General features: G+C 41.9%; 1 protein-coding gene across 2 annotated transcripts; it reads left to right on the top strand.

Annotated features, from left to right (window-relative positions):
• The first annotated feature begins 17,396 nt into the window (after positions 1-17,396).
• TIMD4 (T cell immunoglobulin and mucin domain containing 4) lies at positions 17,397-52,359 on the top strand. Of its 2 annotated transcripts, none has more exons than XM_067730133.1 (9): positions 17,397-17,481; positions 23,172-23,510; positions 25,677-25,982; positions 27,554-27,637; positions 28,943-29,023; positions 46,997-47,043; positions 48,517-48,610; positions 50,004-50,043; positions 50,983-52,359. In XM_067730133.1, the coding sequence occupies exons 1-9, from the start codon at positions 17,424-17,426 to the stop codon at positions 51,053-51,055; spliced, it is 1,122 nt and encodes a 373-aa protein (XP_067586234.1). In that variant the 5' UTR covers positions 17,397-17,423; the 3' UTR covers positions 51,056-52,359. The 2 variants fall into 2 exon arrangements, with proteins under 2 accessions (XP_067586234.1, XP_067586235.1); XM_067730134.1 differs by lacking the exon at positions 17,397-17,481 and adding an exon at positions 17,934-18,060.
• The last annotated feature ends 19,730 nt before the right edge of the window (positions 52,360-72,089 follow it).

Below are 72,089 nucleotides of genomic sequence, written 5' to 3'. Positions count from 1 at the left end.
CATGGAAGACTATGTATGTAAATAGTACAAATAATTATTCTGTTTATTAAAGTAAAAAATATACTTCATAAGTCGTGTTCTTAAAGTGCTATTTCTCATAGCTAAAAATTTGGAGGGGTTACCTAACTATCCAGTAAAGGAGGCTTATTTAAATGAATTATGACATATCCTTACAGTGTACAGCCAATCCTGAAGACATTAAAAAATATGCATAAAAGAGGGCTTAAATTAAAATTTGAGACTATGAAACATGTTCATGGTGCAGTAAATGATAAAAGCTGATCACCAGGGCATATATATGCTCTGGGTGATTATGACTGGCAGGATCTACAGCACAACACTATCAGTTAGTGGTGGGATCATAAGCTACTTGTCCTGTTCTCCTTTGTAGGAAATAAAGGAAAGAGAGATACCTAATGATCAGGCATTGCTTTGTAATAATGCTAATATTAAATTAATGCAAATTATCTTTAAAAAGCATCCCAGAAATAGAATGGTGTAAAGAGGGTGTAAAACCCTGTGGCTTCCTGCAGGTTCCTCAGCTCCTTCATACCACCTTCTTCAAAGATGGAACGCCTGGATGGGTTCAGTGTGTTTTTATATTAGAAGCCCAGAAACCTGGGAAAGGAGGCAAAAGGCAAATTAGATACAACATGTAAAACAGCATGTATCTGCTTCTTTTCAACCCAGAGATTCAGGGAGCCCTCAGCACATGAATGCCCACCCCGTGACTGAGACACACTGGACGGTCACCCTAGGCACAGTCCAGACTGTGTCATGAGGGTACCCCTCCCCCATGCCATGGTAAGGGGCATCAGAGGCCAGCCAGGCCACAGCTGTGAAAGAGGATGTGACTTCCAGCACCTTGTTATTTCCCCTTTGGGCTTCTTGTCCTCATGTAGCCACCCCACCTTTCCCACTTCTTATTTCCAAAGGACTTCCTTCTCCCAGACCTCTCACCATTCCTGCATTGGCTCTTACTGTATTTTTATTGGGAACGTTTGTTTGAGGTGAGGTGGTGACCCGGTGTCCAGGCTCTAACCTGCCAGTAAAGTCTAGCTCTACCACCTGTTGGCATGTGTCTTTAGGCAAGGAATGAACAATTCTCAGACTTAGTTTCTCCAAAGTATCATTAGAAACGCAAAGTGTGGACTTGAAGGTTTTTCAAATATTTAATATAGCTATTTTGCTAGGTTTCCAATGGCAGGATTTGGGGCTGAAGCTGAGGAAGTTTTTTCCTACTCTCCTTTCTTCCCTCTACTTTCCAACTATGTATTTAGCAGAGAACAGTATTAAAGTAATTTATAGGATATATGTTTTCCCTTGAACTGTTATGTAAAGTTTAACCCAGCTAAAAGAAATCAAAGGAACAGATAGCAATTCTTTTTTCTCTTTGCTTATACACACTCCACCGTTTATCAAAGGGAAATTGTCATTAGCTGAATGCATTCCAACGTTGTTTCTTTGTACTTTGTTTAGTTTTAATAGAAGTGCCATTAAGAAAAATTCCTTTATTTCTATAGAGGTTTACATTTCATAATATATTTTCACATACTTTATTGGATAGTGTTTTTTCTTGAGTTCTGCTGTGTGCTTTATTGAGGTGTAATTTACATACAATAAGATTCACTCATCTTAAGCATATATCATATTGGCAGCTGCATACAATTACGTAAACACAACCACATTCAAGACGCAGACACTTCCATCACACCAGTGAGTTCCCCTGTACCTCTGTGCAGGCAATACCTGTCCCCTCCCCATACTTCCAGCCTCAACTGATCAATTACTGATCTACTGATCTGCTGTTTCTGCTGTCTGTCACATGGTTTTTCTTTTTTTTCAGTCTAGATTTTTCACCGGGCATAATATTTTTGAGATTCATGTTGCACGTATTGGTAGTTTATTCTTTTTTATTTTATTGCTGATTAGCACTTTAGAATTTTAGAATATATGAATATTTCAGTTTTTGGCTACTGAGAATAATGCTGTGAGCATTTATGTATAAGTCTTTGTGTGGACGTGTTTTCATTTCTCTTGGGTAAATACCTAAGAGTGGAATTGCTGAGCCACACAGCAAACGTATGTTTAACTTATTACTAATTGTTTGTGGGAGGATGTTTTGATATCACAAAAACTCTGTGCCAGAGGAAGACAGCTCTTCCTACTTTACAGGTAAGGAAACTGAGGCATGAACAAAGTTTGGTGATTTACTCTGACTTTTCTATTAGGCTTGTGACATGCTGAGACTGGGCCATGTGTCTCCAGTGCTCACTTGTCTTTGGTTTGTTTTCTGTTTTCTTTCTTTTTGAATCTTTTGCTTTAATACAAGAATATAAGCTAATTGTTACACAAAATTTTAAAATATAGATTATGAAGGGAAAAGGAACGAAAAATCGCCTGTTCCCTCTGCTCAGAGGAGGACATTGTTAACATCTTTTATACCACTTCAGGCTTGTGTCTGTGTATGTGTGTGTTTCTTCTTAGAAAATGGGTTAAGACTGTGCATAATCATTTGTATCTCGATTGTCACACTCAATCATGAGTCATTTTCCTCACTTCTGTCATGGAGATCATTTTACATCAATAAGGATACACCTGTAACAGTCCTGTAAATGGTTGCTGAATCTTTATATGGATGATTCAGTCTAACTCTTCATTTCAATGGCATGTTCCACTCAGGTTATTTTCAGTTTTGTGTTATTACTAGCAATAGTCTTGCATTTGTTTTCAATAATTTATTTGTATCTCCACCTATTTCTAAACTGTATTTTTGCATTTTGAGATAGTCATTTGATTTAAGATTTACTGTTCTTCAAAAGCATAACTTTGGTGTTTTTCCAAGTTACACTGGAGATGTTGGTAAGGGGATTGGACCTGCTGTATCGGTGGAGGCATGGAGCTCATCTAAGTGAAAAAATATACCTGTTATTCAAGATACTCCAGTGATGGGTTTTGTACTTTGTCACAAATATTTTTTTATTTGAATATGAAGAAAAAAAAAGTCTTACCTCACAAAAGAGGAACTTTGAGTAAAATTTTGGCAGGAAAGGGTCTGAAAGAACAAGCTTTCTTCAACAATGCAACACCAGAGGTTTCACTTCTCCATCTTCCTCTTCTCTTCCCAAGCTAGAAAACTCTTAAAATACATAGACCCTGTTGAAAAGCGCTTCAGTATTAGAGTGGGGGTAGAGCTGATGAAAGGGAAGGAGCCAGTTCAGTAACCAGCCTCAATGACAGCAATAAAAATAATCCAGTTCTCTCCCCAAGCATCCATTCTCAAATTGTCTCTGTGCAGTCACATGTACTAAACTCATTCCTCTTGAGTTTCCCATAAAGAATAACTCTTCTCAAAGGGAACCCTCTGGCTCTGTTGGTGGGAATGTAAATTGATACAGCCACTATGGAGAACAGTATGGAGGTTCCTTAAAAAACTAAAAATAGAATTACCATATGATCCAGCAATCCCACTACTGGGCATATACCCAGAGAAAACCATAATTCAAAAAGACACATGTTGGGACTTCCCTGGTGGCCCAGGGGTTAAGGATCCACCTGCCAATGCAGGGGACATGGTTTCAAGCCCTAGTCTGGGAAGATCCCACATGCCGCGGAGCAACTAAGCCTGTGTGCCACAACTACTGAGCCTGCGTGCCACAACTACTGAAGCCCATGCACCTAGAGCCCGTGCTCCGCAACAAGAGAAACCACTGCAACGAGAAGCCCATGCACCACAACGAAGACCCAACACAGCCAAAAATAAAAAAAGACACATGCACCCCAATGTTCATTGCAGCACTACAATAGCCAGGTAGTGGAAGCAACCTAAATGCCCATCGACAGATGAATGGATAAAGAAGATGTGGTACATATATACAATGGAATATTACTCAGCCATAAAAAGGAACGAAATTGGGTCATTTGTTGAGACATGGGTGGATCTAGAGACTGTCATACAGAGTGAAGTAAGTCAGAAACAGAAAAGCAGATATCATATATTAACACATATATGTGGAACCTAGAAAAATGGTACAGAGAAACCAGTTTGCAGGGCAGAAATTGAGACACAGATGTAGAGAACAAACGTATGGACACCAAAGGGGGAAAGTGGTGGGGGGGTGGGGGTGGGGGGGTGATGAATTGGGTGATTGGGATTGACATGTATACACTGATGTGTATAAAATTGATGACTAGTGAGAACTGCTGTATAAAAAAATAAATAAAATTCAAAAATTAAAAAAAAGAAAGAATAACTCTTCTCAAAGTCTCTTTGCCAGAAAAAACAATAGAATAGGAAAGTCAATTGAGGAGATTAATTTGCACTTAAAATTATTTTTTCACTCCCAAGTTTCATTTTCTGAAAGGAATATTTTCAGAGTTTTCTTTTTTGCTCTAAAGTTTCAGTTGTTCGGTTCTTGTATTATGCAACTCTTCCTGAAAAGGGTTGTTGCCCCAGTAACTCCTTGATACACAATGACTGACCTGGGTTTTTCTAACAGAAAGGTATTTTCTTTCTTCAAGGGATGAAGTTCGAACCCATCAGGATTATTTCTATTTGAGGAATGAACTAATCAACTTCCCTCAATTAATCCACTACATTTCCCTATTTCTTTGACCTTTCTTGTGTCACTCTTCCTGATATAGAAGAAGAAATAGCCTTATTCCTACAAAGGCATACTTTTCATGTGTGTTCTTTTTCCCCCTTGTGTTTCATAAATTAAAAAAAAGTAATCCATGTTAATTGAATGCAAAATAGAAAGTAGCTAAGATGCCAACAGCAATTCCTATCTCAGCAATAATTGTCTAGAAAATATAAGATATAAATCACATTAGCTATATAAAGTATAATGTAGTCATTAACCTAATCAAGGATGCACAAAACCTGTATGAAGAAAAATTTTAAACTCTGTCGTGGAACACAAGAAAACCTGATGTACTACGTTCATGGACTGAATGACTTAATATTTATTAAGATATCATTTCTTCCTTAATCAGGTCATTCAAGCTTATCAATAAAACTCTAACAGGATCTTTTTTTCCTCCAATTTTATTGGGATATAATTAACAGATACTATTGTATTCATTTTAAATGTACAACATGATGATTAGATATTTGTATATATCGTGAAATGATTACCACAATAAGTTAAGTTAATATGTATCACCTTACATTGTTAGAATTTATTTCTTGTGATGAGAACTCTTAAGATTTACTCTTTTAGCAACTTTCAGCTATACAATATTGTTAAATTTTGTCACCATGTTGTACATGACATACTCAGAACTGATTTATCTTATACCTGGAAGTTTGGACTTCTGACCACTTTTACCCATTTTGCCCACCACCCATCTTAACAGGATCATTTTAAGTACTCAACCATTGAATGTAGAATTTTCATGGAAGTATAAAATATAAAATAGTTTTAAAAAATTTTTTTAATAAGACCAAAGGAAGTGGGAGAGTTTAGAGTCACCCTTCTTAATATTAAGTCCTGATACAAAGCTGATATAAAAAAGAATGTACAATACCACCAACAAGAACAAGAAACCCCAGTGCATCAGAGTAAACAGCATAGAACACAAACACATTCACACATATTTACCTACTTGTCTAATATTCTACATAGCTTATGATAGAGATGGCATCACCAACCATTGAACAAAGAATGGATATTTAGCAGAAGTAGTGAGAAAACTAGCTTACTATATAGAAAAAATAATGTTGAATCCCTACCTCATACCATATATATGGTGAACTCCAGAGGAATTAAAGACCAATTTCAAACGTAAAACTATACACTTAATAGAAAAAACATATAGGCAAATATTATAGTAATTTTAGAGTGGAAAAAGAACTCTTAAATGAGACCTTTTCAAGGTAGAAGCCATGAGGATAAAGCTTGATGGGTTTTAATATATCATTATTAAGGTTTTCAGTTCAATGACATATTCAATCGACAAAGTTGGCAGAGGGATGATGGAGCAGAAGGAATCACTTGTAATGTTCAAAGATGACAATGCACACACACACACACACACACACACACACACACAGAGAGAGAGAAAGGAAACAATTAGAAAAATGGGCAAAGATAAGAGAAGTCAGCACACTGAAGGGTGTGCTGGTTTGACTCGGTTTGGAAAGTAGATGTGGAAATGGATAATCTTATGTGATGTTCTAATTACAGAGATCACGTGTGCCCAGGTTGCTACTGGAGTTCAAGTGGGAACTTTGGATTCAGGAAGACTTTTTGGAGAAGATTCAGTCTGAGTGTTAAAGGGTGAACCAGTTAAATAACATAAGGAATTCTAGACAAGTAGCTCTCTAACCTAGCTGTGCATTTGACTTAAAAAAATACCAATGCCTAGTTACAGTAAGTGAAGAGATGATTAAACTCACTAGTAATCAAAGAAATCCAAAGGGAACAAAGTAGCACATTACATCTACCAGCATGGAAAAATTATAGAAGGATTGTATTGTTAGCACACATGTGGGGAAACAAAATTCACATGCACATCCGGTAGGAGTAAAACTGCAGCTGTGCTGGAGGGAGATTTGGCAGTATGTGTTGAAATTAAGTGTGCGACTAGCCTATAATTTAACAATCCCTTGTCTGGATACCTACCCCTAAAAAACTCTTTCTCAGGTCCATGTCAGGACATGTATGAGGTTGTTCATTGAAATGTTTTTAGTGTTAGCCGGGAGTTGGAGGTAAACTAGGTGTTCATCATTAAGAGAACGGATGACTATAATAGGGGATATGCCTACAATGGTATATTATGCAGCAGTTAGAAACTATAAGATAAATGCACATATGGTAACACAGAGCTCAAGAATACAGGGTTGAGTAAACAAGGAAGCAGAATGAGATCTATAACAAAACATTCTGTGAGTTTGAAACAAAGTATACAAAGCAATACTATGCATCTTTCAAGGATACTTATATATCCGACGACACACAATACATTAAAGAAAAATTGGGGTAAATGTGGAGATATAAGGGAAAATATGAGAAGGCTTAACAGACCTGAGATGATATTGTGCCTTAAACTGTACAATGAACTCAACTCTGCACCTGTGAAAAAATATACATATTCACTCACACAGAGAAGTACCTATTGAGCACCTGCTGGAAGAGAAAAAGTATCACCCAAACCTCACCACACAGAAATAACCATTTTTGCCATTTTGTAGACCTGTGCTCTTTTCTCCTCCTCCTTCTCCTATTTCTGAATCCTTGACTAACAAAAATTAAACTTTTCTGTTGAAACACACTTTTCTTTTTAAAAGATATCATTCCCAATGCTACAAAATTGGCTTTTTTCCCTTCCTAAAAATGACCCATTCTCTTGACCACCATCATCTGCCTTTCTATTTCTCTTGACAAGACAACATCATCAAATAACTTTTTAACATTCACTTCTCAATTTAGAACGGTTGTCATTTCTTCCAAGTTCTATTAAAGCTGTTTTCTCAGAGGTTGCCATTGGTTTCTTAGTTTTAATCAAGTGGTATTTTCTCTGTTTAAATAAATAAGCATTTATTGCATATATACCTTGATACATAGCATGATGCCAGGATCTAGGTGTTGGGGCTACAGGAAGATTTTAGTGCAGTCCCTGTGTTCTGGGAGGTCACACTCTGTTTGGAAAGTAGTTGTGGAAATGGATAATCTTATGTGATGTTCTAATTACAGAGATCACATGTGCCCAGGTTGCTACTGGAGCTCAAGTGGGAACTTTGGATTCAGGAAGACTTTTTGGAGAAGATTCAGTCTGAGTGTTAAAGGGTGAACCAGTTAAATAACATTAAGGAATTCTAGACAAGTAGCTCTCTAACCTAGCTGTGCATTTGGCTCAAAAAAATACCAGTGCCTAGCCTCCCGCCCCCGCCCGCCAAGACCAATGAAATCACAATGTCTGGTGTAGAACCTGGGTATGTATTTGAAATTCCTCCTGTGATTTGAAGGTGCAGCCAGATCTGAGAACCACAGATCTAGGCTGATAGACGAACGTGAGCAAGGCTAAGGGGGTGTAGAGAGTTAGGCCATGGGACTAGTAAGTGTCAGTGCCTCCAATCCTGGACTGGCTCACTTCAAAGGATGTTTTTAACCCCTCCTTGTTGCTGTTTCCATACCACTGCGGTGGCCTTAGGGTACATGACATGCTGCAGTGAAACAGTTTAGTGGTTTAGAACAATACCGTCTTGTTTCTGCTTGCTTCCGTGGAGGGTCATCGGGGGAGGGGTTCCTGCTTGATGTGATTCTCACCCTGGGACTCAGGCTTGTGGAGCTTTCACTGTTTGGAGCCAGTTGCCCTTTCAGGCGAGGGAAAGTAGTGAATTGTACACCAATTCTTATAGGCTTCCACCTGCAGGTGACCCATGACACTTCTGCCCACACACACTGGCCAAATCAAGTCTGGTGGCGGAATCTGACACCATGAGGTGGGGCATGCTCCTTCACCATGTGCCTGAAGTTAGCTGAAATATTTGTAAAAACAACTACCTCTAAGCTCTATGGAATCAAATGGAGCTCGGTTGCCACAGGCAGCCAGCTATATGCATCTGTGGTTCCACAATACAGTGTAACCTGGAAGTAGTGATTTCACTATATTTGGACCAACTAGGAAATCCCTGGGGGAGCTGGATGCTGTACTTTTTCCTTCTTACATCTAATGTGCCCACTTTCAATTTCTCAACCCAAGTTCTGGACTTGCCGGAAAATAAGCGTTGGGTTTCCAACATACAAGCACTTCCCATATTATTCAGATGGAAACCATCTTTCATCTTCAGAGGGTAAAATCAACGTAACAATGACTTTTTGAACTAATCAGAATGAGTATCCACCCAGGCTCCATTTCTCCTTTTCTATTTGTAGAGGTCTCCCTTGTAAGAATGATCTCTAAGGCCTGTTGACTCGGGCCAGTTTCCTCCTATCTTTGTTTCCATTGTTTGTAAGTTGACACAATATTTCCTAATTCTTTATGATGTCAAACAACTTACCCATAAGTAGTCTCATTTCATCCCCAAATCAACTTTATGGTGAATGGATTATTCAATCTTATTTTACAGATGAAGAAGTTGAGGTTCAGAGAGGTGAGACAAGGTCTCACAGAGATTTTTGAAATATTTGTATTTCCTGACAGCCACCATGGTCTTCTTTCTACTTTGTATGAGTTTCTCTCTTTCATGAGTCAAAATATTCATTCATTCATTCATTTATTCATTGACTCAACAAGAACATGTTATCTACTGGAAGCAATGGGCCAGCTGCAGGGGTTGCATATACAGGTCTCTTGTTATGGAGGAGTGTTCTGTTAGAGAAGTTGCTGTTCGTTGCTCAACTAACAGCCTTTCCTTTTCCTAATAGAACTCTACTACTTTTTCAGGAAATGAGCATACTGTGTCCCTTGATCTCAGAGACCCTAAGTCCCTACCCCAGGCTCAGGGGATGTCCCTGATTTGTCTAAACCAGTCATATACTTCTCATAGGTTGGATTTGAGAACTGGTTGGTAGCCTTGTTCTGGATAATAAGTTATAAGAGGAAGACTGCTTAGAAGGTCTTTCCTTCCTCAATGAAAGTCGTGGAACAATGATGTGAGAACCCTCTGACTCTCCTTTCCCCTTCCCAAAAATGAACCTGACGTTCAACAGTACGTCAACTCTACTGTGACCATGTTGTGACAGATGAATAAGAGAGAACTGAAAGAAAAGAGCCTGGGTCCTTGATAATTTTGAATCTGTGGGTTGCCTACACCCAGATGTCTTGTTATGAGAGGAAAAAACAAACCCTTTAAGTTTAGGCTTCTGTGAATTGGATTCTCTGTTGCCCACATTTGAATGAATTCCTAAGTGATTCAGCTGACTATTTTGGTGACAAACATACGAATTCTTATTTGTGTTAGAGTTCTTAGTCATTGCTGCTTCACCCCAGCCAGTTCTGAGGGACTGTACCGCATTCATAGCCCTCATTGCTCAAATTGCAAATGGAATGATTGTATTCTGCACAGTGGGGTCTTTCTTCTCATGATCCTAGGGTGCCAACCACAGACCTGCCAGTGAACTACAACCTAAGGCCTGCCATGGGAAATGAGAAATGGAGGAACTGGAGTTCTCTTTCAGGGCTATGGAATTTATAATGGAGAGAATGAGTCAACCAACTCAGAGAGCTGAACTGAGGGTCGCAGAGAGGGCTTGGGTCTGGGGTGTGTGATGTGGACCAGGAACAAGCTGAAGTCATGAGGAAACTGGTCATGGGGAGAGGTTCAGAGTTGAGCAGAAAGAGACACCTGAGAGAAGAGCAGAGCAGGTGATGTCTTGGAGGTTCTTGATAGGGTAGGCATTCCAGACCATGAGTGCCCTTGTCAGGAGTCCCCTCTTCTCTGGGGTAATATGAATGACCCTCTGTCCTTGTCCTCAAAGAAGCTCTAGCTAATATACTCGACAACAAAAGCTATATTGTGAGTTAATTTTTTTAACGTTTCCTATCTCTCTTTCCTTGCATAAGTAGTGTGAAAGATAATACTTCTTTACAGGTTTGTGGTTGGGAATATATGTGAACAACGCAATACTTAGCACATAGCTGCAATTTAATGAATGTTAATTCCTTTCCATTTTCCTAATAATTAGGGCTGTATGGATGTAGAATGGACTACTTGGAAGAAAGTAGGCAAGCAGACGCTTGACCACATGTATCAGGCTTTGAAAGGATGGTAAATTAGTGATCTTTCGCTTGCCTTTCTTTTCCAAGATTCATGATTCTCCACATCTCTGATTGAATTAGCTTCTCAAGGTAAACCTGTCTATTTTCTTTACCTTGTACTAGTCCCTACAAAGGAGTGGGTTAAAATGATTGGCTATACCCACCCACTCAGATGCTGGACTGGATCCACACAAATTGAGGAATTGTTGGTTCCACAAAGGAAGGGATGATTCTACAAAGGAAGGGATGTTGAGCAGGCAATGACAAGATATCCACTGCAACAGGTCATTCTGCCTTCTGTGCTCCTTCAACACCATCTGAATAGCAGCTACTTGTATAATTAACATTTGTTGGGTGTTCATTATTTGCCTGGTACGCTGCTAAATGCTTTCCATGGACCATCTCATTTAGTACTCAACAGCAATCCAAAATGTAGGTACTATTAACTCCATTTTATAGAGGGGTAATTGTGCACAGAGAAGTTAAGTAAATTGCTCATAGCCACACAGCTGGTATGTGGTCAAGATGGAATCCAGGCAGTCTGATTTCCCATCCCACAGGAAATCATAGATAGTAAGGAAGCTGATGCAAGGGTCACTGGGTGAGAGGAAGCTTACTGAGTGGATCCTCATGGTTGACAATAAGCAGGAGAGGCTACCCTTCTCCTACTAAGAGAACCCATAAAATAGTCCCCTTCTCAGGCTAAAGCCATTTCCTGATCTCAAGAATCATAAGCTGTACAAGCTGGAGGAGATTTAAAGATCTTACAACTAGTCAGTTCTTGAAAATGCTCCCAATTGTGAAATTCTTTTTTTTTAATAAGTTTTACTTTCAGGTTCAATTATCATACACAAAAGATAGCAATCAACTATACTTCAATTTAAAAGAAAAAAAAAGAGAAAAAGATGGGTTTCTTTTTGCCCTCAGGATGGTGCCCATACTCCTTCATGTGGCTTTTCAGGCCCTTGGTGATCTGACCCCAGCCTGTGTTCCAGCCTCCTCACTTGGCACTTCCATTTCTTCCTCCTGATTTCAAGTCCAGCCATATTGAAATCCACACACACACACACACACACACACACACACACACACACACACATGCACCAATCAAAATCCTTGGATCCCTACATGGTCTCATTGTTAGTCTACACATAGACCTGTTTTATTTTTTTAACTTTTTTTTTTGGAGAGAACATTTAAGTTCTGCTTTTATTTTTAAATACTATAATATACACTTTTAAATAGTTTTAATAATGTAATAAACACCTGAAAAGCTGAAATTCTTCAGTTAGTCTGAAATGCCTTGCGGCTATCACCACTGAATTTTATAGGCTCCTCCCTCTGCCTGAAATTCTTTCTACCCCACCCCAATCCTCTCCAATGTCCTTTACGTCTAGACTTAGAAAGTGTCCTTGACTCTTTTCTTCCACCTTTAAGACTGGGCTAGGAATCTTTTCCTAACACTCCCATAGCGTTCCATCCTTTCCCTGTCACATCTTATCAAAATGTGCTTTATTGCCTGTTAACTTGCTTGTCTCTCACTAGGAAACACTAGCCCATGAGCTTATTGAGGACAAGAATGGCTGGTGTAACATTGCAGCCTGGTACATTGCAAGAACTCAATATATAGTTCAGAGGCTGACAATATTTTATTGTTAAGACCAGATAGTAAACATTTTTGGCTGTGTGGACCATACAGTATCTGTTGCATTTACTCAATTCTGCCATTGCAGTGTGAAAGCAGCCACAGACAAGAAGTAAACAAATGGGCGTGGCTGTGTTGCCATAAGACTTTATTTATAAGAATGGATAATGGGCCATAGTTTGCTGACCCCTGCTCTAGTGATGAAGAAATGAAGAAATAAAAATGAATGAGTGGGATTATAGTTAACCAGAGAGGAATTACTGGCTACCAAAAAGACCCCTTTATCAGGAAACATGTATTCTATTTTGTTTCTATTACTTAAAAGACTTTTATCCTCTGTGGCCTTATCTGTAGAATGGGACCTGCTAATAGCGCCTCTGCCTAAAGATGAACCTATCATGTCCTTAAGGATAAAATCTATGAACCTATCAGGTCCTTAAGGGTAAAATCTATGAACCTATCAGGTCCTTAAGGGTAAGACAAATCTTATTTGTCTTTACTCCCAGAGCCCAGAGCCTAGCAGAGTTCCCACATGCCTAGGGTATAATAGGTGGCAGACACTAGCTGGGGTGAAGTGTTTGGTGAGGCACGTAGTTGGATCAGATAATAGTGTAAACTCTTAAGACTGGGAAAACTTTAGTCATCCAGCCAAAATTACCACTATGTAGAGGTCCTTCTAGGTTTAGACTTGGGGTCTTTTGATTCCAAATGACAAAAGACTCAACACAAATTGCTGAAGCCCTAAAGGGAATTTACTGGCACATTGATGTGCCTTGATTCAGGGACTCAAATCATGGTTTCTCTATGTCTCCACTTGCCTTCTGCCTGATTGGTTCTCTTAACAGGCAGCCTTCACCCATTGGCTGTACGATGAGTAACATTGGTTTCAGGCTCATGTCCTCACAGTTCAAAGACCAGCGGAAAACAGGGAGAGTCCCCGTTTCTCAAAAGCTGTAGTAAATGTGAGAAGACTGTGTATCCTTGGCTTTGTTTGGGTCACCTGTCCATCCTTGAGCCAATCACCACAAATAAAATTAATGCCAACTGCACCTTGTTGACTGAGAAAGAGGGAGAGCAGGTTCTCCAGAGGCAAACTCCATACATAGAAAAAAAAGGTGGCAAACACATGGAGAATCTAGGAATGCTATTGCCCCTCCCTGAAGAATACTATGCTTTAATACAATGATACAAATTAACCATCCAATATTAGGATGTTTGTGAATTCCCTGAAGCCTGTCCACTGATCCCATCTTAGGAAGAGAAGACAGCAAAGCTTAGTTTCTTTTTTCCAGTGTGTGACCCCTTCCAGATACCAAATTACTAGTAGCATTTTCATTTCTAAAATAAACATATATGTACTTCTTTAATAATAAACTTTATATATTTTAGAACAGCCTTAGATTTACAGAAAAATTGTTTTGCTAATACAGAGAGTTCCCATATAACCAATACCTACTTTTCCCTATTGTTAACATCTTCCATTAGTGTGGTGTATTTGTTACAATTAGTGAATGAACATTGATAATTATTATTAACCAAAGTCCAAAAGTTTCCTTAGTTTTTACCTAATGGCCTTTTTGTCTTCCAGGATCCCATTCAGGATACCACATTGCATTTAGTTTCCATGTCTCCATAGGCTCCTCTTAGCTGTAAGTTTTTTAGACCTTTCTTATTTTTGATGACCTTGAAGTTTTGAGAAAACACCTGCCAGATACTTTGTAGAACGCCCCTCAGTTGGGCTGTGTCTGATGTTTTTCTCATAACTAGACTTAGGTTGTGGGTTCTTGGGAAGAGACTGCAGAGGTAAAGCGCCGTTTATCTCACATCTTGCATCCTATCAACATGACTTATCTCTGTTGACGATGATCTTGATTGCCTGCCCGAGGCAGTGTTTGCCAGGGTTCTCCACTGTTAAGTTAGCCTTTTTTTCTCCCTCTCCATACTGTATTTTTTTGGGAGAAAATCACTGTGTCCAGCCCACACTTGAGGAAGGGAGTTTTGCTTCACCTCCTTGAGGAGGGTGTATCTACATACATTACTTGGAATTCTTCTGTGAAGAAGATTTGTCTCTTCTCCCCCACATATGTATTGATTCAATTATGTATTGTATCAGTATGGAGTCATAGATACCTTATCCACTCTGGGTTAGAAGCCAGTACTACTTTATTTATGTTGTTGTTAAGATTGTTCTAGCTCCGGTCATTAGGAACTCTTTCAGTTGTCTCCTTTGTCCCTTTAACAGCTTTAAATTGTAGATCGCCCCCCACCCCCCCACCCCCACCCCCACCCCCCCGCCCCCCTCCCCCCACCCCCACCCCCCCCGCCCCCCGTCCCCAGCACTTCCCTACTTCCTAGCACTGCAAGATGCTCCAGACAAATCTTAAATATTTCCTGCCTCAGTCCTAGAATCAGTCGTTTTCCCAAGGAGCTGTAGTTCCTTTTGTTGGAGAGTAGTGTTGGAAGCTAAGATCTGAGTGCTAGGTGTGCTCAATATGTGCATTTTAAAAAATAAATGTATTGTAAATAACAAATAAATTCTTCTAAGTTATTTAAAATAATCTAGTTATTTTAAAAAGCTTCTTACTAAAAATATAGTGAATTCCTTTCCTACTTCTTTCCATAAAATTCGAACCCCATGGGGTTTTCTTCAGCTTTTTACATCCATATTACTAATAATGGGCTTCTGCTGGTATTGTTTGATCAGTTTGGACATTCACTGTTGACCTCCTGTAATGGCAAATAGGGTTGGACTCTAGTGCCACCACCCTACTTTCTGTCTGCCCATCTTCCCAAGGAAGTCATATTTCAATTTTGTGTTAAACCAGTAGCCAGAGTTCCTCTTATGATGATAGGACCATCATTTTCCCCTGTGAGTTTTGAAAGCATTCCTGCATTATTTTCTAGCTTGGCTATTTAGAAGACCAGTGCAATTCTGATCCTAAATCCTTTCAAGGCAATATGTTTTTGCTTGTTTTCTCTCTGGAGGTTTTTAATATCTTCTCCTTATGCCTAATATTCTTATATTTCATGATAATATACTATTTCTGTGGGGATCTTTTTATTCATGAAGTTTAGCCTTTGATTGGCCCTCCCAATCTGGAGACTCATGTTTTTGAGTTATGAGAATTTAGAAAAATATTTCTTTAATGATTTCCTCCTCTCAATTTTCTGTTTTAATATTCTGAAACACCCCTAGCTATTAGACTTCATAGATAGGTTATATTTTCTAGAAAATTTCCTTAACTTTATTTTTCAAATCTTCCATAAAATTTGGGGGTAAGTATAATCTTTTAAATTTCTAGGAGCTCTTTCTTTTTTCTCTGATTTTTCTTTTTTATAGTTTCTCTGTTTCCTTTTTTCTTGGAAGATACTAGTTTTGGGTTTTTTTGTTTGTTTCTTTGCTTGTTTTATTCTGCTCTTTCTGTTGTCTTTACATCTTTGTCGTACAGAGAACTTTCCTGAAATGTCGAGATTCTTGGTTGTTTTTTCATATCTTAAAGTGACACCCTAAAAACTGATTAGCAGTGCTGCACGCATGACTGAGACTCATGTACTGGTGACTTTATTGAAGGGGGATTGGGTGATATTGTTGGGGGGCACCCAAATATCAGTATCTTTGAATGTTTTATTTGGGCCGTCAGTTTATTGAGAGATTAAATCACCCAGTTTCCAGGGAATAGGGTGGGAAAAGGATTCACAGTTTAGTGAACATACAGTGGAAAGACTTTCTTTGAATGCCTCTATTTTCATCCCTTCCCCCCTGTTTTCTGGGTTCTCTGATTCCAGAGCCTCACCCAAGATTTGTATTTTCACTAATCCTTCAGTGTGAGAAATTTGAAGGTTTAAGGTTCATTTGGCTGGTGACAATCAAATGAAATTTTCTAAAACAATCTAGAACATCTGTGCATCCTTAAATTCCCTCTCTGGGGCTAGGTAGGAGTTGGCCACTGATATGCTTGGTCTCATGGTGCAATGCCATAAGCGTCACAGATCAAAGGAGGGTGTAGTGATTAAGATCACGGACTTTGGGATCAATCAGAAAGTCTTAGCTTAAGTTCTGTTTCTACAATATTTTTGCTGTGAATGTCATTTACTTAGCTCCCTTAAGCTTCAGTTTCCTCATCTGTTAAAATAGAAAAAAAATTTCTATTTCTTAGGGTGTGAGAATTCAATAATACAGCTCTATCATGTAGCAGAGTGCCTGGCATATAATTAAGCATTCAATAACTAACGATGATGATTTAGAAAACACATCTGGTTGGTGAGCATTGATTTGATTCCTCCTCTAAATGATTCTGTGGTTCTGGATATATTCTTGAATCCATAGCGTGCAGAAGGGCCATAAATATCATCTAGTTCAAGCCCTGAAATCTAGTTCATGAATTGTCTTGCGTGCTCCTCTCCTTCAAGTGGTTTCACTAACAAGTGGTAGAATTGGGCCCAGACCTTGAGCCTGTTTGTTACCTGAGCCTGTCTGGTAACTATCACCATATGCTTCCTCTAGTGAACGTCTTTCCTTGCCCAGTAAACTCTAATGGTGTTTTTGGCTTATGTGATAGTTGATGGCAGCCCTGCTTTTATTTCTGTATTATCAGGGCGAGGGGTACAGGGGCTGGGTGAGGGAGAACCCAGAATGGGAGCAGAGCCAAATTCCCATCTAACTTGCCTTTGGCTCAGCATGAGGAGTCTGTGTGTAAACCACTGCCAGAGGGGAGAGTTAACTGCATTTTATTGTAAGCTGCATGGTAGCCAGGAGGACAAGTGCACATACACACAAGCATAGATGCTCATGTATGTGTAGGAAATCCCCCTATATGAGTGGACAACGGAGTACATGCATGCCCACACCATCACTCCACATGTTTGCACACACACTAATGGGCAGGAGAAACGTGCTCAGCACATTTTATTATACATCCCAGATTGAGGAAGGCCATTCAGGAGGGGGAAAGGGAAGATTATGAGGCAAAACGAGAAATGAAACCTGAAGGTCCCGCCCTGTCAGCATTAACGGGAGTATAAGAAATGGAATTTGGACAGACGGACAGACTCCTGGGGCCTGCCAACAACCAAAATGTCCAAAGGGCCTCTGATTCTCTGGCTGGTGATTGAGCTCCAGCGGCTGTATCTGAGTAAGTGTTCTCAGACCTTCCATCCAGGAGTCCCTGGAGGCTTGGCACCTCCCGGATTTCCATGACTGATCTATAAAGGTGAAGTCCATTTCATTCCTGCGTCCACTCAGCTTCTCTTGTTTGGAAGGTCTCTCCCTTTCTTTGTGACACAGGGTTTATCTTGAGACTGGTTTGGGAGTTTTAGGGCGGGGGGATTTATGTTCATACCAGGAATGGTAATTTAAGAAGAGACACAGAGATAAGGGGTCAGATAACATGGGGAAAAGAAATGTCCTTTGCAGGTTTTACTAGCACAATCAGAGCCAGGGGAATTTGTTCTGCTAAGACGCCTTATTATAATCCTTATTTTTCTCTTTATTTTTCGGAGTTTTTGTTTGCTTCTTGGTTTGTTTTATTTTGCTGGGGGTCAGGCGTCCAGGTGAGGTTTACCTGTTCTGCATATTGTTTCCAGGTTTCGGATGATGCAAATGTACACACACTAGGTGTGGACCAGTATAGACCTTCACATCCTGCTGCTATACAGGTGGAATGCTCTGGGCTGAGCTGAAGTTGCATCTTGATCATTAACTTTTGACACTGGTGACTATGGCCCTTCCATGGAAGAAATGAGGGACTTGGAAAAGACCAGTTTTAACAATCCATGATTCTAGAACTAGACAATATCTAATGTCCCTTGCAGTTTTAACACTTCATAGTTTCTGCACATGAATCTTTCAAATGTGCTGTGTGAGAAAACACCATTCCACGAAAAACAAGCCTTTGTCATACTGTTCTTTGTGCCTTTCTTTCCTCTAGAACTCCATACACCCTCAGGTCTCCACCTAAGTCAAGCTTTTCCTGACTACCCATAGCCTCCAAACTGCTTTAAGTGTTTCTGCTGTGAGTTCCTGTCCTCCCTGGAGTCCCGCCATTAGAGAACTTGTCGCCCTGTAGTAGTTGCTCATTTAACTGTCTCTCTCCCCAGATACCCTGTGGGAGTTAGTGTAATGAAAGCAGTTCCTTTCCCTTTCTTTATCATTGTTTTTGCTTGGTCTTTACCTTGTCCTGGGACCTGGAGGTGTGGAGGGTTTGGTGATGCTGAAAGTTGCTCTGGCCACCTTTCCGGCTACTGGCTGGACACTGACTGAGTGGGCTTCTCCAACCCTACTTGAAGAAGGCAGCACCTGGTGGATGATCTGTTTGTTTTTCATTTGTGCCTTTTCTAAAATGACCACTTTAGAAGGCAGTGACTGCTCAGACTCATTGGTGATCAGAAATGAATGTGCTCTTAAAAGATGCCAGATCAAACCCTTCACTCTGTAGATGATGAAATTGAGACCCAGACTGGGGAAAGGCCTTGTTCAAGGTCACCAGCTAGAGGAGGAACCAAGCTGGCACCAGAACCTAGGTTGTACCCACCATCCTGGGTAATTCCCCAAAAGAGAAATTGATTTAGTACCAATCAATAATTTTGCAGATAATTCAGATAATTTTGCAGCTGGAAAGAAAGTTTCTTATCATATCTCTAAGATCAGAAATGCTTGGTTATTTGTACTAATAATTTATTAATTTCATGTGGCATTTAATACTCTATCTCTTGTGAACTTGAGAACTATTTCTTTTTTTTTTTTTTTTTCAGTACGCGGGCCTCTCACTGTTGTGGCCTCTCCCGTTGCGGAGCACAGGCTCCGGACGCGCAGGCTCAGTGGCCATGGCTCACGGGCCCAGCCGCTCCGCGGCATGTGGGATCCTCCCGGACTGGGACATGAACCCACGTCCCCTGCATCGGCAGGTGGACTCTCAACCACTGCGCCACCAGGGAAGCCCTTGAGAACTATTTCTGAGGCGAGCATTATCTTCCCCCTTTGCCTTATGAGGATAATGAGGTCAGGATTAGTGTGGTTTTCCTCCAAAGAACACAAAAGCAGTAACTAGCAGAATAAAGTTCTCAATGTAAGCCTGATGGGTGTTTTTCTGCCACACCTGCTTCCTCTTTTTAACATTAATTTTTAATCCAATGAGTAATACAGAGACACCCTTGGTGGGACAATTAAAATGTTATAAAGTTAGATCCCTTTTGACTACTGCCCTCAACCCCAGTCCCTTTCCTCTGATCATGGAGCTGCTGACACAATGAGTTGGGTGTATGTCCCACCAGCCACTTTTCTCTACGTTTACTTTCACGTGTCTGTGCCCACAAAACCTGCCAACTGGTTTATTTATTTTTTAAAATGGTTTTGTATTTTATGTGTCATTTTGAAATTTCTCCTTTTCGTACGTTGATAAGGCTTGGAGTTTTCATGCCGATGGATATACATCTGTCTAATTCTATTAATCGTGTACATTGTGGTTCCACGGAAGGACTGTGCCATAGGTTAGCCACTCCCCATACGCACACTGTTCATTTCATTCACACACATATGACACTGCAGTAAACATTTGCAAATAGGCTTCCTTGTGCACCTGTGCTTTTCTAGAGCCAATAACAAACCATAAAATTGCCCAGGCTTAGCGAGGTCACTTGCATGTTGAGTATTAACCGAAACTGCCGAATTTCCCCAGAGTGTGGCTGTACCAATTCACACCCCATTTCACTCCAGTTTACTCCAGTAGGCTAAGTCATTTCCCAGCTCCCAGTCTAGCCAACACTTCATATCATCAGCATTCTAATTTTTTGCAAGTCTAATAGTTGAAGTTTACTGATCACTCATATTTCCTTGTCTATGAATTGCCTGTTTTGTCCTTTGCCAGTTTTTCTTTTTTTTTTTATTGGAGTATACTTGCTTTACAATGCTGTGTTAGTTTCTGCTTTATAACAAAGTGAATCAGTTATACATATATATATATCCCCATATCTCTTCCCTCTTGAGTCTCCTTCCCTCCCACCCTTCTAGCTGGTCACAAAGCACCGAGCTGATCTCCCTGTGCTATGTGACTGCTTCCCACTAGCTATACATTTTACGTTTGGTAGTGTATATATGTCCATGCCACTCTCTCGCTTGGTCACAGCTTACCCTTCCCCCTCCCCGTGTCCTCAAGTCCATTCTCTAGTAGGTCTGTGTCTTTATTCCTGTCTTGCCCCTAGGTTCTTCGTAACCATTTCTTTTTTTTTTTTTAGATTCCATATATATGTGTTAGCATACGGTATTTGTCTTTCTGACTTACTTCACTCTGTATGACAGTCTCTAGGTCCATCCACCTCACTACAAATAACTCAGTTTCGTTCCTTTTTATGGCTGAGTAATATTCCATTGTATATATGTGCCACATCTTCTTTATCCATTCATCTGTTGATGGACACTTAGGTTGCTTCCATGTCCTGGCTGTTGTAAACAGAGCTGCAAAGAACATTGTGGTACATGACTGTTTTTGAATTATGGTTTTCTCAGGATATATGCCCAGTAGTGGGATTGCTGGGTCGTATGGTAGTTCTATTTTTAGTTTTTTAAGGGACCTCCCTACTGTTCTCCATAGTGGCTGTACCAATGTACATTCCCACCAACAGTGTATGAGGGTTGCCTTTTCTCCACACCCCCTCCAGCATTTATTGTTTGTAATGATGGCCATTCTGACCGATGTGAGACGATATCGCATTGTAGTTTTGATTTGCATTTCTCTAATGATTAATGATGTTGAGCATCCTTTCATCTGTTTGTTGCCTTTGCCAGTTTTTCTATCTAGTCTTTCCTTATTGAGTAGTAGGATGCCTCTTTCTATACTGCGATACTTGGGATAATAAACTGTTGGATCTCCAGTAGAAATAATTCTGTCCCACATTTTTTATTAATTTACCAAATATTCATAGGAACAAGCTCATATTTAGAAGCCATTGGTTTTTGGTGCATGTGTTCTGCATTGCTATCACAGCTGAGGTTGAAGACAATTTTATTTTTTTCCCTGGCTTCATGGGAGGCAAAATGGGCTTCCACAGCATGTACAACCTGTGAAACATCTCCATTGTGGCAAAGTAAAGAGACGATGAGTTTAGGGAAGGCTCCAGGCGGGTCTGAATTTGGAATGACCTTTCATCATGAGAGCAAACTTTGCAAAACCCAGCAAGTACCTCATCTGGCTTACTACCTGGGCAACTACTAGGGCTCAAGCTCACCTTCTCCCAGAGAAGGATAGCTGGAAGTTGCTGCCGCCTAGGGTCAGGGAGGAATACGGTGCTACTGGCCATGTCTTACACAACTTAGCCAACGGGGTTAACAGAGTTAGCGAACGGAGAGTCTTACAGGAGGGTACCTTGAAGAAAACCATGAGCAAAGAGATATGGGGATATATGTATATGTATAGCTGATTCACTTTGTTATACAGCAGAAACTAACACACCATTGTAAAGCAATTATACTCCAATAAAGATGTTAAAATAATTTAAAAACTATAAAAGGGATCTAGGTACTCAAGAAGGAGCAGGATGTCATCCTGACACTGGAGCTATAGCCTGCCTGGCTCTCCTGTCAATAGCATGGTTTGATTGAGAACAATCACTGATGCTCAATTAAATCAGAGGGCTTAACATTTGCAGCAGTGAAAAACTTTCACGGACTCTCAGAGATGGAAGTTATCTTAGAAGAGGCTGTCCAGTGGTCCTCAAACAGAGTGGGTGGTCAGTGACATCAGAACGACCTGGAGGCCTCGGTTATGTACATTTCCATGGGCCTTGGCCTCTAAGATTCTGACTCAGGGTTGGGTAAGAAAATAGGTATTTTTAGCGAGCTCCCCAGGCCATGCTGATGAGCAGCTGAAGTTGGGAAACACAGATACTTCATTTTAAAAATGGTGCTATGTTCTATTTCATATAGCTAACATGGTCAACCTAATCACCAGCATCTTTATGTCACAGCTGCCATTCCAAAGAATTCCTGTGATTCCTTTCCAGTTCTAACATTAAAAAAAAAAAAATCCACAAACTCCACCTAAGTTCACGTTCTCTAACAACAAACAAATGGTCCAGAGCAATTAATTTCTACCTCCAGTACTAAAAGGAGAAGAGGACAATGGGATATAGTTCAACAGCCTGTCTCCCTGCCATAGCAACACTCTGGGGTGGAAGACAGACAGAGACCCATTTGAGGCATTCAAGTCAGTAGGAGGTGATCACTGCCTATTAAGATACACTGGGTAGAGTGCAGTTTTGGACCTGTTTATATGAGTTAGTGGAATTGGATTAAAGGGTCAGGATTTTCCATGGAGAATTTATTGTTTTATTGAATGGTACTTAAGGTCAGAGTTTTTTTTAGTTGTTTGTTTGTTTTGCGTTACGCGGGCCTCTCACTGTTGTGGCCTCTCCCGTTGCGCAGCACAGGCTCCGGGCGCGCAGGCTCAGCGGCCATGGCTCACGGGCCCAGCCGCTCCGCGGCACGTGGGATCTTCCCGGACCGGGGCACAAACCCGCGTCCCCTGCATCGGCAGGCGGACTCTCAACCACTGTGCCACCAGAGAAGCGCTGGTCAGGGTTTTTTTAATCAGCAAATCTGCTGTGGAGATGTGAGCAGACTCAGGCGGTCAGCTGTTTCCACTTGAGGGATGGCGGGGTGTGGAGTTAGGAGCTTAGCAGCAGCTAAGGGCAGGCCAGAATTTGGGCTAAAGAAATATATGCACTACCACCCTCTTCATCTTCCTGGAAGTATCTATCTGCACAATCCCTGTAGAGCATATTTGAGAGATTTCAGTACCTTACAGCCTAGTTTTCTCATCTTTCCTCGCAGCTCCAGCTGTATCAGAGAGTGTCGTGAGAGCGTTTTGGGGTCAGTCGGTGACTTTGCCCTGTACGTACTCATCCTGGTCTCCTAAGAGCAACGGCATGTGCTGGGGCAAAGGCCAGTGTCCCAACTCCAAATGCAATGATGAGCTTCTCTACACCGATGGGAGAAGGGTGGTCTCGAGGAAGTTGCCAAAATACCAACTTCTGGGGAATATCCGGAGAGGGGATGTCTCCTTGACCATCTTCAACACCAACGAAGGTGACAGTGGTGTGTACTGCTGCCGCATAGAGGTGCCTGGCTGGTTCAACGATGTGAAGAGGAACATCCGCCTGGAGCTGAGAGGTGAGCACACAGGGGCTGTGTCTGGGGATGGAGAGGTTCACGAGTCATGGGTCATAGAGTCAGTGCATGGTGGTGGAGAGGCCGGAGCTGCTTAAGCAATGGGTGGGCAGATTACATCTGAGACATGTTGATGACCAGAGGAGCCACAGCCTGGAGCAGACGCCTGTGGGAGCCAAAAATCCCACAGAAATGAGGGAGGGGTAGAGGGTGGGGGGTAGGGAACCAGTGAAATTCAGGGTCACTCTGAAGAGGGCAGCTGCTGCTTCTCTAGGGAATTGCAGAAATTTGGGCCCAGTGCTTTCAGATCTCCCACTTATCATGTGAAGTATATTGACTTTTGCCTGTTGGCAAAGATTTCACAATTTTAAAAGATATTGGATGAATGAGATAAAATGTGTGGTTCGTGGATCAGCTTCAGTCCATAAGCCCAACTTCCAGCAGAGGGGAAAGGGCAGGGGATTTGGAGATAGTCACAGCAGTTTTCAGGTGATGGTTCCTTCTGTTACCATCAGTTGCTTTTGATGACATTTGAAATATGGTGGAACTCGTAACGATTTGAGCTGCATGGAGTGCAGCCTGTGGTTGAATTATGTGAACAATAGCCACTGCTGGTCTGGAAAGGAGCCTCTCGAATTCAGCCCTGTGTTCAGCCTGCACCGAGGACGGAGGATTCTTGGGCTCTGTTCCTAACTGGACTGGCATCTATGGAGGCAGGTTCTGGCTAGCCGTGCAAGTCATAAGCTTCTCCAATGACTCTCATGTGCTCTGAAATTGAGAACAACTGACGGGGATGCTTCTAATTAGAGAACTTTCACAAGCATATATGCAAGTATACTTTTTATATACTGAATATATATATCTAGTATATTTTTCTCAACTCTGTGAGATAGAGGTATCATTAGGATTTGTTGAAGTTAAAGGATGCCAATCCAAGTCTTTGCTTTGCAAGCCTGATATAACCAGCTCTTACTCTATAAAATATTGGTTGACATCAGCACTCTGTGAGGACATTTCTAAGTTCACTTGAAACTAATAATGTCTTTCTGGTTAGAGTTAGTGGCAAGTTGGCATATTTAAGAGAGGGTGGTATCTGTAGAATAACTGTTGCTAATGAACTCAGATTCAGATGTTTAGGGGGTGAGTGGTTTGGGCATGAACCAATCTTTAATATCTGAGAGATTACATTTTCACCCTATGTTACACTCTTTGGACTCGCTCTTTTTAGATTTTAATTTTTATTGTAGAAAGAACACCTAGCGTGAGTTCTACCCTCTTCATGAATTTTCAAGTGTACAATGTACTGTTGTTAACTATGGGTACAATGTGTGCAGCAAATTTCTAGAGCTTATTCATCTTGCTTGACTGAAATGTTACGTTTGGGCTCACTTTTGGTGGGATCATTCATTTACTCATTCATGCATGTTTTTGGAACACCTACTATGTACCAGACACTGTGGTAGGTATTAGATTTGTAGCAGAGAACAAAATTAATACCAGCCATTCCCTCGTGGAGCTTACAGTGTACTAGGAGAAACAGACATTCCATAACAATCAACAGATAAATGTGTAGTTAGGAAATGCAACAAATGCTATGAAGGTCAAGTATGAGTGTGCAAAAAATGTCGAATGCGGATGACCTCCTTGCAGAAGCGTCCTTTTAGCTGAGACATGAGGGTTAAGGAGGCGTCCATCTAAGGAAGAGAGAGTCTAGGAAGCAGTAGGTACAAAGTCCCTCAGATGGAAGGTCACTAATACTGTGGAAGAACTGAAGAAAGGCCAGTGGGCTGGGGAAAAGTGAGGAGAATAGAGTGGAGGCCCGAGATGGGAAAGAAAGAGCAGATCAGGTGGGGCCCTGAGGGTGAGGTTGGAGGTTGGGTCTTCATCTTAAGGGCATGGAGAATCCAGTAAAGAAGTGTAGGTAGGGGACTGACATAATTAGATTTGTCATTTTCAAAGATTACTCTGGCCAGTGTGTGAAGAACAGGTTGGAAAGGCCAGGACTAGAGTTAAGACACCCAGTTTTCATGGGCATTTTAGTGGCCCAGGCTCGTGGGCCGGGTAAGGCAGCAGAAAGGCAGAGAAATGGACGGATTCCGGCTACATCTGTAGGGTTTCTGTCTTCCTCCGTCTCCACTTGGCACCAGATGTATCTTCTATTGGGTACAGGTCCCACAACCACGCGCTCAACAACCACCCATCGCTCAACAACCACCCATCGCCCAACCACCGCCGCCACCACCGCCGTGACGACAACCACAGCTGTGCTTCCAACAACCACAGCTGTGCTTCCAACAACCACAGTCGTGCCTACACCTGACCTGCCAGCCACACCACCGCTTCAGATGAGAACCGCTGCTGCACTCACCACGACGGCAGCCACATGCCCTCTGACAACACGGGAGTCCCTTCGTGAGGAAGACACGATACTTCTGACCCTTGAGCCTTCCACAGAAGGGCCCATCCTCACTGCAGGTGCCTGGTTCAACGGGCCATTCTTTCCCTTCTTCTGGTCAGATGTACCTTGGATCCCTTGGAAGAGGGTTCTCCTGCTGAATGGGGCAGCCCAGCAACTTACTCTTAGGTCTATGTGTGTGTGTGTCTGTGTATGAGTTTGCCAGGGCTGTCATAACAAATTCCACAGACTGGGTTGCTTAAACAACAAAAGTTTACTTTCTCACAATTCCGGAGGCTAGAAGTCTGAGATCAAGGTATCAGCAGGGTTGGTTTCTTCTGAGGCCTTTCTCCTTGACTTCTAGATGGCCGTCCTCTCCCTGTGTCCTCACATGGTCTTCCTCCTTTGTGTGTTTGTGTTCTAATGTCCTCTTTTTGTAAGAACACCAGTGATATTCTATCAGGGCCCATCCATGTAACATCATTTTTACCTTAATTACCACTTTAAAGGCACTATCTCCAAATACAGTCACATTCCAAGCTACTTGGGCTTAGGGCTTCAATGTATGAATTTTCAGGTAGGGCTGGGGCAGGGGTGGGAGGGGACCACACAATTCATCCCAAAACTCTGTGTGTGTGTATAGTTTCATTAAATTGTTTCTTTTCATTGTTTTATGATTTCCTTTTTTGTTGCTTTTTTTTTCCTTTGTGCTTTTGAAAAGTCAGCATTTTTGGTTCTCCAGTTGACCTCCCAGGAGTCTTGGGGACACTGTAAAGAACCAGGAAATGTGAACCTGGGTCAGACACCAGTTCCATCCTGCCGGGGCTTAAGTCCCTACTCAGGCATTAGAGATTGGCTGAGGAAAGGCCTCCAGATGCCTTAAAATATCCCGTGATGAACTGGTTCTACCTTTTCTTTCTTCCTTTCTTTCTTTTCTTTTCTTTTCTTTTCTTTTCTTTTCTTTTCTTTTCTTTTCTTTTCTTTTCTTTTCTTTTCTTTCTTTCTTTCTTTCTTTCTTTCTTTCTCTCTCTCTCTCTCTCTCTCTCTCTCCCTCCCTCCCTCCCTCCCTCCCTCCCTCCCTCCCTTCCTTCCTTCCTTTCTTTCTCTCTCTTTCTCTCTCTCTCTAGCTCCCTCCCTCCTTTCCTTCCTTCCTTCATCCTGAATCCTTCTTGATCCTACATCTTGGAACTCTCACTGAATTACTAGCTCCATTAATTATGGGGGCTTATCAAAGCTCCCACCACATTTCAACCTCTGATTCTGAGGTAAGAATATTAGAAAAGAATCATGAGATAGCTTGAAAGCTTAGGTGTTTCAGCTGCCTCAATAAGGCCTGGATTAATTTAAACAACTTTACAGTATCGAATTGGCTAATTCCATTATACTCTGTGTAGTCGCCTAAGGTCCATGAACCCTAAGCCAATTTTAATATGTAATTTTTTATTCCTCTGGTCTTTAAAATAATCATCTTAGAATTACTACGTTTACAGTTTTTCCCCTAGATTCTAAAAGTTACTTACAATCCTTGGAAGAAAAACTGAAAGAAACATAGAAAAGTACAAAGACAACTATAAAAATAGCCCCAAATCCCACCACTCAGCACAAACACCTATTTTTAGCTGCCTTTTACCAAACGTTTTTTCTCTTCCAGACTCAGAAACTGTCCTTCTCCCTAGGACCTCTCAGAGAAGCACTGAGGCGACTTCTGCAGACACTGCCTTACTCACATCCAAAGGTATGTGGCCGGGTTTCTCTCTTTTTCTTTCCTCATCGCTTAGACTGAGGGAAACACTGAATAGCGTGTCACCAAGTCAGATGACTAGAGATGACTGTTGGGTCCTGTGTGCCATGAAGTCCACCTGGGACAAATTGGTATCAATACCGCATTTGTGGCTCATTCCTCCCTATGGATTTGAGAAAGTGAGAGAGACCCATTGACCTTGATTTGTTTGTGCAGTTCTCCACGGTAGCACATCTCTAGAATATCTGCCTTTCCACTCTAGGTTGGGTGGCGCTCGACTATCTCATCCCCCAATTCCAAGCATACTGGTCTTCTGTGTTGAAACCCCGGAGGGTGTACTCACTTGACTCCTTGGCTGTTTATAGTGGAGGAAGAGTTCTTTCATTCATTTGTCCTTTCATCCATCCAGCCAGACTTCTTTAGGTATTTACTAGTGCCCAGGGGCAGAGAACACCCTGAAAATAATTCACAGCCTTGCAGGTGCTAGAGGGGCCTACCCGGGCTTGGTTATCAGTTGTACTACTTTCCCCTGGGGGCCTCTGCCCTCCATTGTGTAGCTTCATGCATATAAAATTTGGACGAGTGCCTGGCCTGTTAGTAAGCGTGCAAAAGGTAGCTGTTACCTTAGTGGAGCTTATAATCAAGCAGAGGAAAACAGACATCTATGAGGTAAATAAATCAATGCTTGTGATAATAGAGTATAGGGGGGCCGTAACATAGAGTGGTTCATGTGTGCGTTCTGGTGTCACACTGCCTGGGTACAAATCGTGCCTCCTCTCTGCTGTGTGACTTTGGGAAAGTTCCTTAATCTCTCTGGGCCTTGGCTTCCTAACGGGTCAAATGGGAATAATAAAGCACTTACCCTGTGTCTCTTTCTGAGGATTAAGTGAGAGAATACAGGTAGATGACTTAGAATAGCGTCTGGAATGTACTAAATGCTCAGTAAACGTTAGCCCTTTTTTTTTTTTTTTTTTTTTTGCGGTACGTGGACCTCTCACTGCTGTGGCCTCTCCCGCTGCGGAGCACAGGCTCCGGACTTGCAGGCTCAGCAGCCATGGCTCATGGGCCCAGCTGCTCCGCGGCATGTGGGATCTTCCCGGACCGGGGCACGAACCCGTGTCCCCTGCATCGGCAGGCGGACTCTCAACCACTGCGCCACCAGGGAAGCCCAGCCCTTTTTTTTAATGACAGAAGTCAGTTTAGGGGAAGAGTGCCCCCCCACCCCACCACCTCCCCACAAAATAGGAAGACAGGCATCTACCTAAATTTGTTTTCTCCTTTCCTTTGTATATTTTCCAGGGTCTAAAAGTTGGGTTCTCCAGTCAACACGCCAGGCATTGATGCGGGAAGCGAGTGACTCGGTGGTTTCTCAGCCAGGAGGTAGGGGGGTTGTGCTCCTGTGAGTGGTTTGCCTTTGGACTTGGGAACAATCTGTCATCTGCCTGCTTGTCTTGGAAGTCTGCTCTTTTGATTGCACTGTGGTCACGTCCTACATCCTCCCACCAGCTAGGATGAAAGTGAAACTTGCTAAAAGCATCAGTGTTGGCTCCATCCCTTCTCTGCCTCATTTCTGAAAACCCTCTGTTGGGATCTGAAGCTAGGAATGCTAGTAGGAAAAGTAACCATTCATCTTTCAAAACATTACTAATTTATTTTAAATTATGCAAATAGTACACCAGTGTAGTTTTGTTAGGGATACATTTTTTTAAAGCTATTTATTTATTTATTTTTATTTATTTATTTGGTTGCTCTGGGTCTTAGGTGCAGCGGGTATACTCCTTAGTTGCAGCTCACCGGCTCCTTAGTTGTGGCATGCATGTAGGATCTAGTTCCATGACCAGGGATGGAACCCGGGCTCTCTGCATTGGGACCGTGGAGTCTTAACCACTGTGCCACCAGGGAAGTCCCTAGGGATACATTGTTTTGTAATATCACTGATATTAGTTGAAGGTGATCATTCTTCAGATCTTTTTCTATTCCCTTATGAGTGGGTATAGATATAGAAATATACAGTTGTGTTTTGTGTGTGGATTTTTTTAAAAAATGCTATCATATTGTGTGCAGCCTTCTGCATTTTTATTCACCTAACATTATACATTGGACCACTTTCTTTTTTGGTCCATGTTGATCTCCATTACTGTGTTAAATTGCTGTATAGTATTTTCTACTATGGGTACTTATAGTATCCATTCCGCATTGAGGGGCACTAAGGTTGTTCCAAAGCTTCACATCATAAATATTCTGCAGTGAGGATCCTTATAGGTGTCTCCTTAGTGTTCATGCAAGCGTTTCTTTAGCTAGGGTGGTGACCAAGAAGGAGAAATACTAGGTTCAAAGAAATGTGTGCTTTTATTTTTTTATAACTTTATTTATATTTTATTTTTGGCTACGTTGGGTCTTCATTGCTGCACACGAGCTTTCTCTAGTTGCGGTGAGCAGGGGCTACTCTTTGTAGTGGTGCGCAGGCTTCTCACTGCGGTGGCTTCTCTGGTTGCAGAGTATGGGCTCTAGGCACGCAGGCTTCAGTAGTTGTGGCACATGTGCTCAGTATCTGTGGCTCGCGGGCTCTAGAGTGCAGGCTCAGTAGTTGTGGCACATGGGCTTATTTGCTCTGCGGCATGTGGGATCTTCCCAGATCAGGGCTCGAACCCGTATCCCGTGCATTGGCAGGCGGATTCTTAACCACTGCGCCACCAGGGAAGTCTGAAATGTGTGCTTCTAAATTTTATAGCTATTACAAAATTGTCCTCTGGAAAGGCTGTGCTAATTTATCTTCCCACCCACAGAGTATCTGCTTTCCCATATCCTCCCCACACTCGATATAACCATTTGTTTAATTTTTTTCAATCTCCCGAGAAGAAAATGTCATCTCATTCTTCTGTTGTTCCGATTAGCAGAGAGTTGGAGTGTCTTTCTCTATGTTTATTAGCCAGAAAACAGCCATCCTTTAACTCTGTGGAGGAGGCAATGTAACATCACTGACAAAGGCTCGGAAGATGGAATTGGAGGGTCCAGACAAGAGTGAGCGGAAGGGAGATAGGTTTTGAAGGAAGACTGTAAATCAAGATGAAATGCAAGGGTGATCTCATGTTGAAAAGCTTTGGCATGCACTAACTCACACAGTGGGAGGACGGGAAACCTGGATGTTGATAACAAGGTGCCAGTGATCCAAACCTTCTTTGTCCATGGGATGCGGTAGGGTGGGGGCCTATTTTCTGGCAGAAGAGAAGGCAGCAACTAGAAAAGTGACAAAGGATGGTCAACGAGTTTGCAAAATGTTTCATTTATTCCACTTAAATCTTGGACTATTTTACACTGAATACAAGGGAACAGAAGGTCATCTGATGTTTTACCGTCTTTTATAATATCCCTGATAATTTCATGTCACTTCTGCTTGATAAATCCTGGGAGAGAGAACACTTGTGCCCATACCCATAGGCAGCACTGCTGAAGAGGAGCTGGTTATAGGAAGGTCTGTCAGTCTCTGTGTAACATCTGTTCGTTGTGGAAGAAGCCAGGGTTTATTGAGCACATATCATGTGCTGGCATGGGGTCAACTATTCTCCTGGGCCACTTAGTTCAATCCCTCTTACCAGATGCTCCAATCTCTATTTGTCATAGCTTTTTCAAGCCCACACAGCTGTTGGGTGCCAGAGCCAGGAAGTCTAGCTCTGATTCCATACTCTTAGGTATTAGTTTATTTTGCCTTACCTTCCAGTCTGAAATAAAATAGCATGTTCTTGTCATTTACCATCCTTTTTTTCCATCGGTTTTTGTAATGAAACATTTATAATACATACTGAGGATTTAGCTAGGTGTTAGGTGCTGTATAAGGGTTTTAACTTGTATTGTTTTATTTAAATCTAACAATGACCTTCTAGCCAGGTATAGGTATTATCCCCATTTTACAGATAAAGAAATGGAGGGTCAGGGAGTTTATTATAGAAGCTAACACCTACTGAGGTCTGTCTTTGTTTCAACGCTCTGCATTTTACATGCATTACCTCATTTGATTTTTCACAAAATCCTATGAGACAGATACCATTATCACCTCCATTTTAGAGTCCATGAATGTTATATATCTTGTCTGGTAGATGATGGACCTGGGCTTAACCCTTCTCTGCTCAACTCTGATGCCATTCTGACCCCATGGTAGGCTGCCCCCGCCCTATCTACCCTCTGGAAGCACTTAGAGAATAAAACTACTTCTTCATTTGCATAAAAATGCTTTCAACCCATTTCAGAGAACCTACATGCTTCTGTGGGCTTTTTCTTACCTTGGCTAAATATTCCCAATTCCTTCCTCATGTCTTCATGTAATTTTTGGATGGCCAGGCTGCCATGGTTGAGGGCTGCTTTAAATTGTTCAAGTGGATCTTGCTACAATTATTATTCCCTAAAATTAGCATTACCTGGAATGGCAATTCTTTACTTCCTCTCTTTGGCTGCCTGGAACAGAGTTCAGAGATGTGGAGTGATTTGCCCAAGATCACACAACACAGCAGTGCAGAGAGAGAGGTGGGATCACACCCAGTTTCCAGGGGTATTATTAAAATGTGTACATGGACTCCTAAATGGAGTTGTCTGTGGATGAACTTGGCAGGGGGACAAGAACCCCCCTGAAATTATATATATATAGTTGTGTTTGTATATGTACACACACATTTTCCTGGGGAAAAAAGTATAGAACTTTTATTAGATTCTCCAAGAATTCTGCAAAGCTCCAAATGATTAGGAACCATAATTCAAACAAACAACAATAACAATAAAAATTCTCATAGGTTTCTTCCCCCCAGCTAAAGGCAGCCTGTTAGGGGAATACGAACTCTTACGCCTCTAGGTAGCTGGGAACTCAAATCAGTCCCTCTAGCCTGAGGATTAATTTCATTTCTTGCTTGGCCACAGGAATGTGTGAAATGGTCCCAAATTGCTCCATAGTGACCCAACATCTCTATTGGGTAAGGACTCTGAAGCTAAGGTGAGGAGACCCACATCACCATGTCATTTCCTAAATAAAATCGGGTGGCTTGGGATTAAATCCTCTGCAGATTATGCCTCAGCCTCACTTTTAGTGCCTCAGTAACATCCCAAATCCTTTTTTTCTAGTCCTTTCTCCTCACATTCTTCTCGGGAGCCTGAGGTGGGGGTTAAAACACCTCATTTGGGGAATGTGAAGGCTCAGGGTTATATACCAGCTCTAATGTTTTATGCTTTATTTTTTTCTTTTAGAATATCAGGTTCTTGTTCTAGGCTTTTTGAAATCTCAGTTTCCTCAAAATGTACAATGGAGATAATGGTACATGGTTCATAGGGCTGTTAAGTGAGGAAATGAATGAGAAAAATGTCTGGTCCATAATTACTGGCTAGTAAATGACAGTCCTCGTGATGGATTCTGATCCCCTCTGCTTACTGGATCTCTGCTGATCTTCCTACTCACACATCTTCATTCTCTGGCCAGGCCGGCTGGGGAGCAAGAGGCCACATCTACCAGCTCCCAGCTGACTCACTTCCTTCCAAATACAGAGACACTTTTTTTTTTCCCCTGATTTCAAAACATATTAAAGAGCTACAGTAATCAAAACAGTATGGTGCTGGCGCAAAGACAGACATGCAGACCAATGAATACAGTAGAGAATAAACCCTCACATACACGGCAGAGACACTTTTTGGTTTTATGATTTTTTAACTGCTAATTGCACCAGGAAAACAGCTGATGAGTGACAAAATTGCAAACTTGGGGAAGTGACGAAAGCTTTTTAAAAAATCTCATGGCAGTCATTCTCGACTCACTATTAAAATAAATCTGATTCTGAAAGCTTTTCACTGGCTGCTTATTACATGGCTCTATGGAACTCTCAGTTATGGGTTTTGTTCCTCTGGTGGACATCTTTAATCTTCTGATGCCTCTCAGTTGTTTTGTCCTTCTCACATCACTCAATCTAGGAAGGCTTCACTCTATAATTTAGGCTCAGAAATCAAGTTTTGCTTGAAAAAGAGCTGTGGTCGAGTTTGCCATGCAAGGGCTTCCTGATTTGTATTATTTATTTGATTAGACACCTCCAGGTATGTATCTCCTGCTCTGGTGCCCTCTTCTGCTTTGAAGGTGTTTGGTCTGCAGACATCATCTGAAGAAGCCCTAGTTAGGGTGTCAAATCCTCACCTCCACTCTGTGGCTGCCTAGAAATAGAGTTCAGAGATGTGGAATGACTTTCCTGAGATCACACAATGAGGCAGAGGGAGAGCTGAGACTCTTACCCAGGTTTCAGAGGTTTGAAATTTGGGCCCACGAACTCCTCGGGAGGTGTTGTCAGTGGAAAACAGATGGGAAATTGAGGCCCAGCAAAGGCCAGTGAGTTGAGAGAGGGCTTGCAGTGATAGGGAGGCTGCTGAGACCAGAGGCCAGTTCTCCTGATCCCACGTACAGTTAACCTTTGTCCCAAGACTGGCAGCCACTATCTCTCAACAGAGCTTCCCTGAGGGCAGATTTTCCTATTTACTCCTCAAGTATTAGGATTCACTTTTTCTCAGCCCCCAGGTAGATCATTATACTCATCAACAGTATGAAGTCCAAGCTGTGAAATAATTTCAAATTTAATGCCCCCAAATATGCATGAGGGCTTGGCTGTCAACCCAGGAAAACTGGGAAAAAATGAACATTCCTCTGGCAATAGTCCTAATTTCCTTTTCTGAGATTCTTACAGTAGTGTTTTCTCCATCCCAGGGTTGGATGGTGGGGGAGTGGGGATGGGGTGCTTTTAGGAGTTCTTGTTCTCTTACTGTATCTTTCTGTTTTACAAAACCAGCCCAAGCTTCATGGTCCAGAGCAAGCTGGCCTGGCCATGGAATCAAAGGATTCTCAGAGGGAAAAGAGGTTAGAGATGAGATTTTATATCTTTACCTTGGCATTTGGTTTGGATATATGCAAATAGGTCACATGATATTTGGTAAAGGCCTTTCAAATCTGTCATTCATTAAACATGGCTTCCCTGGGTGCTTCCCCGTGCAAGACCCAGAACATATAAAAATGAGGAAGTCTTGACCTCTGTTCTTAAAGGGGTGGGACAGACAGGCTTGTGTAGAGCAAACAATTATCCAGTGAGCTTGGTTTTGGGATAGAAGTATGAAAAGGTGCCCTGGGGACCCAAAGAAGGGAGAGAAGGATTCTAACTTGGAAAGAAAGGCCAGGATGATTTCACTCAATGATCCTTGAATTGGTTCTTCATGGATGAGAACATCTCATTGAGCAGAGAAGAGTGAACAGGCAGGGAGAACAGCATGAGCAGAAATAGGGGGACTTATAATAGCACGAAATCTTTGGCGATTGTTTAAGAGTCTAGTTTAATCTAATGAAGACAGGAAGCTAGGAGTGGCCTAGGTTCTTAAAGGACTTGATTGATGGGCTGAAGAATTTAGATTTCGTTCCGGGGTCACACAGGTCCAGTCATGTTTTTGGAGTCGGGAATGGCATTTTCAGCTCTGTTTTAGGAAAAATTGCTCTGGCAAGAGTGTGGAAGATGTATTCGAGGGGAGTAAGCCTGGAGGCAGAGAGCCTCCTGCAATAACTCAGGCAAGAGGTGAGTGTCTCCACCAGGATGATGGCAGCAGTGACAGCAGCGAAGGGACAGAGTCAGAGCCATTTAGGACTTTGAACTGAGAGGACTTGGTGACTGGAGTAAGAAGGAAGGATGACTGATTCTCCGCACTTGGGAGATCAGCTCGATGTGATGGATTCACTGGTAGAGGAACCCCAGGAGGAAGAGTGAAATTTACTTGGGCGATCTTGACTTTGAAGTGCCCCTGGGAAATGTCTAACAGGCCATTGGAAATGTGGGGCTGGGCGGACTTACGGATGCCTCGGTGGGGATTGGGTGTCTGATGATTGGCACCTCCTGTGATCCAAGAATCATTACTGTGCTGAATAAGGAGTTGCCCCTATACCAAAACTTTCATACGTACTATCTCATGAGGGAGAGTTCAGGCCTATCGATATAATATGACAGTTACTGAGTGCTTATTATAGGACAGGGCTGGGCTCCATGCTTTCAGTGCATTATCTCATCATGAGGCATCGTCCAGATCTGTGAGGAAGATGCTATTATTGCATTCGTTGTAAAGGAGAAGAAACAGGTTTGCAGAGGTTAAGACATTTGCCAGAGATGGAACCCCAGGTCTCTTTACTCTTGAAAATTAGCTCTTAAACACTTGATTCTATTGTCTCATTAGCAGAGGGCATCATTGAAGCTCCTGTGGCATCGTCTGAAGATATTGTGGGAGAGGAAGGGTGGGATGAAGGCAGACACCCCACCTCCTTACAGGAACGACTCCATTGGGAGAGGGTGTAGTAGAGGCAGAAAAGCTGGCCCAGGCGGCCAGTTAGAGAGACAGCAGAGGTAGGAAGTGGTCCAGGAGATAAAGATTATGGGGTATGTACTTAAATATGAGGGAATTCTAAATACCGGTCAGATGTGGCATCTAGATAGGTGGCTGTGAACTGTGGCAGGAGGACCGCTAAGCGAACAGGGTGAGCATTGTGGATGGACACCCTGAAGTCCAGCGCTGAGCCATTGTGAGAGAATAAATGCTAGGCGTTCTTTCAAGGAGTTGGAGAGTGAATATTTAGAGGGGAGGCAGGGTAGAGGGAGGAGGCTTGTACTGTTATAGGAGGAGGGGAGGCCATCAAAAATGGGAGAGGAAGGGTTTGGTCTAGAAATGGAGATAGGAGACAGGGGAGTTAGGTTGGCATCAATGAAGGTGGGAGAGCAATCAGATCTCATGCAGACCTCCCAGGGAGGTAGGAGACGACTGGGGAACCAAGACCTTGAACTCTGAGATCATCCAGTCTGTCTATGCCAGACCTGGCCATGGTCTGGAACCACAGAGAGCTTAGTCAAAGCGTAGGTGGCCCTACTCTATCCAAGACTTGCAGAATGAGGACCTCTGGGGTGGGTCCAAGAAACTGAAGCCCAGCCCTAGCCCCAAGAAGGCATTTAGGAATTGCTGGTGTGGTCGACTCTCCTTATTCTACACGGAAGGAAACTGAAGCACAGAAGCACAAAAAAATTTCAAAGAGACGAGGAAGTAAGTCCTACGTAGGACTCTCTTCTGGGTCCCAAATCAGAGCTCTTTCCCCTGCGCTGCACTATTTCATTGAAGTCAAAGTTGAGTCCTGTCAGAACTTGACACTTCCTGGGTCCTCAGTTGATCAAGGGCATAAAGAACTTGTAGGAGGAGTTGCCATTCTCAGTGCAAGTTCAGCAGAAGGAGCAGAGGAAGGCAGGGGAATGAAGCAAAGCTCATTTTCACTCACAAATGCCGTTGTTAGGAGGAAAGAAATTGGATGCAGTCGATTTCAAAGTCAACATCTTTCGCGAGGCAGTAGCCTGTTTGTTTTATCTTTCATGCCCAGTGCTGTTCGCAGGCTGGAATTAGTTGGTAGGCTGGCAGTCTGGGGATGAAGGAAAAGGACAAAAAGTGGATTCTTATGATGCTTCTCACAATAGTCTTACATCTATCAACCGTACAAATGTTTTTTTTTTTTTCCATTAAAGTTGGGATTGAATCTGTGTAATTCTAGCATCTAACAGCTCACCTTCAGAAAGGTCAACCAAATAAGACGAAAGAAAGTTGCCAGGCTTTAGGAGAGGCATGTCCATGGTAAGGTGAACAGAAAGTGAAAGTGAAGTAAGGTACCATCCACTGAAAATAGAACTCGGAGCTGGCCCTAAGATGGGTCCTCACTAACAGTTACCCAGGTGAGCTGGGTGACTGCTCTGCAGACCAAAATGTCCCTCGGACACCAAGTCAGGTGCTGGAGACATCTCCAGTTTCACAGGAGGGTAGGATCAATAGATAAACCTCAGTGAGCTCTGTGATGAGGTGAGGTAGCTGTTCTCCCCACTACGAACAAGTCAATGAATAAAGGTACTAATGCCCTTTGGCAAGAACCTACCCACACTTGTGGACTCTTGACTCCTGTGATGCCCAGAAGCAGAAGAGGGAAACAGAAGTGAAATTTGGAATCAGACATCATTGCTCTACCATTTACTAGCAATCAGCACCAGCCTTGCAGCCTTGGGCAAGACACGAGACCTCTCTGGGCTTCAGTTTCCTCCCCTCTCAATAATTCCGCCCAAGTTTATTTACCTCATAGATTCATTTTGAAGTTCAAATGTGATAATAAATGTGAAAGTACTCTGTGCATTTTTAGCTGCTTCCATTATGCTTAACATTGTCATCAGTAATAATAATTTTTAGAATGTCTTTTCAGAAACTGCACCCACCTAGGCAGTGGAGGGCTAGGATTCCATTCCAATAGGACCACTTCCCACTGTGCCATGAAATAGCATGGTCATGCACCCTCCAGCACTGATCTTTTCAGAGCAAGTGTATGTGAGCTCTTGCTACACTTCCCAAAGGCCATAGAGCCCAGAGGATAAGAGCTTGGGCTCTACAGATAGGTAATCCTGCCTCTGAGGTTTGCTCTCTCCCTTGCTAGCTATGTCACTTGAGCCAGTTGCCTGACATCTCTAGGCCACAGGACTCCCGCTGTGAGATGAGGACAGTAATGGTACCTAGTGCAGAATGCTCTGAGATCAAACATGGAAAACACTTTGCACTGTGCTGGGCATCGAGTAAGTGCTTGGTACATGGTGTCCATTTATTATTGTTGTTGTTGCTAATCCAGAGGTTCTTTGTGAAATGTGCACCTTGCCCCCTCCCTCAATTAAAACGTAGGGATTGGCTGGTGTGTGCAGAGCAGTGCTAGGCATTGCCCCTCAGAGAGGAGTCCAGTGGGGAAGGATCAGGGATGAGGTCGTGTCTGTGCTTCACCGAGACGCGCAGAGATTGGCACGCGGGAGAAGTAGCCTGAGGTGGTGACTCTGAGTTCTCACAATGATGAGGACATTTGTGCTGCTGGGCATCCTTGGAGGCAGTGGAAGGCTGAGACACTGTTTAGAACTGGGTGACTCTCAAACAATGGTGTTCTGAGTCTCTGGTTTCGTTCTGTTACCTCACCTGTGTAAGACGTGCAGTCATCGCATCATTCCTCCCCCTTTATGAACCACTTTGGGTGCCAACACAATTTGCTCTCTGGTTCCTTTCAAAATTAAATGGACCCTACCCAATTTTGCTCTTGGGGCTAAGGAACACCTGATTCATGTATGTAATGCTCTCTTGATTGATTGATTGAAGTGCATCGTACTCTTTTTTTTTTTTTAAAAAACCTTTTTTTTTAATATATGATCCAATTTATTTTTATTTAATTTTATTTGTTTATTTATTTTTGGCTGTGTTGGGTCTTCGTTTCTGTACGTGGGCTTTCTCTAGTTGCGGCGAGCGGGGGCCACTCTTCATCACGGTGCGCGGGGCTCTCACTGTCACAGCCTCTCTCGTTGCAGAGCACAGGCTCCAGATGCGCAGGCTCAGTAGTTGTGGCTCACGGGCCCAGTTGCTCTGCGGCATGTGGGATCTTCCCAGACCAGGGCTCGAACCCGTGTCCCCTGCATTGGCAGGCAGATTCTTAACCACTGCGCCACCAGGGAGGCCCCATCGTACTCTTTTTGATCGTTCCACATATCAAAAACATGCAGGGGTCTCCAAAATTTAAAGGAAGTATGTGAATTCAGTAAATGCCTGTTTCTATTTTCAAAAGGTATTTTGAAATTCCAGCTGTGTTAGTGCTGCTAGGTGAGGTCAGGAAGTATGGGTTCTGGTCACTTCCTTTGTTACTTATTACTGTGAAACCTTGAGCAAATGAAACTGTCTCTCTAGATTTTAATTTTTCTCTTGATTAAAGAAAGGGCATCAGAGGAGATAATTTTGAATTCCTTTCAAATCTAAAACATTCAGACTTTTGGATCCTTTTGCTGTTCTTTGGATTTTTAAGACCATGCCACAAGTAAGCCACAAGGGGACAGCATAAGGCAACTGCTACCTAGGAAAGGAAAGAAACTTCTCTGAAGGCTTGAAGTTCTGACTTTTAAAATTCTAGGTTGTGTTAAGATTGTATCATTGAATTGACTTATTTCAAAACTAAATTTGTTTTAGAACTAGAGACCGATGAGTCCCACTGTCTATGAATTCAGTGATGAGTCAACATATGTAATATGAGTTTTTAAATGTACCCACTGAGAAGATAGTGCTCTTATTTCCAGGTGATTTCTGGCCTGAAACCCATTGGTTGGAGAGTTCACGTTTTCAAATAGGATTTTAATATGCTCTTTTTCTTTTCTCTCAGAGATGTTACCATCATGATTTTTTGAGTCATTCCGAGTTGAGCTGAGTTCAAATTTCCTTTTATTGTCTGTGTTACCCTGGATGAGTGATTTAAACTTTCAGCCTCAGTTTATATATCTGTAAAATGGGTTTTGTAAGCATTAAAGTGAAATAATTTACACGAAGTGCTCATCACTATGCCAGGCATGTGATAGTGCTCAGTAAACTGATTCTGAGAGGGAGGTTCCAGGAGTTTTGAAGCACATTTCTGTTAATGGGCTGGAAACGGGCAATATTCAAAACAGATTCTTAAAAGATTTTCTACCCTAAAAATTCAGTGCCATTCCAGAATTGCACAAAGCACATGGTTTTATTTGAGTAAGAGAATGAGGTCCAGTCTACTCCCTCATCACCCTAGGGTGTGAAGGTCTGAAGGTTCTCAAAATTGTACTCAGATAGAATACATTTAATTCCCTGACTCCATGGGCATTGTTTCTGCATGTAGACTCACTTACCAGTAGTCAGCAAACGTTTTCTGTGAAGGGCCAGATAATACATCTTCAGGCCTTACAAGCCGTGCTGTCTCTGTCATAGCTACTCAACCCTGCCCTAACACTGCAGGAGCAGCCAGAGATAACACACATGCAAATGGTGTCTCTAGGCTTCAATAACACTGTACTGATGGACAATGAAATATAACGTACCTGCAGTTTTTATGTGTTATGAGTTCTTCTGCTTCTTTTGATTTTTTCCCAACTATTTAAAAATCTAAAAAGGATTCTTGGCTCTGAGGCTGTGCAAAAACAGGCCAAGGCTGGATTTGGCCCCTAGGCTGTCATTTGCAGCCCTTGATCTATACCATCCAGATACTGGATGCGTTCCTTAGAAAGGGCAGATGTGAATTTATTTGGATAGGTTTGTTTTCCTGAGTGTACACTGAATGTTGCCCCCTACCCTACTAGATGAGAAGTCCTCTGAAGAGAAAGATGGTGTTTTCATGCCGTACTGTTAACATTTAAACTTTAGTTTTCATGTTATGAAATAAATAGATGCTCTTGTAAAATAAAAAGTTAAAACACTATAATGTTGAAGTTCCTTGTATTCCAAACATTCCACCCAGCCCCCGCCCCAAATGATTGAGATGAAGAGATAATACTGTAACAGTTTGGGCTATATCCTCTCAGGTCATTTTTTGTTGTTAATAGCATAGTCACATCTATTATTATTTTTCATAAAAATGGTCAAATTGTTTACAAAATCATTCTCTCTATAGTCTTTTAAAACTTGCTTGAAAGTTCATTCAACATTTTTGTTCAACAAGTCTTTACTGCAAAGCTACTACGTGTCATGCATAGATTAGATTGAACTATATGAAATGGCTGATATTTAAACTAATTTTTAAAAACTTTCTATTTTGAAATAATTGTAGACTTCCACAAACTTGCAAAAATAGTACAGAGAGAGCCACACATTCCTCCAGCTTCCCTCAGTGGCAACATCTTACACTATTACCGTACATTATCAAAATGAAGAAATTTACATCAGTACAATACAATTAACTAGCCTACAAATTCTACTTGGATTTCACCAGTTTTTATATGCACTCATTATATTAAAAAAAAAGTTTTTGACCTTTAAAAATGACTAATATATATATCCTGTTACATCAGCATACCTCAGTACTCTTAGATCATGGGAGGTGCCTTTTTCTAATAGCACCACAAAACCCTTCTTTGGCTGTGGGTGAATGAGTTTCTAACAGCTATCTTCAAAGTTTCACTTAGAATGTCACTGTGGTCTTGCTTCAGAGAAATGACACACCCCTAACAGTTTGCCCTTGACTAAGTCATCCTGCAGAGTTTTCAGTAATTAACACATGATACACGGAATATTTTACAGTTAAAGTTTTCACATTTGAGGAAATTAGAAATCATGCAAAAGTATTAATAAAAAAAATTGAATTGCCTACAATATTTCCACTCAAAGTCAGGTGTATTTAGCCTGGATTTCTTTTTAGTTTTCTTTGGGGAACAAGAGGTATGCATGTGTTTGTATATATATTTTGAAGTATTTACATATTCATTCCCTACACTAAGTATAGCTTTATATCCTTAAAAAAATTACTATGTAATGATAATTTTCTCAGGTCATTCAAATACTTTGTAAAAAGTTATCCAGAGACATAAAGGTTAAAAAAGACATAGGAGATCAGTTGGTGAAATAGCAGCATTTTCAGATGAATAAACTGTGGCTCAGAGAGAGGAAATGTCTTGCCCAAGGTCACAGAGCCAGGAAGTCTGGGGGAAATACTTAGTGGTGGTAATGCATGAGGGAGGCCAACTGGCAGCCTCACTGTGCTCTGAGGTCTGGGGTTAATTTTTTACAGAAATTCCATTTTTCAGAGTACCCATGTATACCCAGAACTCAAGAGCCTAAAATTAAACCAGCAAGCCAATTTACTAATTTACAGTGTGAACTCTAACTGCTAAGGGGTCCCTATTTTGGTTTTTTTTTTTTTAATGTAAATACATTCTCACCTTGTAGGAAAATCTGATATTCATCAGAAGCATTGGTGAGTACGTGGACCTGGGAAAAGCATGGTTAATCTTAAGATTCTTTTGTTGTTGTTCTTGCAATTTAACTAATTTTTTTAAGATAGATACTACACCTGCATGACAAAACTACAAAGCGTACAAAAAACTTTTAAATAGAAAGTCAATCTGCCTTTCATCCCATGTGCGCATCCCCAGAGCCACTGTTGTCTTGGAGGCTAGTGTCTCTGTGTTAGTTTTCTGTTGCTGTTATTACCTGAATAATTAAAATAAATAAATTTTTAAATAAATAATAAATTAATAAATAATAATAAATAAATAATAAATTAAAATAAATAATAAATAAAAAATTACCTGAATGGTAGTGTCTTAAAATAGCACAGATTAATCTTATAGTTCTGGAAGTCAGAAGTCCTAAAATCAAGGGGTTGGTGGGGCTGTATTCCTTCCGAATTGTCTGGGGGGGAATCAATTTCCTTGCCTTTTCCAGCGTTTGCGTGTCACTTGCTTTCTTTGGTTTTCAGCCCATTACCTCCATCTTTAAGTAGCAACATAGGATCTTCAAATCTCTCTTTCTCTCTGGCCTCTTCTTCCATCCTCACCTATCCCAGCTTTGACATTTTGGCCTCCCTCTTATAAGGATCCTTGTGATTGCATTGGGCCACTGGGTAATGCAGGATAATCTTCCCATCTCAAGAGCCTTCACTTGTTCACATTGCAAAGTCCCTTTTGCCATACATATACATATCACAAATTCTGAAGATTAGACACAGACACCTTTGGGTTTCATTAATTTGTCTACCATAGTCTCCAAGTGACTCATTCTTCCTCTCCTGACCAGGCTAAAAATGTATTATTAGTGGTAAACACTTATTGGTAATTTGTTCAAATACACCTCCATACTAACATGTACATGTTGGAATATATCCCTCCCGAATAAATGTTGCAAGGATTCAATTTAATTAAATGTAAACAGAAGCTCTCGTTTTCCCCACTCCCAGTGGATGGCCTTGCACAGTCCAGGTGAGCGCTGAGCCCTCTCTGGAGACCACGGCTCTGGACCATCACTTTTCTAGATTCAATGCAAATCATTATACCCATTTAGTCATCTTATATGTGCTCAGCACCCATTTCCTTTTTCTTTCTTAGGCTGGTTTCCTCCATGGAAGGCCACTCTCGTTCTTCATATGTCAATTTCCTTTAATACCTATATCTGTTTCCCAGGGCTGCGGTAACAATTATCACAAACAACGTGGCTTAAAACAACAGAAAGTTATTCTGTCACGGTTCTGGAGGCTAGCAGTCTGAAATCCAGGTATCAGCACAGCCTTACTCTCTCTGAAGGCTCTAGAGGAGAATATTTCCTCGCCTCTTCCAGCTTCTGGTGCCGCAGGGATTCCTTGATTTATGGCAGCGTCACTCTCGTCTCTGCCTGCGTGTTCACATGACCTTCTCTGTGTGTGGCTCTGTGTGTCCTCTTCTCTTCTTGTAAAGGTACCGGCCATTGGATTTAGGGCCTATCCTAAATCTAGGATGATTTCATCTTAAGATCCTTAACTAATTACATCTGTAAAGACCCTATTTCTAAATAAGGTTGCAATCTGAGGTTCTACTTGGACATGATTTGCGGGGGGTGGGCGTGGGGACAATATTCAACCCACTACAATTCCTCTCTCACAGAATTGCTTTTCTTGCAAGTTCTGGGAGGCTCTGCCTCTGCCTGAACATGCTCGTGGCAGCGTTCAGGGCCTTGAGAATGTAATGGCCAGCAGAACACAGAGGACACGAAAACCAATAGCCTGGACTTGTCTAACTCCTATCCCCCAGCCGCAGGCATTGCTACTTTTCACAAGGAAGAAAAGCCAACCACCAATGTGTACTTCTTGTTGCTCTTTGGTGTATAACACTGCAGCCCTATGAGTACTTCCATTTGGGCTTCTGGCATTTTCAGAAGGGAGAAGGAGAAGAAGGAGAAGAAAAAGTCCTGTCTGGTATCACACAGTGGTGTTTGTGTTTGCAAAATGTGTCTCCCTTTAGACACCTCCAATTTAAAATACAGATTAGCTCTGACAAAAATGACCCAGGCTGGCTTTTCTCTTTGATGGTTTCAATTTCAGGCTTACCCATCACAAATGATTTCAGCAGGATTTTGACAGAACAGGGTAGGAATTTTGAATACTTACATGCAGTTTCCAGCTCTAGGGGATAATAGCTGAGAGAAAAACAACATTAACTAAGTTGTAGGATATGAAAACATGCTGAATATCCCCCTCTGAGTTTTATGCTCCTAGGCATTCAACAAGTCACTTTCCCTGTAGAACAAATAAGCTGTCTTGTACCAAATTATGAACCTTACAAAACCTGTCACGTTTCTCCTTTTGCCTTGAGTGCAGAGAAGCTTGGGGGAAACAGCGATCAATTTCAATAATTATTACCCTATTTGTTACATTCGGGCCTCCTCTGTGTGTGGCTTTGTGTTCTGCTTCTACGGGAAGGTTTTATTGCACATACGACTTTGCACCCCTCCTGGACATTCTCCCCTGCCCTGGCCCCGGGACACTGCTCTCACTCGCTGCCCCCTGCCCTGTTTCTTCTTCCTTCTCCTCCACCTCCTCTCCCTACCTTTTTTTTTTTTTTTTTTTTGCGGTACGCGGGCCTCTCACTGTTGTGGCCCCTCCCGTTGCGGAGCACAGGCTCCGGACGCGCAGGCTCAGCGGCCATGGCTCACAGGCCCAGGCGCTCTGCGGCATGTGGGATCTTCCCGGACAGGGGCCCAAACCCGTGTCCCCTGCATCGGCAGGCGAACTCTCAACAACTACACCACCAGCGAAGCCCCTCCTCTGCCTACCTTTTAAGTGCTAGGATTTCTCAGGATTCCTGCTCCCCTGTTTCTCTGGACATGTAGCCCTTGGGTTTCTTATACACTCTGAGGTTTTTATCTGCTGCCTGGATCCTGATGTCTCCTAAATCAGTATCTCCAGCTCCAACCTTTTCCCGACTTTGATTCAGATTCAAATCAGTCAACTGCTTATTATGCCAATAGTGTTTGCAGTGTCCCTCTAGTAGCTTACACTCGGCGACTCTAAATCTGAGCTCCTTGCCTTTCGCCCACTGCCTTGCTGCTGCTTCTCTTCCCAATCCTAGGGGACAGTTCAGGCAATGGCCCGCTTTCTCAAGGAGGAAACTTCGACTCAGCTCTTTCCCACCCCCCATTCAATGTCCGTATCCTCTTGATCTCCCTCCTAAGCATTTCTGGAATCTGTCTCTCTCCCTTCACTTCTAGCTCTGAATTTCAGACCTGGAATCAGGTAGATAGTAATCTCTTGGCTGTTCTCTTATCCTCCTAACTGGATCATAACCTGCTTGAAACGTTTCTGTGGTTTCCCACTGCTTACAGAACTAAAGGGAGACGTAGCAGCATGAAACAGAAGGCCTTCCGTGACTGGTTCCTGCCCATCTCTGTGCCATCCCCTGCCACCCCCGACTTCTCATTTTACACCTGCACAGACGCTTGCCAGTTGCACGGGAACCATCCTGCTTCATGTTTCCGTAGCTTTGCTGATGTTCTACCTAAAATGCCTTTACCATCTTGCTTTGTTAATCGTTACACAACCTTAACTCAGTTCAGGTGTTAACTCATTCAACAAACATTTATTGAGCACCAAGTATGTGTCAGGCAGTGTTGGAGTCCCACTGTTGAGCGGGCACAGAGGGACAGTGTCTTCACGGAGCTTAATTCTGATAGCGCTCACTGAACTACCATGGGGCTAAGTGCCTCTCCCTCTGCCCACCCTCCCCAGCGGCCTGTCCATCCTGCATCCTTACCTTTGGCCCGTTAGGCTGAAATAAGCTTCTGGTCTCCCTCGTCTAGTATACTGTAAATTTCATGAGGGTGGGATCATGCCATATTCATCTCTGCATTCTTGGTACCCAGAACCGTGCTTAGTACTTGGTAGATTCTCAGTATGCTTCCCTTGTTGAACTCAGCTATCAGTTATAAATCCATGACTCCGTGTCTCAGCTTAAATTTCACATTTTCAAGGATGTGACCCTCTAGAACCGGTCAGCCATCCTTATGATGTACCTCTGACACCTTATACTATTTCTTCCCAGAATTTTGCACAATTGCTTTTTTACAACTACTTACATTATTTGTTTAAATTTGGTTTTCTGTACTAAGTTGTAAACTCCATCGAGAAGGTCGATGGTACAGCTAGAATAGTGCATGGCCTATAATAAATGCTTAATAAATATTTGTTGACTGATAGACTGACAGGTTTTCTTGCTGGAGAAAAGTCCTGAATGCATTACTGGGACTTAAAGAAAATTTAGATTCAATTGCCTCCTGGCCTAATGCCTCACTCTACCCATCTATAAAATGGAGATGCTCCTGTGGGATAATACTGGACAGCAGATGAGCTTTAGATAAAAACATACCAAAACAAACGTGCATAAATAAATTACACAAAAGAAGGAAAGTTGGGATTGAAAGATTAAACACATCAACTGAAGGGTCTATTTCAGGGTGTTGCATTTTATTCTCCCACAGGAAATATAAACATTATCTTCTCTTTCTCCTTCCCAGCATCTGAGACGCCATTTCTTGTGCAAAATGGATTTGAATCAGAACAGGTAAAAATTTTTGTGAAGTATTTTGAAGTATATAACCTACAGTTTTAAAATCCACAATAAAGTTTTGTGGAAATGGACTGGGAGAGCAGATCTATCTAAGGGCAAAATACATTGCAACTGTTAGGAAACAGTGAAGGAATTCATAGACTTGTACTCTTGGCAGAAATAATGTTGATATCGTTACTTCTATATGTGCAGACGCTTTGAAAAGAAAAAAGAAGTATAAACAAAAAACATTGAAATTATTCTGTGGTCCCTCTGCTACCCCAGAATTAGTGACATTCTACAGAATCAACACCTGTCACCAGCGTTCCTCTTATTTTCTGAGCTTATCCTTCATTCATTTGTATTCTTGTGAAAGTGATTCAAGCTGCTTCATGTAAAACCTTCAGGTAGTATAGACAACCTATAAGGGAAACGTGAAGGTCCCATTCATTCTTCCTTCTTCCCCTTCTCTCTCCTCAGAGAGAGATTATTGCCCTGCCTCTGCTGCCTTGTAAGAGAAGGGACAGGAAGCTGAGGGGATGGAGCCTGGCCTGGCCAATGGGAGATGGTGTAGCCCCCAGGGAACTAGATGCTGCCTGTAGAGCGGTGATTCTCAGACTGTTTGGTGTCAGGACCCCTTTATATTCATAAAAATTAAAACTGAGAAGTTAAAAACAATATGAATTCATTTAAAAAAGTATAACAAACCCATTACATGTTAACATAAATAATACTTTATGAAAAATAACTACATTTTCCTGAATGAAAAAAGATTAGGGAGAAAAGTGGCATTGGTTTACATTTTTGCAAGTCTCATTAATGTCTGGCTCAATAGGAGATAGAGGTTCTCGTATCTTGCATATTATGTTATCAGAGCACTGAGACCTTCACATCACATGTCACATAACTGTAACCTCTGGCAAACTTCACTGTACGTCTCATGAAAGAATGACAGTAAAAATGGCAAATAATGTGTCCTGAAAATCATTTTGATCTCATGCGGGGGTCCCCTGGCTACACTTTGAGAACCACGACTGCAGAAAATTTGATATTGAGTTTCACCTTCTCTTTCACCTTATTGCCTGTAGAAGTCTAAGTCAGCCAGGAAAAGAACTAACACACAGGTGTAGGTAGAGCTGAAAGGATTTAGGCAATGGCCGGTAAAGAGATCTGACAGTGGAGGGCACAGCTTACAGGACAGTTACTTTTTTAATCTTCACACCCCACAACCCAACTGCCTGGTGTTTAAGACTTAGGAAAATTTGAGGGAAGGGTCTGGGTAAAATGTTTCAGATTTTCCACTTTTTTTTTTTTTTTTAAGTCTAATTAATAAGGCTGGCTTTGTTTTGATCTTGAGACACATTGGGCAAAAGGTGGTGAGCTGCAGTGAAGCTGCCGGTCACTGGATGGTGTGCTAGTGATGGGAAACTCACAGGAGGATGCTGTTCGGAAATGAGTGACCCAATCGCCTTCCCTGTGTCTCACCAGATAAAAATGACCAACAACTACAACCTGCTCATGATCATTGCTCCCTCCCTGGGATTTGTGCTGTTGGCATTGCTTCTGGCATACTTCCTTCGAGGTAAGGAGGGCAGGACCAGGTGGGATGAAGCCCTTCAGAGCTTTGGAAACTCCAGGGGGATCTGGGAGTGGATGGATTCTGCTTCCTGCCTGTTTTCCCCATTCCTTAGAGTCCCACTGCTATGATTGCCCTCATCATCCCTGTCAAGGAGGTTAGAGGTAAACTCATTCTCCCCAAGATGCTAAAGGCTTTGAGCATCATGCCCCTGATAGAGTTTACATTTTGGGAAAGAAAAGCACCTTTATTTATTGGACACTTATTCTGTGCCAGTCCTGTTGCTATATTCTTGACATATCTAACTCATTTCATGCTCCTGACTGCCTTAAGTGGGAAGTACTATTCTTATCACTGTCTTGGGGTGGAGGAAACCCTGACCCAGCCTCTTCCTCTGGCTAGGAATGCCCCAGGAAGAGAGCTGTGAATCACCCCGGTCTTCTTATTTGTTCCCTTAAAGTAAAACTTCTTAACCTAGGGTCCACAGATGGACCTCAGGGGACCAGTGAATCCCTTAAAATCGTGTGGAAAAGCACTTGTACATTCATATCTGCATTTTTCAGAGGACAGGGTCCGTAGCTGTCATTAGATTCTTGAGCTGGTCCATGACCTTGTGGCTGCCCTCCCCTGCTTTCAAAAAAAAAAAAAAGTTTTAAAACATTGCAAAAAGAAATCATGAACCGGGGTTTATAGTTTTCATGCCAAGTATAGGCACGTAGCACCTGGTCCTGTAAAAATGGGGAAAAAATTGTTCTGTAGTCATTAACAGAAACTGGTAGTAAGTGAGGAGCTCTGACTAGTAGTAACCATCTCAGCCTGTTTGAGCAACAACAGGGAAACTCGTGTGTCTCCACATCTATCCCTAGTGAGCACTACAAAAGGAAGTGTGGAGCTTAGTGGAAGTTTGTCATTAACCTTCATACAAAGGCATGTTACAGTTTGGGAAATTATGGGTGCATGTCCTAAGGAAGTGTTTTAAAACCCAAGTGAGTACTTGAATTCAAATAACTCAAGAATAAAGCAGCTTAGGGAATTCCCTTGCCCTCCAGTCGCCCTCCCTTTCACTGCCGGGGCCTGGGTTCAATCCCTGGTCGGGGAACTAAGATTCCTCAAGCCTCATAGCCTGGCCAAAAACAAAACAACAACAACAAAATAAGAATAAAGCAGCTTAACGCCATTGCCCACAATGTTGGAACAACTCTGTGATTGATGAGCAGTAACTAGGGGCCTAAAGAAGCAATCATCTGATCTGGGGAAAGGAGTGGCTTTCTCTACCAAATCCAGTTCCTAAGTTCCCACCTTTGGACCACCTCTGCTCTTCATAATGTTGCTCTGTCCTTCCCCCAGCATTTCACATAAGCACAGCTACTCTGCTTCTAACCTGGCCTTGTCTTTTCAGGGAAAGTCATGAAAACCAATTGTGTCCAGAAACACACCAGGTAATTCATCTTGCATGACTGACTGTTGTAATGATTGTACAAGCTGTTACCAATGATTAGATACTACTCAGTGGTTTAATGACTTGTGTTTGTATTCGGATTAAATACACGGTTGGAGAAATGTGGCATTAGAGGTGGAAAAGATGTGGGGATTCAGCTCACGTTAACCTCTGTCTTGGTTAACACTGTGATATTTGTCCAAAATGCAAATACAGTGGCAGGTTGCATTAACAGAAGTATGACATGCAAAAGAAAGAAGGTGATATGTCATTCTACCCATTAGTTGTTCCACTCTGGGTGACTCACTTTAAAAGGTCATTGTTAAACTGGAGTTCACTGAGAGGAGAGTTGGCAGTATGGAAAATGAAAAAGCATGTATAGTATCATTCCTGGGATTTAATTCCTCTGGCAAATTAGACCATGGGAGCAGGTTTTTGTTTTGTTTTTTAAATAATTTGAAGAGTCTTTGGAAAGGGATTTTGGATATCTGTCCTGTTAAATAGCTTTTTGGTAAAGAAATGAAAAGATTTGGTGTAAACTGTGATGAAGACCTTGCTTTCACCTAATAATTGCATCAATACCACAATATCTATATTAACAAGTAAATTTTAACAAGTAGGGAAACTAAAGGTTAGCAAGGTAACTTTTCAAAGTCATACTTGGAGATCCTCTTGGTAAATTTAGATCATGATTTTATACTTTGCTAATACAGAAACTTTAAATCCCCTTATTATAATAGATTGGCAAAAGCCCTTTATCCCCTGTGGCCTCAGTTTTCCCATCTGTGAAATGTGAGGCTTGGACTGGACTCTGGACTGGACTGGACTCTGAGCCCTTTTAACTCTAACAGCCCTTGATTAGGTGTTTTATAATCTACCAGCATCCATTCATTCCTGGTCTTGGTGTTTCTCATCATCAGCCTCTCTTCTCTCTTTACAGGCTAGACAGTGCTGGAGAAGGTAAAAATGTACTCGACGAAAGAGAAAATGAAGATGGTCTTTTCACACTCTAAAGTGCCCCTTTCTCTTAGGATTGAGGATGAGGATATGATGTGTGAATTATCAAAATAAGTCTTAGAATGTTTTTTTTTTAAAACCGTCTGTTGCCTTGGTGTCACTGATCCAGTCTTGCCTTAGTTTCACAAGTGAAAGTTACCTTAGAGACCACACCTTCTCATGGTTTAATCTCTGTAGCATCACTGCTAAGTGATCTTCCACAGTATAATTGAACACCTTCAGTGATGGTGAACTCACTATCACACCCAAGGAAGTCCATTCAGTCTCAGGGCACTTCTGAGACTTCGAAATATTTAGAACAAAGTCTGTGTCCAGATAGCATCTGCCTGCTGGTCCTAGTTGAACTTGTGCTTACACAGAAGAGGTCTAAACTCTCTTCAACCTGGTAGCAGTGCTCCAGATACTGAAAGGAGAACCTCATGTTTCTCTAAATTGCCTTGTTTCTGGAACATGATTTCTGGTCCCTTCCCTACCCTAGTTGCCTTTGCCTTGCATGCGTTTGTATCTCTCCTTTTATGCCCAGCTTGAAGAATTCAGTGCCCCACTCTGGGTATGGTGTGAGCATCCCTGCATTATTGATTGTCATCAATAACATATTGATGATATATTATGTATTGACTGTCATCAATAATGCAGGAAACGACATGGAATCACACCATCATTTTGACTCCCCTCTAAAATGTCTAGGTTTTCTATTATTTTCTGTTCACACCTGAGTATCTTTAGAGGCGACCATAGTGTCACATCTTAATTCTTGCTTGGGGAATTTAATGTTGGAAACAGCCAAGAGTTCATCAGAGTAAATTGTGGCGAATGACATGGATGTTCAAACAGGGCGGGCACATGGATGTGACAGTGAGTCGGTCCAGATCACTTTCTCTAAATAAAGTTCATGGGAATTGACTCCTCAATAAGAATAGGTTTATTTAAACCTACTTTGAGAGCTAGTAGCATGAGGAACCATGGGAGAGAGGTTAAAACAAGCAGTTGATGACTGAATGGAAAGAATGTGCACCTGAGTGAGAGGCCTCTGGTTGGGCAGAAATGTGGAGCGTCAGCCAGAGCTGAAAGAAATTTGTCTGAAATACTTCCTGGTATGTTTGGGGCAGTAACCGCCTTAATGAAATAAGTGCACAGTCTTTCCAGGTAACCATACTTTATATTTTGACTCTCTTGACATTACTTTTAAGAGAGGGGGAAAAAAGCAGTCTTATGACTTGACTGCCACAGCCTCTAGATTCCTCGAACTGTTAGTTCACACGGATCCAGCAGTTAATAAAAACATCCCCCTCTTACCTGAGCACTTGGAGAACTACCTGCCCAGGGCAGCATGCCTTCTGCCTCACTCTTTCGGTGCCGAGGTGAGTGGCAGGTTTGGACTAAGTGAAGGAAATAATTAGCAGAACGCTGGTTGCTTCTTTATTTAGCTTGACTTTCTCCTCTGTGCTAACTGAAAATACTGGAAATGACTTGACCAGCCTGTTACATTCAAATTTAGAAACTGGGGGTGGGTGGGTGTGGGGCAGTAGAGACAGGTGCAGGGCTCCAGTGTCCCCATCTGGAAAATGGAGTGGGACTAGGTGACCTTGTACAAACAGGTTTTAATATTTCATGGGTCACTGAGACACCCCATCCTAACTTAGCTCATGCTGCCTGCCTACCCACCTTCCCAAACGACCACCACCAGTGCCATGACCAACTCGGGTCTGCCTAGAAAAGCCGACAGCAAATACGATACCCCCTAAACAGAACATGTCAGCTCAATGAGTATCTTTGTGTTTTGCAAGGGGCCATCTTCAGTCTTTTCCCAACTATATTTCTGCAGCTCCTTGGTCAGATTCAGAAACATCTAAATGAGTAGTTGTAGTATTTTACAACTGGTAATGGCCTCCAGGACCCTCTAGCCTAGTAGCTCTCAACCTTAGCTGAACACTGCAGTTATCTGGGGAATATTTTAAAATGTCGATTCCTGAGTCCTACCCTTTAGAAGATTCTTTTGTAATTGGTCTAGGGTGTGGCCTGGGCATCTGAATTTTTTTTTTTAATGCTCCAAGTGGCTCTAATGTGCAGCCAGGGCTGAGAACCACTGCTGTTGCTGCGTGGTTCTCAAACGGGGCACTTCAGACCAGCAGCCTGAGTATCACCTGGACCTTGTTAGTCATACACATTCTCATCCCCGCACCACACCTACTGACTCAGAAACTCCCAAGTGGAGCCCTGTGATCTGTAGTTGAACAAGTCTTCCAGGTGATTATGATGCACCTTAGAGTTTGAGAACTATGGAAGCATAATAACCCCTAATAGGAGGATGGAGATTGTAAGAAAATACTCTCCTGTAACCAGGGCTCTGTGCTGGTGGGTGTGGCCATCGGGGGGGCGCGGGGCAGTGGGAGTTTCCAGCAGCCAGTGCCCAAGGTCTGGGTGGGCTCCTTGTCAGCCCTCGGTTAAGCTAGCATTACTTCCTGCCTGGACTCTTAGGGTAGCTTCTAACCACCCTCACCAACTTCACTCCTTTCCGTCTCCAATTTGTTCTCCATGCTGTGACAGAGGAATCTTCCCAATGCAGATGTGAGATTCCTATCTCCTGATTTCCACCCAAGGGGGCATAGAAGAAGCACCCTTAGGCTCTGCCCAAGGCTGGGGTGGCAAACTCAGAGGATGGGCAGCTGATGCGGAGGAGTGAAGCAGGGGGAAGTGATGTGGCCTCTACTGAAATGGAAGTTTGTGTGTCCACTTACAGGCACTAACACTCACACTTAGTATTAAAATAATGTCCTAGGGCTTCCCTGGTGGCGCAGTGGTTGAGAGTCCGCCTGCCGATGCGGGGGACACGGGTTCGTGCCCCGGTCCGGGAGGATCCCACATGCCACGGAGCGGCTGGGCCCGTGAGCCATGGCCACTGAGCCTGCGCGTCCGGAGCCTGTGCTCCACAATGGGAGAGACCACAACAGTGAGAGGCCCGCATACCGCAAAAAAAATAAAAAGAAAAAGAATGTCCTAGGCAAGCAGAACATGGCCAGGAACTAGAACAAGGCAGCTAGTTTGAGACTCAAAGGTTTAGGAGGTGGGGAGTGGAAGTCACAGAGTGATGAATTAATAAATATATAATTCTTATACTGAGACTCTTTTTTACATCTTTATTGGAGCATAATTGCTTTACAATGGTGTGTTAGTTTCTGCTTTATAACAAAGTGAATCAGTTATACATATACATATGTTCTCATATCTCTTCCCTCTTGCGTCTCCCTCCCTCCTACCCTCCCTATCCCACCCCTCCAGGCGGTCACAAAGCATCGAACTGACCTCCCTGTGCTATGCGGCTGCTTCCCACTAGCTATCTACCTTACGTTTGGTAGTGTATATATGTCCATGCCTCTCTCTCACTTTGTCACAGCTTACCCTTCCCACTCCCCATATCATCAAGTCCATTCTCTAGTAGGTCTGTGTCTTTATTCCTGTCTTACCCCTAAGTTCTTCCAGACTTTTTTTTTCCTTAAATTCCATATATATGTGTTAGCATATGGTATTTGTCTTTCTCTTTCTGACTTACTTCACTCTGTATGACAGACTCTAGGTCTATCCACCTCATTACAAATAGCTCAATTTCGTTTCTTTTTACGGCTGAGTAATATTCCATTGTATATATGTGCCACATCTTCTTTATCCATTCATCCGATGATGGACACTTAGGTTGTTTCCATCTCCAGGCTATTGTAAATAGAGCTGCAATGAACATTTTGGTACATGACTCTTTTTGAATTATGGTTTTCTATACTGAGACTCCTTGATCCGAGGAGTTTGCTGGGGCACTTGTTCCTCTTTCCCTCTCTGTGCAATCAGGATGAATTGGTAGCAGTCTACAAATAACTCCCTAGTATCTATTGCGTAGGGGGCCCAGAAGAGAGAATCACTTCCCTTAAGGAGCCTAAAAATCTAAATGAGACAAAACCCACCGGGGAAATGCAGTAGAAGGGAATCAGAGTCGTGTTTTTATTCCCACAGGGAAGGAATTTGATGGCGACAGGGCTCTTACAGTTGATGTTTACATGGTGGGACCACAGTCAAACCTTGAGGATTTAAAGCAACCTAATTCTGAAACCTCCACCTTGGCCTTTCTAGACTAAAAGAAATGGATAACATCCCATCCTTAAAGAGCGTTTGCTATGTTCTGGGTGCTCCTCTACCAAGTGCGTCAAGGCAGTTTCTCATTGAATCCTCACAGCTGCCCCATACTTCTCGGGAGTATATTACTCCCGAGAAGCAGAGAGAGGTGAAGAAATTTGCTCAAGGTCACATAGTCCTACCCGCTGTGACAGAGCCGTGTCTGGAAACCAGGCCTGAAGGACTCCAGGCTCTTCACCACTACCCCATACTTCACAGGGATGGCCCTCGTTTAACACTTCAAGCATTTGAAACTGAGAAACTGACCCGTGTTGGTTCGAAATGGGTTTTAGTTTACTCAGGTCCATGGCAACCTGAGTGTTGGGATGCTTCTCCAATGCCAATCCCTTTAGAGCTCAATCTTCCCTTGCCCCCCGTATTAGTTACGCAGGATCTTATTTGCATTTGCGGAGGAAGCTGCTAGTAGAGAAGCTGGCAGGAACCTTAATGAAGCCAGGTGGACCCACTGAAATGGGAATGTGTTGAACTAAGTCATGAAGAGCTGAAGTCAGGTGTCAGCGGGCTTAATGAAAGGTTAACAGGAATCCGGCAGTGGGTGGCTGGCGAGGCTCTTTGTCTCTCTAAAGAAAAACGAAAAGTTAAGTGGGCTCCCTGCGTGGAGGGAGGAAACCACTTGTAACCAAAAGGCTGGATCTGAAATAGAGTTTCATTTAGATTTGTCCGCATGTTACGGTCTTAAGGAAGAAAAAAAAACAAACAAGCACCGTGAGTTCTCGGCTCTCTGAGCACTAAAGGACAGCAAAGGGAAGTGTTCCCGAATACGATGAACGCTCATGCTGCTGTGGAGGAGCCTGGAGAGACCTGGGGATGGCTGCTCGCAAAACAGAAGGTGGGTTCACTTTCTAACTGCGCTGAAAAGGTGTACTTCTGCTGTAGCTTTATCCGTGTTGCATAAGCAGTCGGGGGACGGGGAAACAGGAAAGACGCTACACACCCTTCGATTCAACTCTCATTTCTTAGCTGATGACACTGAGGCCCAGAGAGGGGGAATGAGTTACCCCAGGCTACACAGGAAACCAGTGCTAGAGCAGAGACCTAAACCATGTAACCCTAGATTGACCTCTACGGCCCTGGTATAACCTTGTTCTTGGAATTTTCTAATTTCACCTGCCTGATTAGTTACCCTTTGAAGTCACATTCTTTAAGTTCTTGTTGGGCATGCAACTCCGCATTTCTTTTCCATAAGCTATCTTTCCCGGCATACACGTGACCCTGAGGTGGACTCCTTTTCTCAGAAAGAGGAATCGGAACGCTGAAGTGCAAAGCTCGGCTGTTGCTCTCTTAGGGACGCCGCCATTAACTAGGGTGGCCAGCTTGTCCCAGTTTTTTGTTTTGCGGTACGCAGGCCTCTCACTGTTGTGGCCTCTCCCGTTGTGGAGCACAGGCTCCGGACACACAGGCTCAGCGGCCATGGCTCACGGGCCCAGCCGCTCCGCGGCATGTGGTATCTTCCCAGACCGGGGCACAAACCCGTGTCCCCTGCATTGGCAGGCGGACTCTCAACCACTGCACCACCAGGGAAGCCCTGTCCCAGTTTTAACGCTCAAAATCCTTGCATGCAAGAACCTCCCCTCGGTCCCCGACAAACTGGGATGGTTTGTCCACCCAAGCCCATAACTAAATTAGAGATCAAAGACAACAACCCTCTGAGTTCTTTCATTCACTGCCCCAGCTCTTGACTTTATTGCAGGGATTTTTTTTTTTTCTGTGACTTTGCAATTGGACCCAAGGGGAATTTAATTTCAGATCCAGCATTAGAATAGACTGCAAAATCTAGTTTCTAGCCTCTTGCCATGCAAACTGTGGGCCTCAGACAAATATTGTCATCACCTGGGAGCTAGTTAGTAATGCAGAATATCAGTCCCACCCCAGACCCTCAAAATCTGCATTTAAATAAGGCCTCTGTGTGATTCACATGCACATTAAAGATTGGGAAGTCCTTGTCTAAACCACTGATTTTCAAACTTGGCTGTACACTGGAATCTTGTGGGGAGCTTAAAAAAGTCCTGAAGCTGGACTCCCCTCTGCACTCTTGGTTTAATTGGCATGGGGGAGACCTGGGCTTCAGGAGTTTTTAAAGCACCTCGGGTACTTCTAATATACGGCCATGTTTGCAAACCACTATTTTAAAGGGAGGACAGCTTTGCACCAGAAAGTAATGATGCTAATTAATCAGGTTAACCCTTGGCCTAAATTATAGGTTTATGTGAGTCTAGTCCAAGAAATGATCAATAAAATTGTTCAAGAAGATCTGAGGAGACAGGATAATGACCTCAATGTCCCAATTACTGTGGACATGAGGCCCATTAAAGTAATTAAAAACCAAGATGTACTATTTGGTTTGTGGAAAGCGATAATGAGGAAACAGGAAAGATGAACAGAGAAGGAATGTCTGGGTGGGGGACAGGGCAGTGCTGTGAATCTCTTCAGAGGTATCAGAGGCATAATGAGGAGAGGGCACCGAGGTGATAAGAGAAACATGGAGGATGGGTTAAGTGGAAACCTTTGTTGCAGAACAAGGAACTTGGTCAAAAGGCAACTCTCTGCCCTCCGGTACCTAAATATAATGGGAGACCCCGTATATATGTGAATTTGGTGAAGGGAGTATGTTCATCCAAGGGAGTACATTCACTTCTCTGTAGAAGGTTGCTGCTAGTCACAAAGAACAGATAGTTAATGGTTTTAGTGCTTTTCTAAGTATGTGAAGATGCAAGAATCCAGGTTCATATAAGTTTTCTTCTGAAAATATCTATCTGAAGGCCTGTTCTGCCTTTTCCCCCAGAGCACAGAGTTTCTCATTCCTGATCTCCGCCCTGAACTTCTTTCAGGGTGTGTTGAAGGTCGGCAGCTACGGTGGCTCATCACTCAATCCATGTAGAGCCAGGTGGTTAGTGACATCCTTTAGTTGGCAATGAGATATTAGAGTCTCTGTGACTTCCCTTGACTCTTCCTGCATCCCAGGCAGGAAGGAAGGGGTAGATGGGAAATGGGACTTTTTCCCTAATATGACACTTATCTTTTGTCAAAAAGGGAAATGTTTCATAGAGTTTACCAGAAGACCTCCGCATATATTTCACTGGGTCACAGGCCCACCCTTAGGCAAGAGGGACTGAGGCTGGGCACATTGCCGTTCAGCCAAAACTTAGGATCAGTCAGCATGGGAGAACCTGGGAACGGCTGTTGGGCAAACAGTCTTGATTTCTACCACATTCACTCATCTAACAAAAGCGTATTGGGTGTCTCCTATGTGCCAAAGGGCCGTGTTGGGTGCTGGGGTATAACGATGAACTAGACAGACCTGCCTGGTCCCTGTTCCCAGACAGCTTACAGTCTACAAAGCCATTTCCGTCTTTATTATGCTAAATGCATAGTACAGAAATTTGAATCATTTCTAATGTACCTGAGAGGCAAAAAGAACGAAGAGAGAAAAAAGAATGAATGTTTGGAATTCTGCATGCACACTTCCTGGAAGCTGTGGAACTGTGCCTTTGATGCAAGTGTCCGGCGTCAATGCAGGATGCGGGTAGAAACATTCTGCCCTAGGAGGTGATGGCCAATTAGAGCGAAAACTCTTAGCTACCGTGAAACTTTGTAAGCTCAGTAGAGAGTGGTCAGCTTGGTAAAAGTGCAGTGTTAGAGTAATGGAAATGACCACTTCTGTATTTCTATGCTGTTTCATACTTTTCTAAGCATTTTCAAACACATAGCAGTCTGTGTCAGAGGAAGGGTGCATCTCCATTTTATAAAGGAGAAAAAGGGAAGCACAGAGAGGTCCAGTGACCTTCCAGGTTCCCTCTATCGTGAATGAGAGCTAGAATCAAGCGCCCTCAATCCAGGAGTCAATATCATCTTCATGGGGTGCCTGCCATGTGCACCTAGCTTTGCACTTGGACCTACTCACGGGGCCAGCAGTCAGCACCAACATGATTTCAGCACTTCTGTGTGCCAGGCACTACCCTAAGCACTTTATTTATTTATTTATTTTATTTTTTTACATCTTTATTGGAGTATAATTGCTTTACAGTGGTGTGTTGGTTTCTGCTTTATAACAAAGTGAATCAGTTATACATATGTTCCCGTATCTCTTCCCTCTTGCGTCTCCCTCCCTCCTACCCTCCCTATCCCACCCCTCTAGGTGGTCACAAAGCACTGAGCCGATATCCCTATGCCATGCGGCTGCTTCCCACTAGCTATCTACCTTACGTTTGGTAGTGTATATATGTCCATGCCTCTCTCTCGCTTTGTCACAGCTTACCCTTCCCCCTCCCCATATCCTCAAGTCCATTCTCTAGTAGGTCTGTGTCTTTATTCCTGTCTTACCCCTAGGTTCTTCATGACATTTTTTTTCTTAAATTCCATACATATGTGTTAACATACGGTATTTGTCTTTCTCTTTCTGACTTACTTCACTCTGTATGACAGACTCTAGATCTATCCACCTCATTACAAATAGCTCAATTTCGTTTCTTTTTATAGCTGAGTAATATTCCATTGTATATATGTGCCACATCTTCTTTATCCATTCATCCGATGATGGACACTTAGGTTGCTTCCATCTCCTGGGCCCTAAGCACTTTAAATGCACTATTTTATTTAATCATAGCAACGTCTCTATGAGGGAGCTGCCAGTTTTGTCCGTTTGATAGATGAGGAAATGGAACCTCAGATACAAAAAGTAGCTTGTCTGCAGTTGAGCTGGATTCAAGTTCTGGAGCAGCTCCAAAGCCCAGGGCCTTAGCCCCTGTGCCCTGGCCCCTCCAGATACATAAAGTACCATGGTGATCTCTCAATGATTATACTAGTGTGTGAGGTGGAAAGGGCTATTCAGCTGGAAGTTGTAGGTTTCCCCCTAGTAACCTCAGGAAAATCAGGTGTTCTCCCTGCCTACGTCTGTCTGAATACAACAGACCTGGAAATGGGAGTGGGGGGAACGTGGAGGACATGAAGCCAGAAGGTCTTTGGGCCTGGGCCTCACATTCTTCAAGAGACTAGAGTTTAGATTTACCACCAAATGAGGCTATGTTCTCAGGCATAGAGATTGAATGCTCAGGATTGAACATTTAACATATGCTCCAAAATGGCCTCCTCCCTCCTTTTGAAGATATAACCTGAGAGACAGAGACAAAACAGAAAGAGAAAGGAAGTGGCCTGGAGAGCCTGCCGTCCTCCTCCCTGGCCTTGCCCGTGTGCTGCCTTTTATCTCTGTTCTCCACCCGGTTATCTCTCTTCCCTGGGCTCTGCTCTCTTTCATTCCCCCTGCTCTTCCCTCTGAGATGCCTTCAGCATCTTGTCTTCCTTCAGCAGCTCCATCAACAAAGTCCTATCATTTTTTTTCTCCTGATTCAGGATGCCTCTGCATCATTTTATTCTGTTCCTCTGAGCTTTGGTTTTCAATCTCTTCCTAAACTTAATCTCAGATCCTTCTTCCCTGGGATGAAAAAAAACAAAAAACGAACGAGATTACACAACCTGACAATACCTTCTGACTGGGGGATCAAGATAATTAGAAAAGACAGCAGAGTCTTGCTTCCCCGTAACGCCCTGGACATGCCATGGTGAAATAAGTTTTTAATTAACAAAAGACTCACCAACAACTAGTGCTACAGTCTCCTCTTCATCCACCACCTTTTTAAAACAATGGTTGAAAAATTCTGTGACACGTTGGTATATGGAAAGAACACAGGTCTTGGAGTCAACCTGGCCCAGAACCTGAAGCTGCTCTTGCCCGGCTAGGTGGCCCAGGACAAGTCGTTTGGTTTCTCTTAGTCTGAGTTTCATCACCTGTAAATTGGGAATAATAATGGGACCCTCCTCATAAGTAAGCATTAAATGTAGCAATGCTAGGAAAGCACTGGCACAGGGTGGGTGCTCCATAAAGAGTTGGTGCCGTTGTCGTAGTTCCCTCTCCAGCCCCAGCCAGTTCAGAGTCTATGTTTACTAAAACTTGCTGGCAGGACCTGCATAGCCCCCAGTGAGGATAGATCCTGGGCATCATGTTGAACCTGGGAGCTTCCAGTCTATCTCAGAAGCTGTGTGAATGATTTGTGGTTCTCATACTTTAGAGAGCCAAGAAGCATCTGGGAACATGTTAGAATACGTATACCTGGGTCCAACCCCCAGGAGATGTTGATTCAGTGAGTCTGGAATTGGGTCCTACTACTTGCGTTTTTATAACCTTGCTTGGTGGAGTTCTGAAGCAGGGGGCACAGACGCTTTGAAGGTGGCTCAGAAGCTCACGATCAAACAGCGCTCCTGTTAGCCGTCCCGATTCCTGACCCCTCTGCCTTGCCATCCTTTTCTGAACTCTGACCCTGCTTTATCTTTTTTTGTCTCTGGGCCCTGTGCTCAGCTCTGATTTTGCTCTTTTGTGGTCCACTGTGGTTGACCCCAGGGCATTGCCCACTCCAGCTGTGGTTCTTACTCTCAGCTGTTGCTCCTGGTTCACAGCTAATTTTCATGAACACCTCTAAGTTTTGGCTTTTGGTTTAATCCTGTTTCCCATCCTAAATTCCCCTAAGGTGATGCTGACACTCTTGTGGCTTCTGCACATCTGTTGACAGTTGTCATTTGCTGTCCTCTCCTGCCTCTCATTTGTGTCTTTGGTACCAGCCACCCCTTTGGATTTCCAGTATGATGGAGAATCTTGGACCATGGCAAGGGCATCATTTCAAACTTGAGTCATGACTTAAAAACACCAGGAATGTGGAATGTAGACAATGCATTGAATGTTTATGTTAAAGTAGGCTGGGTAATTTTCTATTTGAATTTTAAATCCATCTTATCTATCTTGGTTCATTGTGGGGCTTTTCTACCCCCAGCAAATGATGAAGACTATAAGAAAATGCTCTGGTTTCTGCCTGGATTCTTTTTTTTAAAAAAAAAAATTGTGGTAATACATATATACCATAAAAGTTGCCATTTTATCCATTTTTAATGTACAATTCAGTGGTATTAATTACATTACAACGTTGTACAAAATTATGTACGTTATCTATTTTCAAATCTTCTTCATCACCCGAGGAGAAAGTCAGTAACAGTTAAGCAATAACTCCCATTACCCCTTCCCTCAGCCCCTGGCAACCACCGTTCTACTTTCTGTCTGAATTTGCCTATTCTAGATATTTCATATAAGCGGAATAATATTTGTCCTTCTTTGTATGGCTTTTTCATATAGTGTAATGTTTTTAAGTTTCACCTATGTTGTACCACGTATCAGAACGTCATTCCATTTTATGGATGAATAACATTCAATTGTACGTATACACCACGTTTTGTTTATCTGTTCATCTGTTGATAGACACTTGGGGGTGTTTCCACTGTTTGGCTATAATAGTGCAATCATTGGTGTACAAGTATCTGTTAAAGTCTCTGCTTAAGATTTTTGGGGTATATGACTAAGATGAAATTGCTGGGTCATATGGTAATTCTGTGTTTAGCTTTCTGAGGAACTACCATGCCGTTTGGCTCAGTGGGTTCACCATTTTATATTCCCACCCCCAATGTACAAGCGTTCCAATTGTTCTACAACCTCACCAACAATTTTTACTTTCCTTAAAAATGAAAAAAAAAGAAACCAAAAAAAACCACTTAGCCATTCTAGTAGGTGTGAGGTGGTATCTGCTGGCTAATGATGTTGAACCTATTTTCATATGCTTGTTGGTCATTTGTGTATCTTCTTTGGAGAAATATCTATTTATGTCCTTTTCCTATTTTACAATTGGGTTTGTCTTTTTGTTGGTGAGTTGTAGGAATTCTTTACATTCAATATATTCTGGATATTCATTTCTTACCAGGTACATGATTTGAAAATATTATCTCCCATTCTGTAGGTTGTCTTTTCACTTTCTTGATAATGTCCTTTGCACAAAAGTTTTTAATTTTGATAAAGTTCATTTCGTCAGTTTTTTCTTTTGTTGCTTGTTATCTTCGTGTCATATTTAAGAATCCATTTCCAAATCCAAGGTAATGAAAATATACCCCAATGTTTTCTTCTAAGGGTGTTTTGGCTTAGTCTTTTGCTGTTGTTGTTGAAGTATAGTTGACTTACAACGTTGTGTCAGTTTCAGGTGTACAGCAAAGTGATTTAGTTACATATATATATTCCACTACTTGAGGTCTTTTCAGCTTTGTTTCTGTTGTCCCTTGTCTCCATAGGTTCTTACTCATGTTGTCTTAATTTCTTGTATGCCTGGCTATCTTGAATGTATGGAGGTTATTGCATTTGGAAATTATTGGTATAAATAATTTGAGTCCCAGTATAATGTGATCTTCTCCAGAAAGAACCTTTTGAATTTGCTTCTGCCAGGCATTTTGTGTGTCACCAGTCTAAGACTACCATAATTCAAGTGCAATGCTTGAAGGTTTATGGATTACTTAGGTCACTTGTTGTGAGGTTGCAAGCCCATAGGACAACAGGTTCATCCTTATCCTGAGGGTATAGCCCTTTTTGTCCTAGCTTATACTGGATAGTGGTTTATCGAAGTCCCTAACTTTGGTGAATTCTAGACCTTGACACTTTTCCTCTAACTTCATCAGGCAGCCCAAACCACAGTTTTGCAGATGTCCCTTCCAGATTGGAAAATGCCTTTATGGCAAAAGAAACTTTGAGTTCTAGACTTACTTCTCTGGTTTAGCATATTCTTTACTTTTAGGCCTAGTGATTTTTCATTGTTTTGTTAGCCCTTTGGTAGTTGAAAGAATATTTTAAAATATTTTGTTCAGGTTTTTTGTGTCTTCGATTGAATGGTTGGCCTAAATTATCTAATCAATATTACCTAATCAACTGATTGTCCTTGAAAATGTTTATTTCACCAATAGCCTTGCCAGTGCCAATCATTGTCAAATTTATCATTTTCTTTGAAACAAAGATAAACAGAACAAAAAGTTATATTTAGTTCCACAGTAAGATTCTAGTGTCTACTTAATAGCCTACCTTGATTTATTTTCAATCCAAAAAGTCTATTTCCTCGTATGTTGATATATTTAACCTGGAGGAGACTAGACCAAAGGGGATTTGATGTCTGTATACAAACAGTTGAAGGACTGCCATTGGGAAGAGGAAGTAGTCTTGTTCTGTGTGATTCTGGAATGCAAAGTTAGGACTGGGAATGGAAATTCCAAAAATTAGTTTATATCTAATGAAAGGAATGCTTTACTAGAACAACTTAGAATAATGATCAGTGGTGAATATTGTGGAGAGTAGGATTTTGGTCACCAAACAGTCATTTGTTCTGCTTTTCCATTTGGACTGATTGCTTCGATATCTCTTCTTCCCTTTCATTATAGTTCCACGGCAGCTGACTCATCCCCCCGCAACCACGGCACGTAAACCGAGCCTGAGGTATCAGAACACTGCGTAGACCTACCCCACCCCTCTCAATCCACTGAGCAGGGATGGATTGCTGCTGGGTTTTTTTTCCTTTCTTGGGTATTTGCACTATTTGTGGAGCAGGTTTTTCTATGCGGGAGCCGCTTTTTTTTGTACAGGGGTAAGCTGGGGTTTTTCAGGGAGCCCTACTTGGTGTCTCCTTCCTTATTTTCTTTTCTCAATCCATGCAAGCGGCTCTGGCCTCCATCATCTCCTGAGAGGCCAGAGGGCTGCCACCCCAGCTCTTGGGCCCAGGGGTAACGCTTCCTAGAGGGAGGGCACACTAGTTCTCTGGTGTGGCCTGAGGCATGGGTGTGTGTGGGCAGGGGTAGGTGCAGGGGAGAGATGGCGAGGACTATTGTTGTCCTTTGGAGCTTGGTAAGGAAGGTGGGCCTAGGGCTTGGCAAGTGCCACTTCTGGCAGGTTTGGAAATTTCCAAATAAATCTTTGTTTATTGGTGGTTAAAAAAAAGAAAAAGAAAAAAAAAGTTCGAAGATGACGATTCCAACGAGAAGTTGTTTGATGACGATGCCAGTGACAAGTTGTTTGAAGATTCTCATGAGAGAGGGACTGTGGGTGATTTAGGGAATGTTAAGGAGGAAGGGCCCCTGTCCACAGGCAGCAGCTTTGTCCTCAGTAGTGATGACAACGATGACGACGCTGTTTAATCCCTTAAACTTGCTTTGTAGGGTGATTCCTCCATCTCCATCTTGCCTCTGCTCCAGGGTAATTACCAGTAGTGTTACGTGAATGTGTGCACAGAGGTAGGATGCCCTCAGATTAATGCAGTGAAGTGTTCATGGTTACCTGTACTTAACGATTTTAAATATATGTGAACAAGTCAACTGGATTCTTACCTTTTGTCAGATTTGTTAAGTGCATGCAGAATAATATTTTTTAAAGTATTCTGATTGAAGTCTGTGATATTCAAAAATTTAAAAAGCCACAAGTTAGGCCAATTAGAGCCAAAAAGAAACAATTCTGAGTTTCCTTTGAGTTATCCAGGGGGATGATCTTTACCTGCTGGCCCTGAAGGACGGAGTAGAAGGCTGCAGCTGCCATTGTGCCACCACAAGGAGCGTCTACTTGAGAGAAAGAGGAGCTAAGAATAAATGTGGGAAAAAAGAACAAATCCTGGTGACATTGGTTAAGTCTCGATTATGCCAAGACTGAAAGTATGGACTTAGACTCTTCATGCTCCGAGATACGTAGCAATAAATTCCCATTTTGCTTAAGCTAGTTTGGATTGGGTTTTCTGCCATTAGAAATGGAAAGATTTTTAACTAAAATGGGTAGTAAACCCCCCATTCACAGTAGTGTTTACACAGAAGAGGATGACCAGCCTTCAGAGTAGGGATGGAGGGGATACCCAGATTATGTGAAAGGTTGGCTTTGAGGACTTCCGGTTCTCAATTCTTGGCTTCTCCAAAACTCTCCTTTATTTGCTTTTGTTCTGCCCAGTGGGCTGGTAGTTTCAAAGAGACTCCAAGAAGACCGTGTTGGCTATCCCTCAGGACTGAGCAATATAGAAGTAAATACATGTCCAGGCCTGGGATGCATATTTAATGGAGAAATACATAATGTTTAATCCTGAAATGAATGATTTATAGAAAGTTGGATTATTCACTTTGCACTTAATTTAGTTGTTTTGTTTGCCCAAAGCAAGCCTTCCTGACAGGAGTTTCATCATAGTCTCGGCTGAGTAATGAGTTTCTTTGCCAAGATGAATTATTGATTAGACCTTTGTATCAGCTGCCTGGCAAATTAATGAAAACCGTTTCATTTTAAAGATGTACATATTCAGACATACGTGCACAAAAGAAGTTTTGAGTACTGTATTTTAACTCTGCGTTGGTTAATCATCCCATGAGTATTTATGGATCTGAGTTATATCATGGTGTTGGGTTATTTTTAGACCCAAATAAGGAATAGTTCCCATCTGTGGATATAAATATTTTCTCTCCTTTTGTTGTTATAATTATATATATTTTAGGTCCAGATGTTTAATTTCTTTTAAAAAATTTCTTTTCAACTAAACTGAAATACCAAGTACTTAATGATGACTTAACATTTATAGGATGTGTTTAATTTTGTAAAATGTTTTATCTCAACTTCCCCAATGTATCATAGTTAATTAACACTTAGAACGTACCAAGCACTTTGCTAGGAACATTACATGGGTTATAGTATTTAATTCTCACACCACCCTACAAACTAGCTACTATTATTATTCCCGTCTTATAGTTGAAGGAGTTAAAGTCTTGGGAGGGCAGTTAGCTTACCCAGAACTACAAAGACTCACATAGGCATAAACCAGGGCATAACCAGATGTTCTGACCCTGGAAGCCAAGCTTTTAACCCATATCCTAAATAAATGCTACAAATCTCATGGGTATTACAAATTTAATATCGCCATCTGCATGGGAATCTCACATTCTATCAGTAATCTTTGTGAAGTTATGTCATTATTATCCCTGTTTATCAGGGGAGGAAATTAAGACACAGCGAGATAAAATGACAAGGCAAGTAGTCACATTGCTTTCTATTTGGCTATAATACCTTTCATGATCAAGAGAAATCAAAGTATTATCTCTAGATTAGATAGGACTTTCACTGAGGCAAGAGATCATTCTTTTGAGTCCCTTCACCATACTTCATACAGTCATAATGGAAATAAAATGTAAACAATAAGGCAAATGTAAAAAAAATTAAAGTATTTCTTTTTCTCTAAATCAGACTGTAAACCTATAATCTAGGAGGCTGTAGGGAAAGTAAATTTCAATCATTTTGGGAGGCTCCCCTCCCTTTCCCAGGGGTCACATCCAAATTTTGGAGACATGAGTTGTTGCCAGAAAGTGGGGGAGATATTCCTTTATTTTTAATCCATCACAGCCTCCACTGAAATCTCCTTACCAAACCTGAGTGGGGAGAGTGGGGTCTCTTGAATACAAATGTCTCAGTTGCTTTTGTGCCAAGCTTGTTCTGAGAATATTTGTTTACCCAGGTGGGATCTCCAACTCATCTGGTCCCCCCAGGCAGGCATTCCCCTCTCCAAGAACAGACCACATCTCTTAAACCCCACAGGGCAAAGGTCTCCACAATTTTGTGGATTATCTCCGTCTCCTTGCCCATCTTGGGGCATCTCATCTTTTTTTCTCTTGCTTTAACCTTTCTGTTGCATTGACACTGCCCCCTCTCTGCCCTTATTGCCGCCCTCCAAATTTGAAAACAAGTACAAGATCCAGGAAAAGAGAAATTAACAATGTTCTGAGGACAACTTCTTCTCTTAACTTTGCAACACAAACTTCCCCAGAAGCATGGCAGCACACAAGTCCCACCACCTGCTCTGGGTGTCATGATAAGACAAACAGAAAGAAGAAAACATGAACACTCTCAATAAACATTCTGCCATGTGATGCGATCCTTTCACTTCCTTCTCAAAGAAGAGAACCAGCAAAACAGCCATGATTGAGTCCTGCCCTCTTCCACATCCAGAATACTGATTTCAAGTCCATGTGCTGCTCTTTATTTTTTTTATAAATAGATTTTTATTTATTTTTTAACATCTTTATTGGAGTATAATTGCTTTACATTGTTGTGTTAGTTTCTGCTGTATAACAAAGTGAATCAGCTACATGTATACATATATCCCCATATCCCCTCCCTATTGCGCCTCCCTCCCACCCTCCCTATCCCACCCCTCTAGGTGGTCACAAAGCACCGAGCTGATCTACCCCTGCGATGCAGCTGCTTCCCACTAGCTATCTATTTTACATTTGGTAGTGTATATATGTCCATGCCACTCTCTCACTTCGTCCCAGCTTAACCTTCCCCCTCCCCATGTCCTCAAGTCCATTCTCTACATCTGCGTCTTTATTCCTGTCCTGCCCCTAGGTTCTTCAGAACCTTTTTTTTTTTTTAAGATTCCATATATATGTGTTATCATACAGTGTTTGCTTTTCTCTTTCTGACTTACTTCACTCTGTATGACAGACTCTAGGTCCATCCATCTCACTACAAATAGCTCAATTTTGTATCTTTTTATGGCTGAGTAATATGCCATTGTATATATGTGCCACATCTTCTTTATCCATTCATCTGTCGATGGACACTTAGGTTGCTTCCGCGTACTGGATATTGTAAATAGTACTGCAATGAACATTGTGGTACATGACTCTTTTTGAATTATGGTTTTCTCAGGGTATATGCCCAGTAATGGGATTGCTGGGTCATATGGTAGTTCTATTTTTAGTTTTTTCAAGAACCTCCATACAGTTCTCTATAGTGGCTGTATCAATTTACATCCCACCAACCGTGCAAGAGGGTTCCCTTTTCTCCACACCCTCTCCAGCATCTATTGTTTGTAGATTTTTTGATGATGGCCATTCTGACCGGTGTGAGTTGATACCCCCATTGTAGTTTTGATTTGCATTTCTCTAGTGATTAATGATATTGAGCATCCTTTCATGTGTTTTTTGGCAATCTGTATATCTTCTTTGGAGAAATGTCTGTTTAGATCTTCTGCCCATTTTTGGATTGGGTTTTTTTTTTTTTTTTGGTATTGAGCTTCATGAGCTATACAAAAAACTTGTATATTTTGGAGATTAATCCTTTGTCAGTTGCTTCATTTGCAAATATTTTCTCCCATTCTGAGGGTTGTCTTTCCGTCTTGTTTATGGTTTCCTTTGATGTGCAAAAGTTTTGAAGTTTCATTAGGTCCCATCTGTTTATTTTTGTTTTTATTTCCATTTCTCTAGGAGATGGGTCAAAAAGGATCTTGCTGTGATTTATGTCAAAGACTGTTCTTCCCATGTTTTCTGTAAGAATTTTAAAGTGTCTGGCCTTACATTTAGGTATTTAATCCATTTTGAGTTTATTTTTGCATATGGTGTTAGGAAGTGTTCTAATTTCATCTGTTACATGTAGCTGTCTGGTTTTCCCAGCACCACTTATTGAAGAGGTGTCTTTCTCCATTATATATTTTTGCCTCCTTTATCAAAGATAAGGTGACCATATGTGTGTGGGTTTACCTCTGGACTTTCTATCCTGTTCCATTGATCTATATTTCTGTTTTTGTGCCTGTACCATACTCTCTTGATTACCATAGCTTTGTAGTGTAGTCTGAAGTCAGGAGGCCTGACTCCTCCAGTTCCATTTTTCTTTCTCAAGATTGCTTTGGCTATTCAGGGTCTTTTGTGTTTCCATACAAATTGTGAAGTTTTTTGTTCTAGTTCTGTGAAAAATGCCAGTGGTAGTTTGATAGGGATTGCATGAAACCTGCAGATTGCTTTGGGTAGTCTAGTCATTTTCACAATGTTGATTCTTCTAATCCAAGAACGTGGTATATCTCTCCATCTGTTTGTATCGTCTTTAATTTCTTTCATCAGTGTCTTATAGTGTTCTGTGTAAAGGACTTTTGTCTCCTTAGGTAGGTTTATGCCTAGGTATTTTATTCTTTTTGTTGCAATGGTAAATGAGACTGTTTTCTTAATTTCCCTTTCATATTTTTCATCATTAGTGTATAGGAATGCAAGAGATTTCTGTGCATTAATTTTGTATCCTGCTACTTTGTCAAATTCCTTGATTAGCTCTAGTAGTTTTCTGGTAGCATCTTTAGGATTCTCTATCTATAGTATCATGTGATCAGCAAAAAGTGACAGTTTTACTTCTTCTTTTCCAATTTGGATTCCTTTTATTTCTTTTTCTTCTCTGATTGCTGTGGCTAAAATTTCCTAAACTATGTTGAATAATAGTGGTGAGAGTGGGCAACCTTGTCTTGTTCCTGATCTTAGTGGAAATGGTTTCAGTTTTAACCATTGAGGACGATCTTGGCTGTGGGTTTTTCATATATGGCCTTTATTATGTTGAGGAAACTTCCCTCTATGCCTACTTTCTGGAGGGTTTTTATCATAAATGGGTGTTGAATTTTGTCGAAAGCTTTTTCTGCATCTATTGAGATGATCACATGGTTCTTATCCTTCAATTTGTTAATATGGTGTATCACGTTGATTGATTTGCATATATTGAAGAATCCTTGCATTCCTGGGATAAATCCCACTTGATCATGGTGTATGATCCTTTTAATGTGCTGTTGGATTCTGTTTGCTAGTATTTTGTTGAGGATTTTTGTATCTATGCTCATCGGTGATATTGGCCTGTAGTTTTCTTTCTTTGTGATATCTTTGTATTTCGTAGAATGAGTTTGGGAGTGTTCTTCCCTCTGCTATATTTTGGAAGAGTTTGAGTAGGATAGTTGTTAGCTCTTATCTAAATGTTTGATAAAATTTGCCTGTGGAGCTATCTGGTCCTGGGCTTTTGTTTGTTGGAAGATTTTTAATCACAGTTTAAAATTCAGTGCTTATGAGTGGTCTGTTTTTATTTTCTGTTTCTTCCTATTTCAGTCTCAGAAGGTTGTGCTTTTCTAAGAATTTGTCCATTTCTTCCAGGTTGTCCATTTTATTGGCGTGTAGTTGCTTGTAGTAATCTCTCATGATCCTTTTTATTTCTGCAGTGTCAGTTGTTTCTTCTCCTTTTTCATTTCTAATGCTGTTGATTTGCGTTTTCTCCCTTTTTTTCTTGATGAGTCTGGCTAATGGTTTATCAATGTTGTTTATCTTCTCAAAGAACCAACTCTTAGTTTTATTGATCTTTGCTATTGTTTCCTTCATTTCTTTTTCATTTGTTTCTGATCTGCTCTTTATGATTCCTTTCCTTCTGATAACTTTGGGGTTTTTTTTGTTCTTCTTTCTCTAATTGCTTTAGGTGTAAGGTTAGGTTGTTTATTTGAAATTTTTCTTGAGGTAGGATTGTATTGCTGTACACTTCCCTCTTAGAACTGATTTTGCTGTATCCCATAGGTTTGGGGTCGTCGTGTTTCCAGTGTCATTTTTTCTAGGTATTTTTTGATTTACTCTTTGATTTCTTCAGTGATCTCTTAGTTATTTAGTAATGTATTGTTTAGCCTCCCTGTATTTGTATTTTTCATAGATATTTTCCTGTAATTGACATCTAGTCTCATAGCGTTGTGGCCAGAAAAGATACTTGGTAGATTTTAACTTTCTTAAATTTACCAAGGCTTGATTTGTGACCCAAGATATGATCTAACCAGGAGAATGTTCCATGAGCACATGAGAAGAAAGTGTATTCTGTTGTTTTTGGATGGAATGTCCTATAAATTTCAGTTAAGTCCATCTTGTTTAATGTGTCATTTAAAGCTTGTGTTTACTTATTTATTTTCATTTTGGATGATCTGTTCATTGGTGAAAGTGGGGTATTAAAGTTCCCTACTATTACTGTGTTATTGTCAATTTCCCCTTTCATGGCTGTTAGCACGTGCCTTATGTATTGCAGTGCTCCTATGTTGAGTACATAAATATTTACAATTGTTATATATTCTTCTTGGATTGATCCCTTGATCATTATGTAGTTTCCTAGTCTCCTGTAATAGTCTTTATTTTAAAGTCTATTTTATCTGATATGAG

The sequence above is a fragment of the Pseudorca crassidens genome, chromosome 3 (genome assembly GCF_039906515.1).
Source record: "Pseudorca crassidens isolate mPseCra1 chromosome 3, mPseCra1.hap1, whole genome shotgun sequence".
Taxonomy (NCBI): domain Eukaryota; kingdom Metazoa; phylum Chordata; class Mammalia; order Artiodactyla; family Delphinidae; genus Pseudorca; species Pseudorca crassidens.
The sequence above is the reverse complement of the archived record's forward strand: the minus strand, read 5'-3'. Positions and strand labels throughout refer to the sequence as shown.

Excerpts from the sequence above, each read along its gene's own strand:
- TIMD4 (XM_067730133.1), top strand. The coding sequence starts at position 17,424 with ATGTCCAAAGGGCCTCTGATTCTCTGGCTGGTGATTGAGCTCCAGCGG. Across the intron at positions 29,024-46,996 it reads GGTGGTTTCTCAGCCAGGAG|CATCTGAGACGCCATTTCTT; the intron begins GTAGGGGGGTTG and ends TCTCCTTCCCAG. Across the intron at positions 47,044-48,516 it reads ATGGATTTGAATCAGAACAG|ATAAAAATGACCAACAACTA; the intron begins GTAAAAATTTTT and ends GTGTCTCACCAG.